This window comes from Mastacembelus armatus, chromosome 11 (assembly GCF_900324485.2).
Source record: "Mastacembelus armatus chromosome 11, fMasArm1.2, whole genome shotgun sequence".
NCBI classification, from domain to species: Eukaryota; Metazoa; Chordata; class Actinopteri; order Synbranchiformes; family Mastacembelidae; genus Mastacembelus; species Mastacembelus armatus.
Genome location: NC_046643.1, coordinates 3714485 through 3775432, shown reverse-complemented (window position 1 = coordinate 3775432; position 60948 = coordinate 3714485). Strand labels below are relative to the sequence as shown.

General features: G+C 40.3%; 3 protein-coding genes and 4 non-coding genes across 9 annotated transcripts; 3 read left to right on the top strand and 4 right to left on the bottom strand.

Moving 5' to 3' along the window:
• Positions 1–15901: 15901 nt before the first annotated feature.
• On the bottom strand, positions 15902–27120 carry gmeb1 (glucocorticoid modulatory element binding protein 1). 3 transcript variants are annotated; one of them, XM_026300664.1, is made up of 10 exons: positions 27003–27120; positions 25589–25784; positions 25341–25393; positions 25092–25207; positions 23629–23732; positions 22196–22344; positions 21010–21135; positions 20763–20900; positions 20327–20464; positions 15902–18688 (listed from the first exon to the last, which is right to left on the bottom strand). In XM_026300664.1, exons 2-10 carry the CDS (start codon positions 25714–25716, stop codon positions 17835–17837), a joined length of 1806 nt encoding a protein of 601 aa, XP_026156449.1. In that variant the 5' UTR covers positions 25717–25784; positions 27003–27120; the 3' UTR covers positions 15902–17834. The 3 variants fall into 3 exon arrangements, with proteins under 3 accessions (XP_026156449.1, XP_026156452.1, XP_026156451.1); XM_026300667.1 differs by having other exon boundaries at positions 20327–20449; XM_026300666.1 differs by lacking the exon at positions 27003–27120 and adding an exon at positions 26822–26992.
• Positions 27121–27550: 430 nt separating this feature from the next.
• Positions 27551–27683, bottom strand: LOC113127025 (U11 spliceosomal RNA). Its single transcript, XR_003295367.1, has one exon. It is a non-coding gene; the product is annotated as a U11 spliceosomal RNA (small nuclear RNA).
• A 791-nt stretch (positions 27684–28474) lies between these two features.
• On the bottom strand, positions 28475–34912 carry rab42a (RAB42, member RAS oncogene family a). Its single transcript, XM_026300050.1, has 2 exons — positions 34600–34912; positions 28475–33396 (listed from the first exon to the last, which is right to left on the bottom strand). The coding sequence occupies exons 1-2, from the start codon at positions 34812–34814 to the stop codon at positions 32955–32957; spliced, it is 657 nt and encodes a 218-aa protein (XP_026155835.1). The 5' UTR covers positions 34815–34912; the 3' UTR covers positions 28475–32954.
• A 1410-nt stretch (positions 34913–36322) lies between these two features.
• LOC113127015 (small nucleolar RNA SNORA16B/SNORA16A family) lies at positions 36323–36461 on the top strand. Its single transcript, XR_003295357.1, has one exon. It is a non-coding gene; the product is annotated as a small nucleolar RNA SNORA16B/SNORA16A family (small nucleolar RNA).
• Positions 36462–36854: 393 nt separating this feature from the next.
• Positions 36855–36984, top strand: LOC113127021 (small nucleolar RNA SNORA44). The gene has a single exon (XR_003295363.1). It is a non-coding gene; the product is annotated as a small nucleolar RNA SNORA44 (small nucleolar RNA).
• Positions 36985–37154: 170 nt separating this feature from the next.
• LOC113127027 (small nucleolar RNA SNORD99) lies at positions 37155–37228 on the top strand. Its single transcript, XR_003295369.1, has one exon. It is a non-coding gene; the product is annotated as a small nucleolar RNA SNORD99 (small nucleolar RNA).
• A 358-nt stretch (positions 37229–37586) lies between these two features.
• ctps1a (CTP synthase 1a) lies at positions 37587–49662 on the bottom strand. Its single transcript, XM_026300048.1, has 19 exons — positions 49468–49662; positions 48100–48272; positions 47826–47996; positions 47629–47729; positions 47390–47506; positions 46366–46449; positions 45457–45537; positions 45210–45361; positions 44910–45042; positions 42093–42181; positions 41901–41995; positions 41709–41771; positions 38863–38906; positions 38682–38778; positions 38543–38598; positions 38364–38460; positions 38125–38269; positions 37958–38049; positions 37587–37883 (listed from the first exon to the last, which is right to left on the bottom strand). Exons 2-18 carry the CDS (start codon positions 48266–48268, stop codon positions 37965–37967), a joined length of 1779 nt encoding a protein of 592 aa, XP_026155833.1. The 5' UTR covers positions 48269–48272; positions 49468–49662; the 3' UTR covers positions 37587–37883; positions 37958–37964.
• Between the last annotated feature and the right edge of the window lie 11286 nt (positions 49663–60948).

The following is a 60948-nucleotide window of genomic DNA, read 5'->3' as shown; positions in this document are numbered from 1 at the left end:
ACAGTGCAGTATTTGGTGGCTTTGCCACTTCCTGCTGTTTACCTTAGTGGGTCACTAAAAGCCTGAGGTTATCAGTTTCAGAACAATAAATTCTTTCAGGGTAAAACTCTTTCATCAGTCATAGCATGTGAACATATTCCTGCCTTAGGTCCGCTACATACGATTAAAAATTTGAAGTTCACAAGACAAGAGTTACTGACATGTTACTGACTGAAGACATAAAGATAAAATACTTGCTGCAAAAATCAAACAGGTTAGTAACTAAAAATTTATTTATTGGAGATATTTTAGATGGTAACTAATTTTTGAATACCAGATAAATACAAAGAGAAAAGAGACAAAGACAGGAGGCAGAGCTGGAGGTAGCAGAGCTGAAGAGGTTGAGGTTCTCTTTGGGAGTGACGAGGATGGATAGGATCAGGAATGAGGACATCAGAGGGACAGCTCATGTTAGATGGTTTGGAGAAAAAGCCAGGGAAGCCAGATTGAGATGGTTTGGACATGTTCAGAGGAGGGACAGTGAATACATTGGTAAAAGGATGCTGAGGTTAGAGCTGCCAGGAAGGAGGCCTAGAGGAAGAGCAAAGAGGAGGTTCTTGGATGTAGTGAAGGAGGACATGAGGATAGTTGGTGTGGGTGAGGAGGATACAGAGGATAGAGTTAAATGGAGGCAGATGATTCACTGTGGAGACCCCTGAAGGGAGCAGCCCAAAGGAAAAGAAGAAGCTGTTTTTAGGGCTAAGATGTTTCATGAATCATTTTAATCTTTCTAAGAATTCTAAGAAAACGTCATTAGTTTCTTAGACTTTGTCACTAGGAGCAACTTTTAGGGTTAGGAAGCTTTGTGACTATGGGCCCTGATGTTCACAGACATCACAACAGTCGGTCTCATCTGGGATGGTGACAAGTCTGTGTACAAACGGGAGGTTGAACAGTTGGTCCTGTGGTGTGGTCGCAACAATCTGGAGATTAACACTTTTAAAAAAGTGGAGATGACAGTGGACCTCAGGAGGAGTCCTCCTATGCGACCCCCTGACCATAGTCAGCAGCACTGTATAAGCAGAGAAGACCTTCAAGTTTCTGGGATCCACAATCTCCCAGGACCTGCAGTGGACACCTTACATCAGTACCATCATCAAGAAGGCAAAGTAGAGGATGTTCTTTCTGGGTCAGCTCAGAGTCCAACCTGCCTCAATAAATCCAATACTGATTCTGTGAGCACCACACTGGACAAGGACAAAAGAAAGATATGAGAGTTGTCACCGCTGCCATTAGTGATTAAGGTAGACTACAGTTTCCAAGCAGCTTACTGTTCCTGTGACCACAGGTTTTAATAGTATTAAGAAGTCTGAGGTATTTGGGACTGTAGCCAGCCTCCCTGGTGGTCCAACTGTGTTCAGTGGCATCATATGTTACTTTCTGAGAAGAAGAAATGGTTAAAGCCCACTTTTGAAAAAGAAACTACATGGAAGGAGGAGAAGTAACTAGAGTTTGCTAAAATGGATATTGTCAAGCTTCAGTGTTCCTGGAATTGCATGCTTTGGGCAAATGAAACAAATGTGTCACATTAGCTCTAGGTTCACAGAAGAAAAGGTCAATTGTTCCACAAAGAGAACATCAGCCTCACTGTGTAGTAGGAAACAGGCTCAGTGGTGGGGTTGCCTTTATGTGTCTTTAGTGATATCAGAAAATTAACAAGGTGTTGAGGAGAGAAACACAGAGCCCAGTGTCAGAGAGCTTTGTCTCAGCCACAGCCCATGGCTCCTCCAACAGGACAAAAATCCAAAACATCACCCATCAAACACCAAGAACCAATGAGAAAATACTGTAGCACTGAAGTGACTACTTTGAGTCCTGATCTTAATCTACCTAATCTAAAAAGTGCTTGACTGCAGTGAAAAGGTTTTCTACAAAAATTTATTTTATGGGCCCCAATATTTTGTTCCATGCGTTTTCATTTGTTGAATAATTAAAAATAACATTTTACATCTAAAATTAAAAAATGTTTAATTAAATATAGATATAAACAGAGAATAAGTCGTGTCGATTATTTTGTCAGTTTCAGCTTATTTCAACTGGGTTTTAATTGGAAGATACTATTACTTCTAGCCACATCTGTACACAAGAACACACATCATTAATTTACAACTGTCTCATATAAGACAATATAACAGGGCCTGAGAGATGTGAAACCAAGTTTTCAGGGTCTTTAAGTAAGCACACACTACATAAAGGGAGCCAGGGAGCTATAGTAAAAGAACTAAAGGAAAAAGCAAAAGAGGTAAACACACTGAAAGCAAGAGAGTAAAGCTGAGACGCAATAAAGGCAGTGGACAGTGCTAAAGCCAAATAAGAACAATAGAAAACCGACTAAGGTCCAAATGGCAGGTGGGCACTAACAAAAAAAGTTTCCACAAATACTGCAAGTTAAGCAGCCTAAAAATGATTAAAATGGTGGTTTTTGACACCTGCAGCTCAACAGCATTGCCTACTGCCCCCCTTCTGCATGGGGGAGACAAATGTAGAAAAAGGTCCCATGAAATAGCCATAATGCAAAGAGAATCAACTTGGAAGAACGGGAATTGTTTTTCCAACAGCGATAGATGTATTCATCAGATTCTCGTCAGGTAGTCCAGCTTCAGCCAGCCAAAGGCAGAGAGCACCCTCACTGTACCTGTTGTTGTGTATCCAACTGTCGTGGCCAGCCTCTTTTATGTTTGACAAAAATATCCTTTCTATTGTTTGGAAACTCATTTTGAAATAGGTTGAAAATGTTAGCACTTTGACACAATTTATGTGCATGATGTACATGTATTTTAGTGGAACTAGCCTGACATATCCTTCCTAGTGATAGTGGTATCTAGGATATCCATTCTCAGTAAAAGAAAGCTAAAGCTGCATTCGCATTACACTTGAGATCTGTGCTCCATTCATTTTTACTTAAGCATGTAGGAAATAATTTCAATCTGACATGGCAACATTACACTTTCTGTTTATTTTGCTGAAACCATGATGTGAAGCATGCTATTCATCCCAAATTCAAATACAGTCAAAACAAGTAGTGATAAAGTGTGTAAAAACTGACCTTTTAAAACTGTCCTATGTATACTGCATTCCATGGTACTATCATCCTCAACTAACATGGAGTGGAACAAGACAAATCAAACTATTATAATTATAATTAGGGCTGGGACTTTAAATGCGTTTTTTTTTTTTTAACACATTTCTGTAATTAATTAATCAACATTAACGTGTTAAAGTTCCAGCCCTAACAATAATATTAATATAATATTATAAGACATATTTTTTATGTAGCTCCATTTACATCTGAGATTGTGGCTGATTTACACATTCACAGCTTTTGGAACACTTTTGTCCAAGGCAGATGGGCGCATTGCAGGCCCATGCTAAGGCTGACAAAGGATCACAGCATGAATGTAACAACAACAGCTGAAACATAGAAAAACTGTGTAGTTTTTCATAGTACAGTAGCAAATTCATAATAAATGCCAAACACTCTCCTATTACAATAACACACTGCACTGAACGACCATTAATGACTGTCAACACTATACTAACTTTCATGCGCTACAGTAAAACATTCATGTCATGTATTGACATTTTTGAGCAGCCAAACTTTTTCTGGAAATGACGTTGCTTTAAGCCTGTAAATAGAGAAAATTAAATCAAGATAAAACACAGTTCTAAGAGCTTATATTTATTTTATGCCCATGGGTTTTTAGCGGTGCTAGCAGCAATCTCTCTGTCATTCCATCAGTTAGATGCTGCCTTTCAGCAACTATTGTAATGGATAAGTCATCTCGGAATAAAATGTAATCTCCTTCATGATACCTTTACTTGCACCTATCACTTTTTAATTTTACCAGTGCTAGGCAATTTAAAAATTTGTTATATAGTAGATCTTGTATGCATGAAATTCAATTATAAGAGTGCATTGACAAAAGTGGCAGGTCATATCAAATATTCACTAATATTCAAATGTTGAAAGTCACAGAGAAGAAAAACATTCATACACTCAAAGACAGCCTCAAAGCAAAAAGCTGCCAATGTCAGACGAAAAGTGCAATGACAGACCAAAACAAACACAGGGGGAAGTTTTGAGGCGAAGCAGCATCAGCACTCCTCACAGCGGAATACTGATGCAGGAGACATGCTGCCTTGGCTGTGAGCCTTGGGTACCCTGGCCTTGGCCCCGCCAACCGCCTCCTCCAGCAGTGGCCAAGGGGGGCGGTTAACAGAGGCTGGCTAGTGTGTCCGAGACAAAGGACTGCATCACACATCTCGATGCAAACCAGGCGCGTCGTGCTGTCAGCCTCCAGAGTTGTCTCTCTTCCCCGGCTGACACCCAGGCACCCCAGCCAGTTCAACACTCGTCAGCATTTATTTTCATAAGAGGAGGAGCGGCAAGCTGTCATATACTGGGTGAGAGCACCACTCACATTACCCATTTTGTGTGTAGAGTCACACACACATGCAGGACACAGGAGGTTCCTCTAAAGGTTTGCCACCTTTATGGTCTTGGTAAAGCTACATTGCCACACACACAGCCTTCAGCTTTCAAAACTTTAACATAACAGACTGCAAATGTCAGATGTTCACCTCAATCATCCCCACACCATGGATTAACAGTTTAAAAAGCCTTTATCCCCAAGGAGATGGCTGACTTTTAGTCCTCTATCAGCCACAGCTTGGCTCAAGGAGGTAAGGCCATAGTCTTTCACCTGCCTTGCCGCATGGGGTAATTTCTTTATTTTCACAGCTTTTTTTTTCCTTGCACTTCCACGGGTGTAATTGTGGCATGAGATGTTACTTTGAGCTGTGGCTGTTCTCATCAGCACTGAGCAATTACATATGCCCCTAGGGGTGCTGATAAAAACACACTGAGAATGAACTCTGCAGTGCCAGGTGATGGCAGGGAGGCTACTGCAGGCCCATATTAAACAGAAGTGGGCCACAGTGTGATGGAGGTGAATACAGATCACGCCCATACAGGCTCATGCAGCCGACACAAGTTCCAGCAAGCAGACAGCTTCCTGGTTCTAGACCGGGACACTGGGCTTTGTCAGTCTGCTGACCTGTGAAAGGAACCAGCCTCCATCTCCCTCGCCTCATTATAGTGTCCAGCCAGGTTGATCGAATAGCGTGACTAAAAATATCAGTCCCTTGTGGTAGTGTGTGTGATGAAGGTGCTCACTGTGTGTGCATTCCATTTTGTATTAATAATTCAAAATACACATAATGGGCCTGCACACTTCTGGTTACTCATCGCTCAACATGCTGAAATAACTTGGGAACCTTGCCAGAATCTTTTCACAGGTATATTCGTTACACCAGTGCTATCTCTTCTAACAGCATTTGGGTTTTCACAAATATTATCCTTCTACAATTGCAAAAATTTAGTTTGTTTAAAAACAATGACTAATGCTGTTAAACACTAGAAAGCGGTGTGTGGTTGTGAGTGACTGAACTAGGACTGCTGCGATTATTCATCAACACTAAAAATCCATTAATATTTTTTATTAACGCATAGTTTTTTATTAGTGCTTTTTTGGCTGTGTTTTCAATATTTGATTTAAAACAGTCAAAGCAAATGTTTCCTTCTACATGAATACACATCCACTGCATACTTGTCAGGCATTTTTAGCTGCAGTCATTGGTCAGCTCTAGGCAACAGCACAATACTACAGTTCCAGGAAATCATGATGTCATGATGAGGATTCTTCAGTTCTGGGTTTGGACTTTTATTTTGGTTAGTTTCCTGTTTTCTCCTGTGTGATCTTGGTTAGCTTTATGTTCATCAGTTACGATTAGTTTCACCTGTGTTAATTAGTTTTTTGTCTGAAGGTATTTATGCCTCTGGAGTTTCTTTGTTCTTGTCAGAGCATTGTAGTTGCAGTTGGATGTTTAGTTTGTGCATGTTTGGAGAAGAGAGGGGTGTTTTTATTTTATTTGCCTATCCTGCCTGCCAAGTGGCGGAGATTATCTTGCCCGTGCCTGGTGAGTCCAGGGGGAATAACACTAGTTTTGTGTCGTGCATTTGGGTCCTACCTCCTTTCATCCTGCATCACACCACCCACCCATCGTAACACATGGTGGCTGCAACAAAGTTGTCTAACTCATTTACAAAAGAGGTTCACTGTAAAGGATACAAAAAAGTGTTTTGTACACAGTGCAAAGTTTCATTAGCTACCATGGCAGCTACAGCTGCACGAGCAAAGGCTAAACCACCCTAAATGTTGTCGGTGCATTAAATTACAATTATTAGAGAAAGTCTTGTAATTTCTTTTGTCCTTGTAGCTGCTAAACCTATCAAAACTAGAGTTGTTTGCCTGCTAACAAGAATTTCCACAGAATAAATGTTGGAATATTGAGAGAAGGCTGGGCAAGTGGACTGGTTTTAGTGCCTTCTCTAATGTCGATGGTTTATACTTCTCAGGACACATATATATTCTAATTATTTCATTTTTATGTATTAATTTAATCAAATCCCATGTGGTAATGGTATAAAAACAATATGCAGCATCTATAATAATTATATGTAAACATTGAAGTAAAAGGAGCATAGAGACTATTTGTTAAAATAAAATGACATTAATGAAATGGTCAAACGTATTTCTGGAAGAAATTAGTCAACTAATTATCTTTAGACTGAACATCAAAGCATTCAGATTATACAGTTAGAATATCACAGTGGTCAATGTCCTTCTTTCAACGATTTTGCTGACATTGGTACCCATTCTGTTCCCTGTCGAATGTACACTGATGGTGCAGTCATCTGTGTAAATGTGCAGCCATACTGACTCTTTTTTGAAAACTCTGTGGCGAATTCAGCTCCTCAGCAGAGCTGTGCAAAATAAACTATATTCACTACAGCAGCTTCTCGGGCTTCTATATGCACACACACACACACACACACACACACCTCTCTCCTCAGCAGCACTTCCAGCCAAATGAACACACTGTTCAGTGTAGTGACCACAACAAATTGACAAATCCACAAAACCAAATAAATCACATTCTGACTGTATAGTTACAATTCTGTATCGACTCTTTCTGGCCAGCACTCTACCCATACAGCTTATTTTGAGTGAAATATAATTTGATTTTCTTTACCTGCTTCACATATGATAAATATGCAACAGGCTTCACTGCAACTATGTAATGCAATGGCTTACATTTCAAACTAGTTCAATATTTCTGGTGTTGCTATTAATGTCAAAAAAACTCAGATTTGTGTCCTATGGCAGAGAAATGCCAGTTTAAAAGGTACATTAACCAATGGTAAACAGACTATCAAATAATAAGACAGGATGTGGTGTCTCTTAGCTATAATGCCCCTCTTCATTGTTACCCTGCTACCCACAGACCTACTGCTGTACTGTGTTGTCAAAGGATGATCCGTAAATTAGGCCCTGCTGCCACCTACACACACAGGGAGTACAGATGAAAATTTGCCTCTTTGGCTAGATTCATTTAAATGGTGATCAATGTTTATAGTCCTTGTTGAAATAAATGTATGAATGGAAGGAAATAATCTTTTGTAGTCTTCTGATAGGACATTACATATTTTTCTTAAGTCTCAAACCTAAAATGTTTTGGATAATTTATGGTGAACTAAATGTAATGTTCACAAAACATTTATTTTTCTTTTGGCTTCTCCCATTCGGGGTCACCAAAGCGGATCAATTTGTCCACATGATCGATAAGTTTTACTCCGGATGCCCTTCCTGATGCGACCTCAGTGGCTGAAGCTTGCGGCCCCTGGTCTTCCAAGTAGGTCTCCCATCCAAGGACTAACCAGGCACGGCCCTGCTTAGTTTCCAAGATCAGACGCTGTTTCGCAAAAAGAAATACACTGATAATACAGTAAAGCACAGTTACAGCATACCTTGTAACTAATAGCTTGTTTTATTTAATTTCTCATAGTGTGGGGAGACTGAGTACAGACTTTGATTGTAATTGCGTAGAGGTGAATAGGTTCGGCCATGGTTGGTGAGTTAAGCTTTCCCAGCAGGAGCTTCCACTTACTGCTGTGCAGGAGAAATTTGGTATTTTATCTGTCAAGTTTTGATCTGTCACAGTTTATGTGGAGGGAGTGTTTCCCACTGATAACAATACCCAGCACCAAAGATTCACTAAATTAGAGCTGACTGGATTTTCTACTACAGCCCCCCACTTTAAGATTTACACTCATCATGATCACACATCACACGTCATGGCAGGGAGTTAGGCAGTAAATCAGATCTTTTCCACTTGAAACAGCACATCATTTTGTACTTCTCGCCTTTGTTAAATGATTCACACTGACACTCTCTTTGATCAGGCATTGATGGATGCACCGCATCCTGTTTGGATGTGACATGCTAAAAAGTCAGTGGGAGATGATAAGAACAGGAATGAAGAGAGAACTTTGACGTAACAAAAAATCCAATCTGTAAAACCAATCCTCTTTTTTTATTTAGTTATAATGAAGAAGAGAAAACGTTTTGGGGGAAATAGCTGTGACACTGTACAGGAAAGCTGTACATTGTTGCTATTTTCTTGAGTGCAGGTTCTAATGCTGGTACATCTCTGATCTTTTTCTTAGAATTTAGACATAGAGAGGCATCTGGAGGAACGTAACAAAAAACTGGAACTTTAAGTGAATATTGAGATTGGAGACTGATATCATGAAAGGTAGTGACAGCTAACATATATACACTTGGTAACATTGTGCCAAATAAGTATTTGATAATTAAATAATCAAAACTTCACTACACTCAAAACCTATGTTGGGAGAAAGATTTTAAACTGACAACTGACAGCTAGTGGATTAAATGTACTGTACCAAAATTTAAAAAACTAATAAACTAGTTAAAGCTTAAAACCTGTCATATCTAACAAGGTATAAACTCTGTACTCTTGTTATTCTCCTAATACCTGCATAAGAGTATAACTAGAAAATGGTTTGGTCAGTCTGTCAGTCAGTCGACAACTTTGGTCAAGATTGAAATATCTCAACAACTATCATTGTCATGTTTTGTATTAATTTACACAAAGCAGGGCAAAGCAGGATGAGGTTTTACAAAGTTTAACTGATAACACAAAATAATCTTAGGTAATAAAGATGCCAAGGAAAGGCCGAAAGTAAAAATTTCAACTCAAAGTAATAACTCACAGTGTCCAGGGAAACATATGAGGGATTTAGTCCTAAACATAAAATAAGGCATGCACCTGGTTGCACAGTCCATAGAGTATGAGTAGATATTCAAAATAGGCTACATATTCAGTCTCTACTTAATTAGGGAGTCTGTGTCATTGGACTGAATAATGGACACGTGCAGATGGAATCTCAGGAGGTCCATTAACAGTGGAACTGCAAGCAGAGGAGAGTTACCTGAGTTGTTAACCAGTTACCTGGTTCCTGCTCTTGTGGGATTTGGTAGGAACTGCATTTTAACTAAAATTAATGACTAATAGTTGACAAAAGCATAATGACTTTTTGGCAACTAAAATTAGACTAAAACTGTAAAGGATAAAAATGACTAAAAGTGACTGTTTTCTTCTGAAGACTAAGTCTAACATAGCTGCCAAACTTAACACTGCCATACCTGATATTTTTGTAATAGCTCTGAATTATATCATAAAGTGAAAACAATGGTTGCTGCAGTGGTGGGCCAACAAAAAATTACCTGAATCTACTCGCAACTTCAGGTTTAGAGTCAGTTAAAACTCATTCACTATACTGCTCAGCTCTAGAAGACCATAATATGTAAATATGTAATATTTCAGTTGCTCTAATCACTGTTTTCAGCTGCAAAGCTCTAAAATGCCAGTGTGCACTACGTGCACAGGAACAGACAGACACGGTTAGAGGCTAGCTGGTGATCACTGTGGAGCATTTCTCTGACAGCCATACACAAAATACCAGTTGTCTCACACAATTTCCCATGCAGCAGGTGCACAAAGTAACCACCATGCACAATTGAATTGTGACCACTCATGAATGGTCACTTTAAGTCACTTTAAGTGCCCACACGCCTCTTTACTGTATGAATATTAAGTGACCAATCACTTCACAACTTGTCTAAACTGCCCACAAGTGGCAAAAAAACAGTAAAGCTCAAAGCATAAAATACAGCAGTACTGAACATGACTGAAGGATTTCAGCCTTTTTCATTTGTCATTTATTTACATCTTATTTGATTTGCAAGTTAGAACTGTGCTGGTATATTACACAGTACATTTCTCAAAAGCTTCTAGCCCTCTTCCTGTACTATTTCCTGAACAATTTGCTGTTTGCTGGTGGCCTACTTTCCCAACAAGAATCAATCAAGTTTAACTTCAGCTTTTGGAAAATATATAACATCGATTTATACTGAGGTTTAGTCATTTGACAAGACTCACAGTATTGTGTCTACCACTCACTTTGTTCATGCTTTGAGATTTTTTAAGTGACAGCCAAAATAACACCTACTGTATGCTGTCAGTGATTCAGGGGCACGCTGCACTTCTGTGCTTTAGCAGTGACTAAGCAGCACTTGTGCAATACAAAAAACACAAAAATTCATACAGACACCTACAGACATACAGCTACACAGGCGTTCATACATACAGTACATGAAACGAACCTACCAGCCTTTGTATAGCACCTCTCACTGGCCACAACAGTGTAACTTTAACTGCACATCCATTTTACAAACTCTTGTCCTCTGCTCTCTGTCTTTTGTTACCATCTTATCTTCCTGACACTGTGGCACACACTGATTTGTCTTTTTTAACTTTGGATGAGAAGTCTCACTCTGTGGATGAAATCAATTTTATCTCTAGTATTTTAATGAGAGAATAAGAGACAGACAAGTTGTGGCTCTTCAGAATTTGTATCATCCCTGCTCATTAATTTGTTTCTCAACTTATGCTGTCTACAATAGCTGTCATCAATTTATGAAAATGTTCAGCTCCTGGGACTCGACTTTTCTCCCTGCTGCTCTCGCCCCCTCAGTCCTTGAAATTTATAGAATACTGTCCATCACCAAAACAGCACTTCCACACTGCCTCTTCATGTCCTCAGGCTCTTTTAACTCCTCTTATAGATTATTTGCTTCATTTACTTGGGTGTGCTTCCTTCCTGCCAAGTTTTATTTTAATTCATTTTATGCCTAAGGTATTTTTGGAGCATGATGTTTTTTTCCCCAAGTGCTCAAATTGAGGCGAACAAATAACTTCATGTGTTCAGTGTCCTCCAACCACTTGCAAATGTAAGAATTTGTTGTGTGCAAGGTCAGACATTTGAACAGTCGAGCCATTCATAACGACAGACAATCAGCCCGAACTCTTGGCAAAAATGACAGACTATCATTTAATGAGTAAGCTGCACACTCCTCAATCAAGAAAGAAAAAATGCTTATAATGTTGTCATGATGTTTTCATCTCATTTTTATGGAAGTTTATACACTTCAGTGCCATATGAGGGCACAGGGTCACTGTCAACCAAAAGCGGAGAGTTTAGAAAGTGCATGTAAGTGGAAGCTATTCAAGGACAGAGCAAGAGACTAACATATCTGGAGGGGTGGAGGGAAAAATAACATGAAAAGCAACACTGGTATAGCTAAGGAAAAATGATTCATGGTGATGTGAAGCTGCAGCAAGTCTCTTCAACAGAGTAGCTGGCTGTCTCGCAGCAGGATAAGAAGAGGGAGATACGATCTTTCCCTGACAGACAAGGTGACAATCCAGCCTCAGTGCGTGTAAACAAGAATGCCACTATCTTTCCCACCCTGACGAAGGGGTTCACACCTCTGTCCATCAGCCTGGCTTCCATCATCTCTCACAGGCCCTCCCCTCCCCATCTGCTTGTCAAAGGCGTGGGAGAAGGAAAGTTGCACCTTCTGCTTGGAAGCACGCAAAAACATGGCTGGCAGAGGGAGGAAATGGGGTGGTACACTCTGGCACATGCTGCCAGAGCTTTACTAGTTTATCTCACAATCCCAGTTGCCCAATAGAAAAAAGAAAGACAAGGTCAACAATCCTCTTTGTCTGCACTGTAAACACAGAGGTCTCTCCTTACAGCCAGAAATCCCCTCAAGCAAGACTGAGTGGAGTGTTTGGTGTGATACAGTAGCATAGATTAACACCCCCCCAGTAGCGTTTTGTATCAGTAGTTTTAGCAGTGTCAGACTGACAATGTAAGCCTCAAGTATGTATCACCATGACCCTAATTAGCAATAAGCAGGTATATAATATACAGATATAGAGTTATATACATACATATATATATAATCTGTATGGTATATAATATATAATAACATATATATATAATAATAATATATAATGTAATTACATTATAATGTTTGCGATTTTTTTGTTGTTGTTTAATTTATTGTTACTCTTATCAACTCCAGAGGGAGTGGGGAACTGTTTTTAATAAATATTTAAAATATTTTTAGATTTTGTTATCTAAAAATTCTCCAGTGTCTATCCATCCATATCCTGGTGTATCCAGGGTTGCAATGGGCTGGAGCCAATCCCAGCTGACACTGGGTGAGTGGGGGGGTACACCTTGGACCAATCATATTAAGACAAACAAACATTCACACTCACACATAAAAGCAATTTAGAGCCACCAATTAACCTGACCCCAAACTACATGTCTTTGGACTGTGGGAGGATACCAGAGAAAACCCACACAGGCACAGGGAGAACATGCAAACGCCACATGGAAAGACCCCAGGGTCAAACAGGACTCAAACCCAGAACCTTCTTGCTGTGAGGCAACAGTACTAACCATTGCACTGCCATGTCACCAATTCTCCAATATCACACTGGTAAACTGTACACTACAGAGACTGAAGGTAGGGTGAAACTGGCCTATTAAAGATATTGGCAGCAGACACAGCCTCCACTGCTGCTTTATAATTGGCACTTTAGAGTGATAAGAAATGTTTAAAGCTTGTTTAAAGAGCTGCTCATTCACTCAAAAAGCCTAGGTCAATGTCTCGTATAGATTAAATTGGGATTATTCTTTGTTAATTTGTAGATTCTTTATACTTATTTAATTTTGATAAAGCTGGCGGACATTGGGACATGGTTTTCTGGGTCACAAACTCCCCTTTCATCAGTCGTGTTTAGAACTTCCATGAATAACAGTGACCCTATTATTTTTCCTCTAGCTCTGTGATCCAGTCAAATTATTTGTGAAATGACTGAGGAAGCATTAATGACTTTTAACTGGAGTGGACTCTAACATGGGTCAGCAAAACAGAACTGAACTCAAAATACAGTAAGCTGAACATGTAGAGTGACTAGCAGGAAACAGTTGTACTGTACAGATGAGACAATAATAACATCCAACAAGTTAAATAAAGACGACACAGTTCACTCCTTAACAAAAATGGTCTCTCCATAAACCCCCTTTACCGTGGCAGGGGTTTGGTATACTTCAGGGCACTTATCACTGCTCACAGCATCAGCCTCATCTTTATCCAGCTGTTTCATGTGACGATTGCCAAGATGTAGAGTCTATCATGCATGTAAGCATTAAGATATTAAATGCAATTAATATCAACAAGTAAGATGAAAAATGGCAAGAACTCAGGAAGCCTGGAAGTGAGCATCTATAGGAACAGAGCTGAATTTCAAATGCCTCATGCAGTAAAATTTTGAGTTTATCAGACAGGATTAATGAGTAGGATTTCATATCTGGCCCACCCTCTAAAGCAGGAGATGGCATTAATGCACCAAATATGCTGATTGCTAACCACTACTGCAAACCAAAAAGAAGAAGCAGCAGACTCTTTGCCCCCAGGACTATCGAACATGATAACATGATAACTCAAAAAAGCAAAGATTATATGAATGCAACTGAAAACAGCTTAGTGGTTAACAATTAATTATTAACTAAATGTGTGGGACTGTGTTTTAGATTAAGCAAATACACACACATTTAATATTAATAAAAATGTTATTAAACATAAGACATACTCAAACAGTGGTTGTTGAATTATTAAAACCCCTAGTATGTCTGTGGGTGCAGTTAGAACTAAGATAATGAATATGGTACATAACAATATATCTTCTAAATATCAGTGTCTTAGCATTTAGCTCAGCACTGAGTGGCTAAGTGCAGCTTCACAACGCTGCAAGCATGGCTGTAGGGATTGGGCTTATTTAACAGATCAAGATCAAATGAATAATGGCCATCAGCTGGACAGAAACACTGCTTCAGATGGATTCTCAAGTTTGCTGCTGGGTGATGAAACAGGAACATGATGTTGAACAGCTCAACATGGCTGCGTTTGTGAATGATGACCTGCTCCCTATGGAGATTTAAAAGGCTCAGTCTAAGATTAAATGCAATGGAGGTACTTTCAGGTGATTATACAAAAATGACAACATATTTATGAATACTATATTCCATTTCTGCTAATATCCCTCTATACACATCTATTACACATTGAACCTTTAAATGATTATTAGGATACTTTCCCATTGCATTAAAAGCTAAAGTGACCAAATCTTTTACTGGTAGTGCATGCAATGTTTTTTTTTTTTTTTTTAGTATGATCTTTTACTCCAAGTGAGCAGCAAATAAATGAATGCACCTTTAAATCACTGTATTTGTAACTTGATTAACTGACTACTTTTGGTGGCAGGTTAAGTGACACTTTAAAGGCTTTGATTCTCATATCCATGCAGCTCTTGTCCTAGTTATTTTTGGGACCGGTGACTATTATCGAACTATAAACGTAAAAAGAAATCAACAATCTAAATTTACTTGATTTTAAAGATTAATTAAGCATAACCCTTAATCTTAGGTCTGAGTGATTATTTCAGTATGTTGTTGGTAATTCTTAGAAGTCTTGTGATGATGGGCTCAACACTACCAGTTCACTGACAGGCTGGCTTACAATCAGCGTGTACAGTACAGAATAAATGTACAAGCTTATATAAATGATCCAGAAAATTGTAAAACCAATTTAAACCCTTCCTTACTTCGACACACAGTTTATCAGTGTATCTGTTGCTTCATTTCTAACTCAAGCACCTGTGTTTAATCTGCTGGAACATGACAGAGGTTCTTTATGAGCCTGTTTTCCTCCTCTGATGCAATAGGTAGAGCACAAAGCTGTCCTTGCTGTAAGATACACTGACTACAAGATGTCACACTTGTGAATCTGTTCTCAGCTAATGCTGCTATAAACGAGGTGAGACTGACAAAATGTCATCCGTGTTGTCTTCTCTTTTAGCAGCCTCTCAGCCCTTCAGGAATCAGACAATTTCGACATGTAACTAATGCCTGTGCTGCTCCCGTTTTCTTTATCTTGAGCACATGTGAAATAATAATATAAGACCTGTGGAACTCTGTCATTTACTGATAGCATATCCTCTCCTCACACTGAAGAAGGACCTTTGCAGTTTAGTTTCTTCAGCTTTTAGCCCTGACCTGGTCCCAAGCATATTCACATGCAGATGGTGATGTTTCACTTTCGTGCTCGACACACATACAGAAAGTTCATGTAGGTGTCCATTTCAGTCTTGTGGTTTGTGTAAGCGCCTGTTTTTGTGCTTGTATAACCCAAATCCTCAAGCCCTTCCCCTCATACAGCCTGTCTGGGAGTGTTAGGGGTTACAGGATGAGAGGAATGTAATAACCAGAGTCCTGGTGCAGCGTCAGCAGGGCTCAGCCTTCAGAGAGGGCTGCCCATCACGAACAGCACCCATGACGGTGCAGATTACACTGTACATTGCAATAAGCCTGACAAATGGAGAAGGCAGAGATTACTGCTCCAAACTATTTCCACCCTCTGTTAAGACAGCTGCAACCCTCATCGCCAGTTTCAGGCCGCGGTTAGGTGAGCACACAGCGCGATCTGGTGGTGAAACATTCACACAACCACTGACATTTGGTTTTTCAGTTTTAATCTGATAATAAAACACATTACAAAGTCAATAAGCAAATACCCTCAAATGTTAAATTAAATTATTGGAAATGCACAAGTCTTGAACAGGTCTTTCTTGATGTGACTTAAAGCCATGAGCATAAACTCATCTAGGTTATCACCTTAAACAGATGCCCATCTCTTCAGTTTGAAAACTAATAAATATGACACTACTTTACAAGTGTAAAATACAGGCATACCAAGTTTGACATTAACTATATAGTATACTGTCTTAAATCTGCCCAGTAGCTTTCACTACCTATTATACTGTGTTGAAGCAGTAGATGTTCACAATAAAGGAAAATGTAGAGAAAATCTCTCTAAACCAATAAATTTTGTGGAAAAGAAAACACTGAGATAAGTGCATAAACAATACAATTCCAGAAACAGGAGTTCAGTCTGCTGCCACTTAACTACACGCATAAGAAAACTCTGCACACCCAAACTGTGTGGCCAAAATCGAAAGAAAAGTTCAGAAAGCAGGCATTGGTGCAAAAATCTTCCTGTGGTCCTAAAAGAACATCACACAGTGCAAAACCAATACAGCTTGGATGCAACACCAATACAACAGTGCAATTAATCCCAGCCTCAAGTGACACCAACATTGTTAGTGGTAATGAGTTTGATCAACAGTAGAGGGCTGGAAATTAGAGCTTGCTGCTACTGAGTCAGTTAAGAGGATGTGAACTGACGAGTGAGCACCAATGAAGCTCTGCATGTAGACTTTACAGTTACAATGCATTCTCTTGTCCTCAGGTTGTTCATGGAGGCTTACAGAATAATTCTGGTTTGTTACGACAACTTCTTTGTTTATGCAATCGTTTTTATTCAGTAATGGTGCCATTGCATTAACCAGTGTAGCTGCTAAGATCTGGAAAGGCAACATGAGTGGTGAGGTGAGCAAAAATGTTTAGCCAGCTGATTTAAACATTTCTTGCAGCACAAACGTGTTTTTATATTGACTGGTTTAGGGCCAATTATCACTATGCAGTTCTAAAACCCAGTGAGTATTCATTTTAGTCTGAAACCCTGTTAGGGGTGTCAAAGATATATAAACAAACACAGAAGGCCTTTTACCTTATCCAACCATGATCCAGCTCTTCTCACTGTATTTTTCTTTTTAGACACCACGTAATTGGTTGCAAGAGTATAATGAACACAAACTTGGATGATGACTGATGACATACTGTAGCTTAAGTCACTTCAGTGGCATAAATTCATCATTTAGCTTTTGCTTCCTTGGCATGTTTCACATGCCAGTAAATTGCTTGAGGGCCATTGTTCAGGGTTCAGAAACATCCAATCTTTATAGAAAGAAAAGTAGAAATGAAGGTCAGCCCACCTAAAATATAGGCTGGATTTGAAAGTCAATCCATAAGCTCTGTTGGATGTTTAGAGCAGACAGGTAGGTACTAATTTTACAGTTTGCAGCTTTCTGACTCATTTGGATCACTTTCTTTTTAGTGATGTCTAAAATTTCCAGATCTCAGCACTCACTTATTTACTGTACTTGCTCAGCACAGTGTTAATATTACAGACAGATATTATGGCCAACCTAGAAAAATGAGCTATAATAAACCAGGACTATCCTTTAAATACACCACAAACCAAGCATACAAAATGTTCTGTATCGTGGTGCCTCTTTTGTCTTAATAGATGTCAACACATCGTTGAGATAAGCATGTACACACACGCACACACACATGCACGCGCGCGCGCGCACACACACACACACACACACACACACAATAAAAAGGAAAACATGGCTACCCTAGAGCTTGGTCTTAGGCCAAGGCATTTTCTGGATTTCAAAATTCAGCGTATTACCAGTTTCACCCATCTGTGACAGCTTGTCACCAGTTCGACCTGTTTACTGGATAAAACAGAGGGTGAATCTCATTTGACCTTGTTTTCTTCCTGAGTATTTTCTTCTATCACTACTATCTGTACACCTGACAACTGTCCGCCAGCATCCAGCTGCAGCCCCTGAACTCCTTCACTTTGTCCCTCCTGCATTTGGCACTGAGTCTCCTCCCCCTCCGCAGCCATCGTCACCTCCATTCCACTCTGGACCACCATAGCGGCCCCTTCTCTGGCTGATTCCCCAGCCAGCTGCAGCTCCATCACCCCCACCGCCTGTTCAACCGGGGCCGGGTTGATCTCGATGACAGTGTGTTCCTGACCGGCTTCTACCTCACCCTGCATCACCTCCTGCTGAACCAGCATGGTGCCATCCACCACCTGGCTTTCTATGGGCACCACCTCAGCACCACTGCCCTGCTGACTCAGGTGCATCAACTCTACGGGGCTCACCACCGTGCCCAGCTGGCTGGAGTCCTGCATGGTGGTAGTGCCTACCAGTGTGAGGCCTGAGGATGGGTGCAAGGTGATGGTGTCTGCCTTTCCATCTCCGGTTACCATGTACCGAGTGAAAAACTGTGAGCCAGCGGGGAGCAAGGTTACTGTGTTGGAGGATTGAGCAAGGGAGGCAATTGGAAGGCCTGCCACGGTGAACGGCTGGCTCACAGAGGACATCGAGATGGGTGAAAGAACAGTGAACTGCTGGGGCTGCAGGGCGGCCTGCTGGTTGATCGGCGAGGTCAGGAGGGTGGTGGTAGAGGCAGGCCTCTGAAGACGAGGTCGCTTGGTCTGGCGCTTAGTGGGAGTTTTGTTTTTGGCGGGCTGTGGGCAGGAGAGAAGAGCCCGCACCTGCTGCTGCTTTCTCTGTTCTTCCAACTGCACTTCCAGGTCTGCACAGAGCAAACAACACAAGACTGAAAATAATGGCTGGCCAACAACATTCATTCTCTTCTAACTTGTTTTTTCTATGATTAAATATTGTACATGTCCATTTTATTATTATTTGCTTGAGATATTAATAAAAGCTATTACACAGCTTGTATAGACAGCTAGACTGACTGAAATAGGAGCACATCTGCTCAGATCAGATGAACATGAGATGGAGTAGCAGTAAGTCATCATACCTGAGCCTGAGTATGAACCTGAGCCGAGAGACTGAATTTTTAGTATCACACAGAACATAAGCAGGCTCTAACCTGCGTCGGTTTGCAGGTGGAAAACATGTTTTACTAACAATGGATCTGGTAACACAGCACATGACATGTATATGTGCATGCAGAAGTACTCTGTGACTTTAACTTGAATTTCTATTAATGAGTGACTAACTGACTGATTTGGGAAGAACACAAAAATACATCAAAAGGTGCTTTGCATACAATGGAAACAGTCTGCATACTGTTAAATGTTATCTCTATCTTTACCAGTTAACTGCTGATTAGTCGTAATGTCTTCTCTGACATGTTTTGCATTAACAAAACAAACATAACACCATCCAATTTGCTAACTGGATGACGATGATGATGCTTTTTCAACCAATGAAATCTGAGATATACATCAATAGTCAAACAGATGAAGAGTTCTTCAAATGTGCCTAAAGTAATTCAGGCTACCATGCTGTTATCAGGTTAAAATGATCATGTTAATTCTAATTCAGAAAATCTGGGTCTTAAAAAGCAGTTTAAGGATAGATTTGTTTACCTTGTATCAACTTATTTTGTGCTTTAAATAAAGCTAAAAGAGCAGAGAGATAAACCATTTATTTCACTTATCATGTGATCATGTGACTGCAGGTCTATGAGGTAGGTGCATTTGGAACACTCCTCCATCGATCAGGGTATTAGATCTGTGTATATAACTCCATTTTTATGTTTCTGCATTTCACTATTATTGTTACTTTGCTCTACATTCACTGTTATCAAACTTTCTTAACTGTGAAATGAGATTTCCTGTAAACAATCATTACACCAGGACTGATGTTGTATGACTGTTGAGGCTCTTCCCCATAGACATGGAGGAGTTTTTAAGCAATAATCACCCATCTACTATAAAAATGAAATATTTCTAAAATTGTTTGAAAAGTAACTTTAAATGTATGAGCAGTTTTCAAGTGTGTTCTGCATTCTTTAATTACGTTTCAGTGGTAAAATGACAAATCCCCCATTTTAATGTCACATTAAATTCTGGCTTCACTAGTCATTTAACAGCAAATCTTTTAGTTGAACTTGTTTTTTGCTCCCAATATATTAGAACCTGAGTTGGTTATTTTTTCTGTGCAAACATATTTTGTCTGATTATAATTAATTGTCTGATTGTAATTAAATTGTGTATAATAAATAACTGTCTATTGGCCACACTAATAGCCTTAAGGACTTGCTGCTCTGACAACCATTTCAGATAAATTTAAAATTTGTTTAAAAGACCAAGAAAATCTAGACATGTGAACTCATCAGTATAATCTGGATAACTTTGTTATTTACGTCATATAAATGGAGCAATGAAATGGAGCCTTGTTTTTGTTCCGTACTTACTGGTGAGTGTGTTGAGGATCTGCTCCTGGCTGGGATCAGTCTGCTGCCTTCTCTTTTCCAGGACCTTCTTGACTGAGTCGAGCAGGCCAAACACTTGGGCAAGGTTACTGAGCACCGCCACCTCTACCAGACAGGAATCTGGGATCAGTATGGCAATCAGTCAAAGGGTCACTTCATCAGCCAGAAAGGTGAAACAAATTCAGCTGCTTCAATCATTAAGCATTTATGCTCTTATTGTTACAGAAACCATTAGGAATCACTCTAAAAGCCTTTAAAGTCTTCTGATGTTGATTCTTCATCCTTCAGCTTCCAACACGAGCTGAATTTGTTCTTTTCAATTGTTCATGCATCTCCAAGCGAGCCCTAAGTTGTGCATATGGTTGTGTTACGATGCTGCAGTTCCCAGCATCCAGTGCATTTTATCATTGCTCTGTACCTGTGTCCTGTAAGGCAGCCAGCTCCCTTCGTTGCTGCATGCCATTCAGCATCTCCAGGAGTTCAGTACTGATGTTGGTCACCACTTCACCAAGCAAACCCACATCAGCAATGCCCTTCCAGAAGTTCAGTGTGTCTTCTGTGGACAGACAAATGCAGATAAGTCTCAGTTACTGATGTGCACTGTATTTCTTTGCCATTCTATTGTGAAATAAAAAATCTCTAAAAAAATGCATGCTGTCTATGACCTGAGATTTCATGGGATTCCTTCTTGTCTGCAGACTCCTGTGAGGTTGAGCTCCAGTCCACTTTCCTGCTCTGAACTTCTGCTCTGTCCTCGACCACTGCCCCACCATTCCCCAGAACCACCTGAGCTGCAATTAACATGGGCAAGCATGTATTATGCTTGTGACATGAACAAACAAAAGAACTAACAAACGTCAAAGTGTGTGCTGGTGTGTCCTATGACACTCCAACATCTGAGATTTGAGGGGCAGCAGTCTGTTTTTTGGCTTTATAAATTTTGCCCAATGAAGGTTTGAGAACACAGGCACCATGGTAATAAAGTGAGTTTAAGTGCTGGTGGGTGTCTGGATTTCCTTAATTAGCTCTTCAAGTTCTTGTTATTACCCAGTAGACTAAAACCTAAAGGGTCAGCAGTCCAAAAACACTGTACTAAAGATGTAGAATGATGCGAATTAGCATGTTTGGTACATTGTAAACGTGCAGTAAAATTTTAGAAGGTGACTTGAGGTCTTTTTTTTAATATTAAGTGTTCAGCCTATGCTGTCTACAACTTAAATTCAATTAAAGGTTCAGTGTGAAAATAGCATCAAAATGGATTTTCATCCCACAGTAAAATGCTTAAGGCACGCCTATACCATGGCCAATAGGATTTCTGGATTCTGACACCTGCTTCATGTTTTTTTTTTTGGTTTATAACTCTAGCAAAGGACAGTAGTTAATTAGAGTCACGGAGCTAGGTTTATTTGTGTGACCATTAAAACAACCAAGCAAATTTATTTTCAGATGCGCATTTGCATGAATCTGATATTAAATAGCTTTTTTGTCAGGTGCCTCTCATTCTCTGAGTGGCCTATTTCAAATCAATCAATCAAGGCATGTACAACTTGCATCAGTGCAGTAATACAGTTTTCACAATACGATGAACTGGGGCTGAAAATGAGTAATCATACAGCGAAGTGTAATCACTGCAAAATAATTTCATGCAAGGATAAACATCTAAAATGATGAAGCTTTTTCTTCAGCTGCTGTAAGAATAGAAAATTTCTGAAGTACACAGATGTAATGCCCCAGTCTCAGCTAATGCTTGCAATACAGTCAAGTAAACAAAAACAAGTGTAAAACATATAACGTGCACATAAATATTTTCGATTTGAATTTCATAACACACCTGACCTGGTATTTACTCACCTTGAGAGGACGCAGGTGTGCTAAGTCCACTCCCATCAGGAGGGAAGCGTGTGTTGTTGATTAAAAGGTCAAACTTAGTGCTGCGACATGTGTTGGTACACAGTGTACTGTGCTGGTAGAAGTCAAGCTGACCTGAATCCATCATTTTTCTGGAGAGCAGAAATGAACAGAATCAAATAAAATAAAGTATAATACAGTAAAAAAAAATAAAGACAGAAACAAATTGTTAATATAATGTGAGGACTAGTCCAAGTGTTCCTTGGGTTTGGACTGTTTGTCAGAGAAAACATGAGTCAGATTTGAAGACTGCTTAGAAAGTGAGATGGACGTTCTTTATTATTTTCTGACATTTTATAGACTAACAATAAATTGATTAATACGAAAATAAATGGCAGGTAATTGATGATGACTGTGTTTCCATGTACAGCAATATGCTAAATTAAGAGCGACAGCTGCATTACTTGGCATTTTTGTCACTTAAAGGCAACAGAACAAGCTGAAAATATACTGATATACAGTATTATCACTTTACAAAGTTGTAATGGCAAATCAAGCGGTTAGCTTCTAGAGAATCCAGTAGACCTGGAGCAACATTAGTAATCATTTGGAGTTCTATCTTTGGCCATTCACCACCTGTTTAACATAAGACTAGTATTCACTCACTCTCCTCATTCTGTTTTCATACCCACTAACTCCTGAGTAAGATATCTGACTCCACTATGTTCTCCAGTCAGACACTAACCATGTTTATTAGTTCCTGTTTAGTGCTGAGTAGGTACTGTGTAGTGGATTAATAAGAGCTTTTACACTAAAAGCACTTTTGGCTGCTGCTGGAAACAAGGTTGATAAGAGTGGAGTTTGTAGGTCATAAAACCAAAACAAATTTACTAGAAATCTATCTGCAGACTTATAACACTGTGGGTTTGTTGCAACAAGCAACTCTCTGCAGCAGCTTTAAACCGAAGGGAAACATGTTTACAATTTTTAGTGTCTTTAATGGCTCCATTTTCATTTTCAGAATATGTTGTCTAATCAAGTATGCTGGGTCATTTATATATTGTATCCCTGGTATATTTTTCCAGAATGTGCTATATTAGATACTAAACATTTCCATCAGTCAGACAGAGGGTTTAATAAAAAAGTCAAGAACCATTATTATCATCTCATTTACTAGTCAGAAGTGATGGATTACCGTCTAGTTAATTCATTCATATAAAACCATACAGAATATTTTATCTTCTCATTGTTTTGGATCTTTATTCAAGACATATGACTCACTTCTCTGCTCACTGCATACGGAGCAATAAATATGTATGAGCTTGTATGAAGACTATGATGATGACTAATTAAAATGTTGTGCAGTGTAACCAACTGGCACTCAAAATACCAGAATATGGCTTTTTGCTCACCAAACCAAATAAAAGTCTCTTCACCTTAGCATGACTCCACCCATCCTGATTGCTCTTTTCCAGTCTTTCAGAGTGGCTTTTCCAGAAATGTGCACAAACTGCTTGGGGCTGATCAGCTGGTCTTCATACTAGAGGAGAGAGCATTGATTACGTAAACACAGCAGCGAGAGCATGGTACATGACAAAACACCAGAAACATCTAAAAACAACTAGCATACTACTATATGTTCAATACTGGTCTTTAATTTCAAAAAGCAGCAAGCATTCTTTCGTATTTTAAAATAATGGCAATGGTTTTCTTTAAATACCAACACATCCAGGCTGTGATTTGTGTTGCGCTGTGTTGAGGTGATACAAATGTACCCCACATTAGGGACTAAAGGGATCAGTCAAGTGTTACAGTGACTATTAGTTAAAACATGAAGTCAAATGATTAATCCTTCAACATACTATTCACTGTTGCCAGAAAACATGTTCTACACAATAATGTAAACAGTGCTGTTTTAGTAAAAGAGATTCAGCAATAATGTTCTTTACTACTTTGTATCAATAGTACACCAACACAACCCAGAAATGACAAAATGTTCATCCATCTGTTGGGCTCCCAGTTCAAATAGCTGCAGCAACATCATCCGACATTTTTTGTCATTGTTTTCAGTTATAAATACTGCATTTCGCATGTGTACTGAAATGTGGGTTAGGTTGTTGCAAGGCTGCAGAACAGTCAAAGCTGAAAGCCTGATGGAAAACCAGTAGTGACAATCTGGACTAAAATGATTTACTCTGTCACAGTACTTCCCAACAGTATGTAAAAATAACAGTTCCTAGTGATATAATTATTTACCTGAAGACAACATGGATCTTAAAAGTTGATCTAAGCTTTTTGTTAAAACCAGCACTTCCCTAATCTTATTCATTGATCCTTCCACTCACTGCAGCCAGCAGCAGTGAGTGTTTGCTACAGATCTGATGATGCTGACTGTAAGGTCACAAATAAAGATTGACCAACCTCCTGCAGCACTATTACTGTTACAACAATCTCCCCAAACGCCATGTGTAGGACAATGGTTCAACATGCATATCACATAACTATGACATCCCTGTTTAGATTCTGCTCCAGACCCCTGTTGCATGCCATCTCTCTCCCTAGCATATCCTGTCTGTATTGCTACTGTCATTAAGTAAAGGCAAAATAATCTTGACAAAGAACACATTTCATTTCAACTGTTTCATACTTCTTTTGTGAACATTAGTGCTCTGGCAGGTCAATATTTAATTAGGTCCCGAACATTTGTTGTACTTAGCTGCTCATTACATGTTCAGCTAGACTGGCTATGACAGATTAACAGTAGGTGCTTGTTTGATGCAAGTCATTCATAGCACTGTAGGCTTAAAAAAAGGACATCCATTTTAATTATTCATGGTAGTCAGCCACTGCACATGCTCATTTATAATTACAGGACCTAAAATCCATACTGAATACCAACCTTCACACATTTTACATTGATTCCTGGGCACACAAACTTTTTCACTAGCAGCACAGCTTTACTGTCGCCGCAGGTAATGGGACAGCCGATTTCAACGTCGTCTCCCTCAGTTTGTTCTAATAGAATGAAAAGATCCACACACAACTTCTAAAACAAATTAAAAAAATATGCATTTTTGCAATGTACTCTAAAATCTATGCCTCACAATATCCTTCAAGTTGTCAAAGCATCATTCTGACAGTCTCTTACCTGGATGTGCTTCAACAGCCATGACAGCTGCATCTGTTTCAGCAGAATCATCTCTGAAAAGAACAGTTTGCATTTTCACATTCATTCTTGATACTATAGAGATTACTATGTTGTATCTAAGTGCCAATTTAGGATTAAATGCAAAAGTGACTGATTGTGGTGTTACATTGTTTTGTAGTGCACCTAACAGTCAAATTTAGTCCAGTAATACCGGTCACAATTAGCTTAGACATTGCTTCAGTACAAACCCAGTGGTGATTGGTTGGAGCTGGAGGATGACCTGTGTCTTATTAGGGTCATCAGGGTCACCCTCACCATCGGCCTTCACCATTACCACCTCTCCCATGGACACCGTCACCTCCTCTGTGGTTGCCATCACACTTACAGCAGACTAGAGGGAAGGGGGGCTGTGTTCACACAACAGCGGTCCAGGAGTTTGCTCATCTGAAGAGGCAGGAGTAGCAAATGAATAAATAAACAAACATCACCATGATAAAATGATTTGAAAATGTGTATTTTCCAGCAGCAGAGATTCAACACTATTTTCTGTTTTGGAGACAGACCTAGATAGTCAAAGTAACCTTCAAAATGACCAGTTAGGCACACTTAAATGTCTCTCACCATTTGGAAAAAACTAGTGCACTAAGCCATTGCTGGATATGAGCACCATTAAATCTCATTTTAAAAGCCTAAGGCACAAACATAACTAATTAACGTTAAAGCTCTTTCCAGCTGAGAAATAACATCGCCAGTATCTAAAAAAATGGACGAATTCAGCATAAAGCTATACGCACTAATTTAAAACAAAGGCCCTAATGTCTGTGAACTAATAAAAACAATACTGACTCTGAAGTACAGCGTAAACATTTCCATACTAACGGTCTGGGTTCGCGTTGTTTTTCTAATTGCATAGTTACAGTGACTAATTTGATAAAATGATGATGTTCCTAATTTGATAAAACGATGATGTTCCTGATATGATAAAATGACATCTGTCAGTCCCGCTTTAACAACACACTTTAGAGTAATATAGCCGTAGCTGGGGGGGTTTCCTGCGCTTTGGGGAATCGAAACCGCAGTTTTGCGCGTTTTGGGGAGAAGCTAACTGACATGGGGCTGGAGCACCGTCCACAAACACACCGGTGATGAATCAATCCGTCTGTCTTACAGATAAAGGCTGCTGTTTCGCAAAGTTGTCTGGGTTATCACTACCGCAGTGGGCAACTGGCTGCTTTTTCGCTGTTGACATCCACACACAGCTCAGCTCGGCGGTAGCCATTATGGCTAACCCAAGGGCGTAACTTGCTGTGTGGGAATCTGGACAATATTGTGAACTATACTGTCCGAGACGGAGAAAGCTTTGCATTTACAGTGTGACGGTTACGTGCCGCTTGTCTATGAACCGTACGTCCCTTCGTAACTCTGCATTTTAACTCTCCGCTCCCCCTCAAAATGACGTCTCCCTGTGCGGCGGCACGTACAGCAAACAACGGCGCGGCGACGGCGTTGCCCCTCCATTCTGTACGAGCCCGGGTGGCTGAACCCCCTCCGCAATGTACCCGAAACCCTGAGCCGAATCCAGCGTTTGTGTCGTAACGGCGGCTGGTACTGTGCAGCCAAAGAGATTTAAAATCACATGGTTAGATCTTAGCTGGTCCTTACCGTTTTATGAAGAGAAACACATCCCTAGTTTGTGCAGACCTACGGCACATGCGCACTTCGCTGAGGCTCGACTTCCTGCCGAGCAGCTCTTGTAAACTCTGACAAAACCGAAGTGCACCGCACTAAAATCCCCATGTGAAGATGCATTGTTGGTGTCAGTGAGGGCAAAGAATATTTAAATGTGATCGCACTTTCTGCGGTGTTGTGTTTCGTGGATTGAGCGTGTTCCTTTTGTGTGCCACATGAGTCTTTACGTTTGCCAACCCTGGCGCTGTGATACTTTTATTTACTGTGTGGTTATAACCCAAAGCTGAAGGATGGCAGCAATAATCACGCGTGAAAACGTGATTGACTTTGAGCGTGATTGAATTTGAGCTTCAGTATTTTAGACTAAACGGCCACGTTGTCCCTCCTGCTGCCTGTTAAACTGCGTGTATCACACTGAGTGCGGTGTATAAAGTGATCCATAGGAGCTGTAGCACAGGCGGCTCTCACTAGTAACATAGCCATGTTTAAACTCCTCGATTTTATTTAAACACAGATTAAAGCGGGACGCCAGGACGAACGATCACCAGCAGCCCCTGGTTTAAAAATTGTGCTTCCGAAATCTCTTGATGGCGATTCCGCAAGAGAAATGGTGACCCCACTTCTCCTGTGCTATCAACAGCAGAAGCCCTTTTTAAAGAGATCAACCCGCGCCACACTGGGTGGCCAGCGGCAACAGACTCCTCACCCAGGGGTACAGGACGTGTACAAGCTTTTCTATGCAGTCGCGTTTATTCTGTCTTGTAGAATATGAATGAAAAAAGATTCGCGTGGAACATATGTATTTAAAATTATATACTTGAACAGTTACCACCACTGGTGCTGGTGTTTTGGCCATCGAAGAGCATGACGGGTAAAAAAAAGGCGGGGCACCCCATTTTGCTGGCTCTCACTGGTTGTTGCTCAGGTCATCCAACACCCCCCCCAAACACTGTTGGCCAGCTACCACCTTTTAGAAATGGTTTCAGTTTATGCAACTTAGTTAGTAGTAGTTTTATGACCAATGGAGAAATTAAAATGTCATTACAAAATCTGAATAAACGCACTGACTGGTTTCCTTAGTACCTGAGTATTGTGGCTTCTAGCCTCACTATATATATGAAATGCATTTAATTTCTGACATCCATTGCCAAACTAAAGCTGGGGTCTATTTAAGAATATCTTTTATCTCATTCTACCAGACCTGACTAGCGATATCATCACTCTCAGCTACCAAATCGAATCTGGACTAATGTAACTATTGCTGTGTAAAAACACAGATTTCCCCAAATCTCTATCTTGATCACAATAAATAGGCCTGAATTAACCAAATAGCCAATCTAGGTCATGGTGAACCTTCCTAAACCAGAAGATGGAGCCAAACCCTCATTAGAAAATAAATAAACAAACAAACAAATAAATAAATAAATAAAAACAACCAGGCCAAATATTATTCATTGAACATCTATTTATTTTTTAACCAATCAATAAAATCACATCAAATAAGGGACTCCCTTATGCATAATATATAAAATAAATAACATTTATTCAATAAAGCTGTGAAATGTGACCATGGGGATCAGAGGCTGTACAGTCTTGTGCTATGCATGGTACTGCAGCCTGAACAGCTGCTGATGTTTTCTGTTACAGAAGCCCCATTAGTGGGTTGGTTTGATCATTCCAGTGAATAACGTAAAACACACTTTAAAAGCTTAGTAAAACCGTTTGGGAAACATGCTGTCTTTCTGAGAGTGAAATTAATTAATATAAGTCTAATTTCAGTGTGTTGTGACAGTGACAGGATGTGGCTAGACAAGCTTTGCATACAGCCTGGAAGCACGGAGAAACAGATACTGGTCTCTGTACAAAGTTAAGTAATCAGTTTACTAGTACGTCTAAAGCTCACTGCCATACTTTACTCAGCTCAGTACTTACATATTATTTATTGTTCACAGACACATATTAAATCTGCAACTTGTAATTTTTCTGTCGATTGTTTCTTGCTACTGTGGGTAAGCAGGTTTCCATGTACATCATTATACAAGCACGAATGTAGCAAACCTGGAAAAGTAACTGCACCCAGTTGTTACTGTTCAAAATATATTTCCAGATTTTTATTCCCAACAAGTCCAGTTTGTCATTTTTATATTTCTGTGCTAACAAACAAAATACATCATGTCAGTTAGCAAGCTTTAGAGGTGTTTCAATGTGTATTTTGAAGTTTAGGTTTCCCCTTGCTTCCAGTCTTTATGCTAAGCTAGGGTAATTATGTCCATGTTTTCAGTTGTTTACTTAACAGCCACACAAGGGAGTGGTACTGATCTTTCGATCTCATTCTAGCTAAGAAGGGGAATTCTTAAATGTTGAGCTACACTTTTAATATAACAATAAGAGACAAACTGGATCTGGAGTGAAGTCTGACTATGGCCAATATCACTGTCATCATTATTTCTCCTGATGGTCACTGTTATGCATCGACACAGACCACAAATCTATTATTGGTGAATATCGAAGGGTCCACTGATGGCTGACAAATAAGCACATTTTTACCATCAAATGAGTCCTTAAGATAGCTATTTCTTCTTCTCATGTCTCCAGTGATGTTCTTTAAATTTAACCAGTGCTTTCAACATCATGATCTCATCATCGTCACATGCTTACTGCAAAAAAATAAATAAATAAATTAGGCTAACAGCACAGCATTATCATAAAAGGCAATATCATACAATTTAACCCTGTTAAGATGATGAAAGGAGTTGTATTAAACACAGACTGGTTGTTAAATGGTGATTTTGGATAGATGATTAGCTGGATTTTTGAAGATTTAGAAGATATAGCACCCCTATGATGTAATCCTCACTTTCATCATGAACATGAAATGTGAACATCTGATTGTCAAACAAACAAAAACCTACTGTATATAATATACTGTATTTAAACCAAGCTATTATATGGTAGGTCTCCTGGAAGGATACAGTTTCAATCTGTACAGAAAAGTTAAAAATAAAGGGATGGTGCAGAATACATTCCTTACCAAAGACAACGATGCAACCACACACCTTACAGCATATTTACCTAATCACCCATACAGCCTTTATCAGATTGAAGAAAAATGTCAGCTTGATCACACGAATGTAAAGTAGAAACTGTAGAATGCATAACTGCTTGATATTTACAGTGTGTGTGTGTGTGTGTGAACAGGTTTCTTGGTGAAATGCTGGTGAAAGGTGAATGAATAGAGGAAAGGGGCTGAGATCCCAGACTTAGCATACTGTAGCCTATTGTGAGCTCCAGGCTTGTAAACAACTGATTAACAGGGTTTGCAGTAAAAAAAAAAAAAATGGCTACTGGAAAGCATAAATGATCCCCTGTTTAAAGGTAGTTGCTGCTATGGTTGAAAGTTGTTGGTGCAGATATGCATGCATCATAAATTTAGCTTGCTGCTAACAACCACAAGTTGCCCATTATGGGCTTCAATACAGCTGAAATTATTAATGTCATAATGAGCTAAATCCAAAATACTGTTCATTCATGTAAAAAGCCCATGTTAGGTAAATGGCACACTACCAGTCAAAGGCTTTACTACACCTCTACTTTTCCAGTTTTTATTGAAATGTACGCAGTTTATTGTCTCAGTGTAGGCCTACTCTGAAATTAAACCATAGAACAAATAAACAATTGGACAAAGAAGAAATCATGGAATAAATTTGTTTAATAAAATTTTATCTATCTTTTGACTCTCAACGTAGACAACTTTTGCAGGCACAGTTGTGCTCATACATTTGTATATCCCTGGCACAATTTGAGAAATATTCACCCTGTTTTCCAAATATAACTGAGCATGCAGATATACATCTGCCTTTAAAATCATGATGACAAACGCAATTAAGATACTAGGTGACCACTTTTTTTATAGCTTTTAAAAATGGACAGCATTTCTTAAATTGCAAGACAGGAATACTTAAACTTAATTTACTTCCATTGGTGCAGAACAGCTCTAAGTTGTTAACCTGTTACCGCTTCCCTGAAAAATACCTTTTTATATACCTCTAAAACCTACATTTTTTTAGTTTTTGGTAACCTAAAGGTTTTTCACCTCTGACAGTTTACCATTTGCCCCATTTCAGCCTGGTCACTGGGCTTAAACTGCTTAAATGTCACTGGATCACTGGGGAAAAAATGGGGTGTTGTAAAACTTTTGACCAGTAGTTTATGCCTTTATGATTTAGTAAGCAAATAAAGCTCAGCAACTTTAACTCTGTACTGGGAGAAAACCAGCTAGCCTGAGAATGCATAAAAATAGACCTACTAATGACACCTAAACAGTTTTGTCACTTCTGTCAAGCATTTCTGACTAGTGGCAGGTAAAGACCAGGGGACAAAGGTCTTAGTGTGTTTACAAGCACAACTTTACCCCACATGGCAATCAAACTCATAAGTTCCTGACAAGGAAGAAATTGCAGCCAGCTGTTATCCTGCCTTTAGACTACACTAAACCACCTCCTGGCTATAGTTCCCTATTTAACATGCAGACATAAGACAGACATCAACTGTCTCATCAAACTAAAGTGAATAAGTGTATTTCCCAAACTGCTGAACATTCTTTTAAGGCTTATCCAAGTAAAGTGAAAGCGGAAATGACATGAGAAAGTTCCCTCACAAAAACCTAGTGTGGCTGCTGTGGTTTCATACCATGTTTGTTGAACTGCTGAGCTTAGGGGGTTTGGAGGCCTGCAATGAGAAAACTGTTAATAGCTTCTGCAGGCATGCTGTCATGCTAACGTGGCATCCTTGGGTTTGTTAAACCTTGCTCGGTTAGAAGTCTGTCTTTCCTCCAGACTTAAACCCACATGTCGTGCTTTCTGACAACTCTGGAACACAGTATACAGTAAACAACACATCCATCTATGCCAGTGGAATTAATAAGTTGGCATTCATCACCACCTCTGTCCTAAAAATAATAGTATTTGTGTGAATATAGCTTTGAATAAAAGAAGTTGTTGTTTGTCAAATCTACAAACTGCAGGTGAAAGTCATACAGTACAATGTAATTAAAGGTCTGATGACAAAAGATGAATCTCTTACATACTTGGTGTTGCTCCTGTTAATACTAAAATACAAATACCTAAATGGGGCCACCTCCCCTGATAGCTATGGCCTCTCTTTATGTATACACCTTAACTACAAATAATGTCTTTTTTTTTTTTTACAAAAACATATCTCATATATTCACAGAATGGTCAAAGGTGTAAGTCAGGTTGGCGCAAGTGCACATACAGCTTACAGTAGCAAGAGCAGCACATTGATTTCATATGGTGACACTTACTGTTGAGTGCAGTGTCTCTCAACACTATTGATTAAACAGCTTTTAGTGACCTTTTAGCTTTCACTTCTATAGAGTTCACTATTATTTACAATATTGCAGTCACAAAAGATTGCAGGCAAAGCATCACATGAACTCTGACAGGTAGAAACCCACAATAGTGCCTTATGAAATGAAAGTGATGCCAGGCCACATTAAGCCATAGTCCATGGGCTTATCTGTACTTTCAGTATACTTAGTAGCTCACTAATCCTAGGGCTGTGAAAAGGAGTACTGGCTACACTCAAAGCCCCAATACCTGATTACCTCTGCATGGTTTTTGGATTTCCTGAAGTTTAGATGGCCCAACACAGCTTGAGTTTTGCTACACCATATGGATATAGAGATAAAACTTGCCTATAGGATATACATCAGGAAGTGCGTTAGGCCCCTGATTCCCAGGTGTCAGTACAGCTTACACAGAGAAGCACAAAGCACAAGGTGAGGAAGTGATGGATGATGGCATCACAGGGTCTGAGCCTGAGTGACTTGGTTTTGATGGATAGCTGTGAGACTAGGTGAGTTCTTGGTGTGACAGGACTGTGTTTTGGACACAGAGTTTTCAGTCAGCAGTGGCAGCCCTTTTCAGCGGCCGCAGTAGCTAGCTCCTCTTCGTCCTCTGCTGGGTAGAGGACCTTGGCGGTCAGGCCACTCTTCACGCCGTCCCACCCATCTCGGGTGACAATCTCCCCCATCTTCATGAGCTCGTAGATGTCTCTGGTCAGCAGCTCGAAGGCCCGGTCCACATTGCTGTTGCATTTGGCTGATGTCTCCACATAGCGGATTCCCAGCTCAGCCGCCAGCTGCTCTGCCTCGTCCCGGCTCACCTTGCGATCCTTATTGAGGTCACTCTTGTGGCCGATGAGGATGTAGACCATGTGGTGGGGCAGGATGTGCTCACTCACCTCTTTGTGCCACTCCCTCACATGGTCAAAGGTCTTACGGTTGGTAAGATCAAAGACTAGCAGCCCACCCACGGAGTTACGGTAATATGATGTTGTGATAGACCTGGCAGGTAGATAGATTAGTGAACTGTTAGTTAGTCAGTGAAAGCAAAATCATCTTTGACAACAATTTTCACTTTTGAAGACCTAAAGCTATTTTTTGTTCCAAGTCAACTCTCAAGTCAGTCAAAACAACCCTGCGTCAAATGTCAAGTACATTGATTCAAGTCCAAGAGGTCTTTTCAAGCAAGCCTCAAGTTGAGGCTAAGCTTGAGTGAGCTCTTAGGTCTTATTTCTGGGTCGGAAATGAGCTGCAGCCTCTCACTGGCTTGTAAATGCCCACTGTCTGGGTAAAATACATGTAAAATACATGTAAAATACACTGTCTACTACAAACTTCAAACAGCAGTTTCATCACATTTTGCACAAAGCCCACTAAACCAACTGGTGTCTTTAGAAATATGCATTACACATGCACAATATCAGCTGAAAAATAAATGGCATTAAAACTAGGTTTTGAAACAGGGCCTCTTTATAACGGAGTTGGGGCGGGGGGTCCCTGGAGTCTTGGACTGTAGAGCAGCTGCACACTTGGCCCAACCTTACACATACAGACCACATAATCCCTGCACACTGTGTTTTAAAGCACTCTAAATGGTTTGAGAAACACTTTTCACTGAAGTGAAATGAAAGATGTAAGTGTGGTGAAGCCTGAAGGAAAACACCCTCAGAAGCTTGGTTTTCAAAAGAGAAAGCAGATCTGAGAGCAGGGCTACCTCTCCAGACAGAGAAGTGCTTTACAGGAAATTATCCATGACAGCGACGACACATGAAACAGAAGAAGCAACAGGGCAGATGAATGAATAAACACACTTGATGTGGATACAGAGTTGGCATCCTTATGTCATTCTGAAAACTGTAAAGTCACTATCTCAGGGAACTACACTGGAGTCCAAAGATCAGGAGGCTGCCCATCATCCGTTCATGAAAGCAATGATGCAACTGGATTTTCTTTAGGCCCAGTCATCATAACAACGAGCCCTGAGCTATATCGTCTAATGTTCTCCCTCACCACGATCTACACTCACTTCATTTAATCACAAGGAGAGAAGAGATGGCCGTGATTTAATTTAAATGGTTTCATTTTTAAACGCGACAGCGAAGGAAGGCCTCTGTTATTTCACTACACGTCTCGGTGAAGAAGAATCCTTATCTTCACTTCAGAGATTTTATTTAAACTACATCGTTTTTTTTTTTCGTTTCGTACCTGAATCGTTCCTGACCGGCCGTGTCCCAGAGCTGCAGCTTTATTTTCACCCCGGGCTCGATGTCAAGCGAGCGGGCATAAAAATCTACCCCGACCGTCGGATCCGCCACATCGCTGTAAATTCCGTCCGTGAAGCGCTTCAGCAGCGACGACTTCCCCACGGTTGAATCCCCGAGTAAAATGATTCTGAACTGGTATTGCCATAAAATATCCATGGCATGACTAGAGCGGGGGATACCAGCAGAGAGAAGGCGTGAAACAAAGCCCTGTGAGCGGCGTGTTTACATGAAGCCCGGCGGCAGCTGCTGCCTTGCCTGCTGCTCGGGAAGAGACGCGGAGCACAGCGCGTCATGTGACAGCTACCTACGCTCTGCACGGGGTATTACAACTACAAACCTGCTGCAGCAATGAATGGGCGACTGTATGTTATGGACCTGCCAGAAATAAATAAGCCTTCCTTGCATTTTAAACCACGGGAAAACATATAAGCCCTAACTTAGCCAGACGTCAGCGACCTCTTTGCAGGAGGACATTCAGAGTTAGTATAGCCTATACCTCCACCCGGTCCTTAAAGGCTGGCTTCGTCTCTATTGTCTGAATTTCTAGCACATTCTTTTAACATGTTTTAAATATGGCCACGAAACAGTAATATGCACTGGGCTGTTTCTGTGTCAAAACCACAAGCATCCTATCGCGTTGGGTTGCTGTCCGTGGTTCTGAAGCAGCTATGGCGCCACTGTGTTGTGTAACCCTCTTTGGACACCCGATTAATTTGTTTGTGTTTTAATCTGATAAAAAAAAAAAAAACCTTCAGTGGAATGTAAAGCTCTGTTTCTAGGGTTGTTGGCGTGTCGAAGTGGCAAAAAACCTCGAAGACGGCACGTCATAAAAAGCTTGTAAAATACATATCCCATCATGCAAGTGGTCCGCGTCAGTTATGTGGGCCAATCAGCGGCATGCTGGTTCAAGCTGGCTTGTATAAGAGCAGCGGCCTCGTCCTCGTCCTCTTCCTCTCGAGTTTTCCGTAAGGAGGTCTGGCAGTTCCTCTCTAAGTTCGGTAAGGCCTCAGCTCCACTGGTCTTGTACTGTCACCAACTTTAGTTTAGTCACGTTTACATGAAGCCGCCGCATTTGGCTTTTGTGTCTGTGGCTGCTGGAGAGTGACGTGTATTACTGGTAGCGCTGGACAAGCTAACATTAGCTGAAGCGAAGCCTTAATGCTTTAACTTAACAGAAAAATACCACTGATTGTTCTATGCTGTCATTAAACCGCGCTATGCTGGCTAGTTGTGTTTTAATGTAAGCTAGAAATGCTTCGTCTAGGCTGGGCTAAGGGTTAGCGCTATAGCTAGCATTACCTTACGACCACGTGGCTGGGCCCCGTCAGCTCTGCTTTCCAAAGACATTTGCCGATCATGCATCTTATTGATGCAACTGTGCCCCAACATTGTATCGTGTTGAGGTTTAGCTAGTATGTTCAGTCAAAAAAGAACTTTTATTAGATGAAGTCTTAGCGGGGCCTTCCCTCTCTGGATGCTGTAGCAGTGTGTTGGGTGTCTTTTTTTTTTTTTTTTAACCTGTATTTATTTCAAAGTTTAGAGTGGACCTGTGAAACCACTTGTTTTTCTATACAGGTGCAGCCATTAATAGCGCAGCTTGGCCGACCCACCATGGACGCTTGTGTCAAATGCAGGTATGTTGTGTTGGGACTCTGTAGTGCAGCACAGGCTCCTATCGAAGCCGTTCATGCTTTCCTGTAGCAGTGAGCGGTCAAACGGAAGCCGAGATGAAGACTTTCACCGACGGTCGCTGTTCAGTTTAAAAATATAACTGCTCCAGCAACATTTAGGGGAAGGACACTTGGACTAAAACAGGGTTAATGACTGGGCTAACAATACGACTTAGTCTTCTGAATAACACTTCACTCCCATCTTTCTGCAGATACTTAATGCTGAACACAGATCAAGAGAGGAAAAACCACCATGTCATGTGCAGGTAACTTCTTGAGTCACATCTTGAACACAAACGATCCTGGCTGTGATGACACACTTGCCCTCACTGAGATTAGTCTTGATTGAGACACTTGTATTTTACTGAGCCCCATTTCCTGAACGTTTTTAGCGAGCAGTTATAGGTTTAAGATGAACTGATTTGAATTCTACTTGCACTAGGTGACTCCCATGGCTGACCAAAATGACTGCATGAAGACACCTGTGTCAAGGTAATTTTTCTATTTTCAAATTGAGTCCAAATTACAGCATGCTATCCTAAGGACCTGGGCTTGTGTGTAGCCCCAGGTTCTCCAAGTGCATGCAAGAAAATAGGGTGGTCTTTGACTGTTGTGGCCATTTCTGCCATCAGCAGCCACTCAGCTGTCCTACAGATGTCTTGCATGAGAACATGGTTTCAAGTAGTAATGTCATTCTGACCTTTTCCCCCCAAAAGGATTGGTCTGCTCATGAGCTGAAGTCTGTCCTGAGGCTGTGTAGGCTCTGGAACCTCCCTGGTGGCTGAAGGTGTGTATGTAAATATGGTCATTGATAATGATCTAATTTACTGATCAATGATGATGCCTTAACATAATGAGGACTGTTGAATGAAGCTTGCGGATATGGGACTGAGATCAGCCCTATACTAACATGTCTAAAGAATGCTTTTGAGTTGTACTAAGGGTGTGTTTTTTTTTTTTTTTTTTTTTTTTTCTTCTTCTCAGGTCCAGTGGCATGTTGGTGAGCCACTCAGTTGTCTGGGTGAATGTTGCAGGTCATCCACAAGAGAAGCTAAAAGTTAGCTTGAAATGACTGAAATCTGAAGCATGAACATGTAATGATGGCTTGGTAGTAAGCACACAATGTGGAAGTACTTATCTACTGCCTTTTTTTTTAATATACAAAAACCTTCAAAAATGGAGCTGAGTGTAACATGTAAGTGGACCTCTCATGCACAAAACTTAATTCAGTTGGTCAAATAAAGACTTGCACAACTACTGAAATTGTACTGTTTTATTTTCTCATATTAAATGAACTTTAGTACTCAAGAAGGCCACAGTAACAGCCCTGTATAGGGGAACAAATATGTGATATGGACCTGAATAAGCATATCACTAGCATGCAGTCCTAGCAGTTCCTGAGCATCAATGTAGATAAATTCAGCCTATACAAAGTCTTTCAGTAAGATTTCAGGCTTGAGAGACACTTGACAGCTGCCTGTAGCTGGTGCAAGAATGACTGCATGTCAGAACAGACAGCAAGTTGTAGTCCATATCCCAGGAGGCCTAGAATTTCCTGCAATGAGTCAGATGAAAATCATATTGAGTCTGTATGTGCTGAATATATATATTTTTTAATACCTTCACTACCTTCCAGTCAATCAGTTGAGATGGTGGGCAATTTCAGCTCTGATATCTCAGAATCTGGGGTGCTGCTGCCACTTCGATCACTGTATGTGTCCCTGTGGAAATACAGAAGTCTTGTTAGAACGGAAATGTACTCAGGCATATATTAATTTTACTTGCTGCATGTTTACCGTGGAGACAAGCGACAGCCCTTCTGTAAGTAACTCTGCAGTTTTCCTGCAGCAGCAAGCAGCAAACCAAGATAGGGGGGTGATGGATTTATAGGGCGAGATGTGAACTCAGGGTGGTACTGCACTCCAACAAAATAAGGATGATCTGAAAACACAAAAAGTGGAACTGTTGATACCAGACAAAATATTCATCATGTACCTAAAAGATAAAAAGCAAATCAACCTTTCATTTTCCATACCATCCAGTTCTACAACTTCCATTCTTTCTCCCTCCACATCTTGACCTACAAAGTGGAAACCCTTTTCTTCAAAGTGACTCTTCAGCTCAGGATTGACCTGCACCACGAGGACTTACAGTTAAATAAAATACACAAACTCCACTGAGAAGTATGTTCTGCTTCTGACCAGGTCAACATACCTCAAAGCGGTGTCTGTGTCTTTCATCCACAAATTCTGCATCTCCATAAAGCTTTCCTGGAATATGGAACAGCTGTAAGCACAGTGCACATGCAATATTATTGACAACTGGTTTAAAGTGAATTTAAAGTTTTTCTTACGCAAAATACTGTTGTTAGTTTTGAAAATGGTCCTTCTCTTCCCAAGCCTCATAGTGCCACCCATTTGCCCGGGGTTATGTTCTGGCATATCGATCACCTGCAAAGGTTAAATGAGAGAATCCTAATTCAGTAGACTTTTCAGATTAGAAGTAGATTTCTAGATTAAGAATATAGCACCTACCACAGGATGCTTTGAGTCTGGGTCAAATTCAGTTGAGTTGGCATCTAAGTGCAAAACACAAAGAAATGCAGAGAGTTATGTTAAGATCTATTCACAAGCCAAAGCTACCAATCTTATGGAAGGTAAACAGATATACCATTAGAAGTATGAGTCAATCACTAGCATGTAGCTGAAGAACATATCCCATCATATTCAGGAAGGTTCACTGGATGTGCATCAATTTCAAATTTTGCTGCTGAGCCCCAGCATGTGTATATTCACTTCTTTAAATCTCTGTTATTTTTCTGGGCATTGTTAAAATACCTTTACTATGCATTACCAAATGTCTAATGGAAAAAATACATTTCAAGTCTCATCAATCCAGTCAGACCCCTTTCAATTTTTCACTCTTTGTGTCATTGCAGCCATTTGCCAAAATCAAAAAAGTTCATTTTATTTCTCATTAATGTACACTCAGCACCCCATCTTGACAGAAAAAAACAGAAATGTAGACATTTTTGCAAATTTATTAAAAAAGAAAAACTGAAATATCACATGGTCATAAGTATTCAGACCCTTTGCAGTGACACTCATATTTAACTCACATGCTGTCCATTTCTTCTGATCCTCCTTGAGATGGTTCTGCTCCTTCATTGGAGTCCAGCTGTGTTTGATTAAACTGATTGGACTTGATTAGGAAAGGCACACACCTGTCTATATAAGACCTTACAGCTCACAGTGCATGTCAGAGCAAATGAGAATCATGAGGTCGAAGGAACTGCCCAAGGAGCTCAGAGACAGAATTGTGGCAAGGCACAGATCTGGCCAAGGTTACAAAAGAATTTCTGCAGCACTCAAGGTTCCTAAGAGCACAATGGCCTCCATAATCCTCAAATGGAAAAAGTTTGGGACGACCAGAACTCTTCCTAGACCTGGCCGTCCAGCCAAACTGAGCAGTCGTGGGAGAAGAGCCTTGGTGAGAGAGGTAAAGAAGAACCCAAAGATCACTGTGGCTGAGCTCCAGAGATGCAGTAGGGAGATGGGAGAAAGTTCCACAAAGTCAACTATCACTGCAGCCCTCCACCAGTCGGGGCTTTATGGCAGAGTGGCCCGACAGAAGCCTCTCCTCAGTGCAAGACACATGAAAGCCTGCATAGAGTTTGCCAAAAAACACATGAAGGACTCCCAGACTATGAGAAATAAGATTCTCTGGTCTGATGAGACCAAGATTGAACTTGTTGGCGTTAATTCTAAGCGATATGTGTGGAGAAAACCAGGCACTGCTCATCACCTGCCCAATACAATCCCTACAGTGAAACATGGTGGTGGGAGCATCATGTTGTGGGGGTGTTTTTCAGCTGCAGGGACAGGACGACTGGTTGCAATTGAAGGAAAGATGAATGCGGCCAAGTACAGAGATATCCTGGAAGAAAACCTCTTCCAGAGTGCTCAGGACCTCAGACTGGGCTGAAGGTTCACCTTTCAACAGGACAATGACCCTAAGCACACAGCTAAAATAACAAAGGAGTGGCTTCGGAACAACTCTGTGACCGTTCTTGACTGGCCCAGCCAGAGCCCTGACCTAAACCCAATTGAGCATCTGTGGAGAGACCTGAAAATGGCTGTCCACCAACGTTCACCATCCAACCTGACAGAACTGGAGAGGATCTGCAAGGAAGAATGGCAGAGGATCCCCAAATCCAGGTGTGAAACACTTGTTGCATCATTCCCAAGAAGACTCATGGCTGTACTAGCTCAAAAGGGTGCTTCTACTCAATACTGAGCACAGGGTCTGAATACTTATGACCATGTGATATTTCAGTTTTTCTTTTTTAATAAATTTGCAAAAATTTCTACATTTCTGTTTTTTTCTGTCAAGATGGGGTGCTGAGTGTACATTAATGAGAAATAAAATGAACTTTTTTGATTTTGGCAAATGGCTGCAATGACGAAGAGTGAAAAATTTAAAGGGGTCTGAATACTTTCCGTACCCACTCTATACAGGCTATGTTATTGCTCCCCTTTCACCTGAAATACACATGTAAATAGGAATCCAAGTGTATTTTTACACTGTTGGATACAGCAACTGTTGGACTTTGACCATAGCTCAGTAGCACAGCTTTTCTTCTTTAAGATTAGTTTAGAATACTGTAGATATATTTGCACCCAATGGCACCTATACGATTTTTTTTTTTTAATATTTTGGGCATTTGTTAGGTAGTGTTGGTCAGTGTACTATAGATCATTTTACTTCCTATTAATGTAGGTTAGTTTGTAGATGTGTGGTAACAGCAGGTGCATGGTGGCAATATAGCCATACGTATATACACGTCTCATCATACTAGTGAGTTTTGGATTGACAATCAAAGATATTATCACATTTCCTTCTCATTTGTCAAGTTGAGTCCAAAAATCGCACAGTGTATAGAGGTTCTAATACAGCACTCTGAAAATGCTAATATATTATCCCTCTGACTAATGGTAGTAGAATGGAACAAGCACTTTGGTGTTGGCAGATAAATTATTCGGGGGCATTAGTAATTTCTTTGTTAAAATCATTTTAGCTGTACCTACTTTGTGGAGCTTTTCAAACAGCATCTCAAAACCCTCAGAAATCTACAAAAAAAGCTATGAAACAGACTTAAGGTACCTGTCACACTACATTTGGTGCAGAGATCCAAAGCTGAAGAGCTGACAGTAAAATTTAGTAGCTGTAATTCACTGGATTCTTAAAAACTCACTTTGGAGCATCCAAGAAAAGTTCAAAGTAACTCTGTCTTGAGTTTTAGTATTCAATAAGACACTTTCTTTCACATATAAACACACTGCATCAGTTCACTTCAGCCATATAGGACAATTAATATTACCTTTCCAGCCCAGGACATTCCTGGCAAATTCACATACAGACAACTGCATTCCAAGACACACACCTGCAGAGACAGTGTGTTCAACTGATGTGATCACTTACTTCTGCATTACATTTAAAAACATTTCTCATCAATAGATCTGAAGTAAGAGTATTAAAGTGTCATATGGTCATTATGACAGTTGTTCTGTACCTAAAAAAGGCTTTTTCTGTTTCCTGGCCCAGCTGATGGCATGAATTTTTCCTTCCGTTCCTCGGACACCAAAACCTCCTGGAACCAGGATGCCACTGAGGAGAGAAAAAACCCGAAAAAAAGAGAGAGATGATGAAACTCCGAATTTAACATCTGGACTGTATTACTTGCAAAATCGTATCCGGCACTCACTCAGCACTGCAAAGTTTCTGCCATGCCTCGTGGTATTTCACTGGTTCTTCCTGCAGAGTGTCTGGCTCCAAAGACGCAGAGTCTATGTACTGATGAGAAGACATGCAGACACTTTAAGTGAGAGATCAAGTGTTAAAGACCACCAGGTTTCTGTTTGGGCAACAATTTACTTTTTAAAATTCAGTCTCTCTTTAATTAGATGATAGTCAGTGTAATGCAGTTGAATAAATTAGATCCTACTGAGACTTTTTGTCCTTTATCCTCTGTGGGGGACATGACACTATGGCCTCATTTTCAAACAACATGCTAACAGTCTGTTGTAATGTCTTGCAAGGAGAACATCCTGGGCTTTCGAGCGATGTTACTCAAATTGAGATGTAAACAACAAGGCATGTGTTTGGTCTTTTAAAGTAAGGGAGTAAGGGGGGTAAATTAAGCCAAAATACACATTTTATTTGACATCCTTTGTAGGGGACAACAGGACTTTTTTGCATTTTTATGCACTTTCCTTATAGGAAAGAAGAGGATCAAATGAGGCAGAAAAGATTTTGGTGAAACTGTGAAATGCAAAAGACTAAGAACTGCAACACTCCCTCAATTCAGGATGGACAGTACTTGGCAGGTACCTTCTGGCATCTCATAAAGAGTGCCTCTGGCATCTTTAAGGAGATGCCAAGTGTGGTGAAGTTACATCACAAAAACTGTGGTTAATTTTAGGCACAAAACCTATGCTGTAAAAACACACACCCCCATTCGGCTGCTCCCTTCAGGGGTCGCCACAGCGAATCATCTGCCTCCATTTAACCCTATCCTCTGTATCCTCCTCACCCACACCAACTATCCTCATGTCCTCCTTCACTATATCCAAGAACCTCCTCTTTGGTCTTCCTCTAGGCCTCCTTCCTGGCAGCTCTAACCTCAGCATCCTTTTACCAATGTATTCACTGTCCCTCCTCTGAACATGTCCAAACCATCTCAATCTGGCTTCCCTGGCTTTTTCTCCAAAACATCTAACATGAGCTGTCCCTCTGATGTCCTCATTCCTGATCCTATCCATCCTCGTCACTCCCAGAGAACCTCAACATCTTCAGCTCTGCTACCTCCAGCTCTGCCTCCTGTCTTTGTCTCAGTGCCACTGTCTCTAAACCAGACAACATTGCTGGTCTCACCACTGTCTTGTCCACCTTTCCTTTCATTCTTGATGACACTCACACATCACACCTGACACTTTCCTCCACCCGTTCCAACCTGCTTGCACACGTCTCTTCACTTCTATTCCACACTCTCCATTGTTCTGGACTGTTGACCCTAGGTACTTAAAATCCTCCACCTTCTTCACCTCTACTCCCTGTAACCTCACCGTTCTACCTTAGTCCCTCTCATTTACTCACGTACTCTGTTTTACTGCAGCTAACCTTCATTCCTCTCCTTTCCAGAGCAAACCTCCACCTCTCTAGATTTTCCTCCACCTGCTCCCTGCTCTCACTACAGATGACAATGTCATCTGCATGGTTAGGTTTACTAACAATAACTGCATAGTGGGGTTTAGGCACAAAAAAAGAAGAAGTTGAATTTAGGGTAAAAACTGCATGGATAGGAACAGGAAGAAAAGCTGCTTGGTTAAGTTTAGGAACAAAAACTACCAAAGGTACTTCACACAGCACCAATATTTGAGGCTATGGGAATGAGAACATCCTGAGAACTTTTTTCTGATGTACTATTCATAATGCATAGTCAAGGTCATATCAGCTTAATGCAGGTGATTCAGGTACTTAAAACCCGACTGCTGCAATTTCCATTATAATTTGTACTCCTCGGAGTGATTAGTCAATCAAATCGTAACACACAGACATGAAATACATATTTTATACTGAGCATCACGTACACTTCCGGAGGATGTCATTATGATGTAATTAACACCCTTCTGTGCAATCTCTGTGTTAAAACCTTCTGTGTAACTACAGAATTTGAATCTAATTGAGAATCATCACATCTTTAAATTTTCTTCAGTGTCAAAGAATGCAGTGATAGTTGAACATACATTCATGAGTAAATTCTGAAAAGGATTTGTATTAGCTAATCTGGCATATTTTAAGTGGTGCAAGCGCCCCCCTCCGCAGTGTCAGACCTTGAAAACCCCTGGACTGTAAGACTAGGTTTGCCACAGCAAAGGAGTATGAGGAAACATCCTCATAAGGCATTTTCAGACCAGAGTCTGAAAGTTGGTAGAACTGTTGGAGGAGGTTTTTCCTTTTTTTGTGTGTGTGCACTGCAAGAACTGAGATTATAGTTTTTACCATACTGTTTTGAGGAACTTTTTTAGTTTCTACTTCAGGCCAGATACCCTTCTACACAACAAGAAATATGACTGACATAGCAAATGTTGATTGTTCAGACACTGAGCCAAAGCAGCACTGGCAACCGGCAATCTGCAATCAGCATTAGCCACTGGCCAATTAGTTGTGAAAACAACAGTGTTAGAAAATATTTAAAAATTCAGACAAATGGACCAACAACAAAGTCCAAGTTTTCTTGAGCTTCTACATGAAGAAAGTCAGAGATTCTGACAGGTTTGGGTCAAACAAAAAAATGATGAGCTATAGCAACTGTTATTCCTTAGAGTATGTCGTTCTTAGAGGAGCTCCACAGGGGGGTAGTCCCTAGAACTAAGTCCCTAAAACCGATTGGTCTGAAAGCAGCTACTCTCTGTTGGGCATACATGTTCAGTGTAACTTATATTTTTCATGTCAACCAACACTGATCACAATCACATGTGCATTCATATCTCGACTATATTAACATATATGGCATACGCACCTTAACTTCCAACTTGTGACTAATGGCCAGGGCTGAATGCTCCAATGCCTTGATAACAGAAGCATAGGAGTCTGAGAACTTGGTGTACTTCCCAACCAGTGCTATTGAACAGTGCTCTAGGAGTCTGTCTGACCTGTAAGGACAACATATGGATAAGTGTACCACTAGGAACAAGACCTGCTCTGGAGTTATATCACCAAATGACATCAGACAGAGGAGGTCAGCAGAGGAGCAGCTCTCAGCCTCTTTACTTCATGATTTACTCTTTAACAAATGTTTTGATTTCTACTGAAGACTCACCTGTCAGACATCTCCTTCCATTTTGTCAGCATTTTCCTGGGTCGGGTCTCTATGGGCATATTCAATCTCCTGCTCAGGTAGCTGACCACCCCTTGATCCTCCAGCAGTAATGGTACTCTGTAGATGGACGACACATCGTGCACACAGATGACCTGGAACAAGACAGGTCAGTGAGTTCTGAACTGCTGGGAGAGCCAGGGCTGATCAGAGATGACATAGTAAATGTGCTTCACTGTCAGTGATATACCTGCTCAGGTTCAACATGACAGAACATGGAGATTTTTTCTTTGACAGAGTTCTCCAGAGCAGTGGAACAGCGACACATGATCTGTCAATAAAGGTGAGAATAAACTTTAATGATCCCTCAGGGGAAACTGGGTCATGGAGAAGAAATCAGACAGACAGGTGCATGCTGGTACCCCCAAACGTAACAAGATAATTTCAAAGCTGCTATGTTAACAGAAAAATAATGACAAATACGACTGCGTATCGAACCTCAATACTTTTTTGTCACCAAAATGCGTCTGTAGTCCAAAGCAGTGAAAACTAACAAAAACTGAAAACTAGACAAATCTCTTGTAAGACTCAGTCTTGCTTATTGGCCGACTTAAATTAGTTGTTTTCCTATGTAATGTACATTCTGTAAATATTGTATTTTGTCCACAGTGCTATGATGTTGCATAAATCACATGACTCACTGATCTGTATAAAAACTACCTGAGATAATATCCTGATATAATTCTCAAAGCTAACAAAGTATAGCTTTGACACTGAACTTCAGTGTTTCTGAATACTGATTTCCTTTAGGACTGCAGTCTATTCTTATATTTTAATGTTCAGAAGGCTATTGCCATCATGTCAATACTGCTCTGTCACTAAGACCCTGTCACCTCAGGATGTCATCATGATTTACATCAGCATAGAACAAATGATATGAAGCTGCTCTGGGAGTTTTACCAGTTGTACCACACACAAAATAGTCAGTATATCTTGCTGGCCTTCTTCACATCTGGAACATTCCAATGTAAAATCCATGATGCAGGAGACAATTGAAGAAAATAAATAATTCATAAAATATACAGGTGAAACAGCATGAAAAATCCACCCTGTAAATGTAGCAGTATGAAAGGTTGAATGCGTGGAGAAAATGACTCACTAGATCTGGAGACAAGCCCAGTCCTCTCAGCTCTCTGACACTGTTTTGTGTTGGTTTGGTCTTTTGCTCTCCTGTTGCACTGGGCTGGACGTAACAATAGACATCAAATGCATTAAAGAGACCATAATGTACATGAAACTATCATTACAAAATAAATAAATAAAAACGCAGAAGTCTTTTTGTGTTTGTTCCTGACAATTTATAAAATCACATCCTTGCAGACAAACATCAAACTAACTCTAAGTCTGTAACTAATCATTATCATTATTAATGATAAACCTACCAATAATTTTTATAATGAATTTGTTCCATTTTTTAAATTTTAAAATCAACATGAGAAAATACTACAAAATTCCCACCACCATTTTATTGAGCTCAAGGTGACTTCTATCCCAACCCAAGATAATCAGTTTATAACAATATAAAAACAAAGAAAGGTACCTCAGAAGCAGGAGCCTTGAATGTTTGGCACCTTCTTTATAATAAACAATTAAAAATGATCAGCTTTTCAAGATGATGTTAATGCTTCGCTAATCAACTAATTAATGATCAGGTAATCATTACATAAATGAAATGTCTTAACTAATTTTAAGCCTAGTTTGCTAGCATGTTTTTCCATAGACACACATTATATCAATTCATGAGGCAATACATTATGTTTTACAGTATATCATCACACATGGCTGTTACACGGCAAATTTTCACAGAAGAAAAAGTGTTGAATTTCCAACAGAACTTCACAATTCGCTCTCGCATCAGAATGACCATGCCCATTAAGTTATGTTTAACACTAATATTTAACCATGTGTCCTCATGCTTCTGTCTCAATACTCACACATGATCCTGCAGGGCTTCCAAGCAAACGTGTTGGATGACATGTTGTTGTACCTATTCTTTTTGCTTCACTAATTTCTAGTACAAATTGAGTGAGTAAGTGAATCAGTTGCCTGTTGTTCACCAGCAGTGGCTTGTACATTTGCCCTCAGACAAATGCTGAGCTGCCTGTGGTGTGTTGCTGTCTTACCTGTGGTATCAGGCTGACATGAATGTTACAGAAGTTCTCTCTCTTCACTTTAAACTGGAACTGCCTGAAGGCCTCGATGAAAGGCATACTTTCTATGTCTCCGACAGTGCCTCCTAACTGCACACGCACACACAGACATGACACACATGAAGTATCTGTTTCAATGCTGGCATCCTTGAACAATGCAGCATAAAACCTAAACCATTTTAAGATAAGATAAAATGAACGGCCCTGCTCACCTCTATTACACAAACTTGAGGTTCTACATCATCATCATCGACTGGCACACTGGCTTGTTTTACAACCCATTCCTGAATGGCATCTGTGATGTGTGGCACCACTACAACAAAAGAAAGTATATGTATATAGACAGATAAAATTGTGTGCGTGCATGATTAGTTAACCACTCTTTCAAACTTAAACAGCAGCTGCTTACCCTGCACTGTCTTGCCCAGGTAGTCTCCCCTCCTCTCCTTGTTGATGACTGACTGATAGATCTTGCCAGTAGTCAGGTTGTTGTCTCTGGTCAACCGGATGTCCAGGAAGCGCTCATAGTTCCCCAGATCTAAGTCAACCTCACCCCCATCATCCAGCACAAAAACTTCACCTGAACAGAGAGCATGACAAAAAAATAAATAAAATCATACCACAACCATAACATGGTTGTTTAATTCTGAATGTGTTAAATAATGACTTATCCTCTGACATACCATGCTCATAGGGTGAAAATGTGCCTGCATCTATGTTAATATAAGGGTCGATCTTGATGGCTGTCACATGTAAGCCACACGACTTCAGGATCGTGCCCACACTGCTCGCGATGATGCCTTTACCAATGCCGGAGATGACTCCTCCAGTTACCAGGATGTACTTCATCATTGTCTTGTTATCCAAACAAAGATAAATCATTAAAATTAAACTATGATATGCAGAGCAGTTTGTCCAGTGGATAACAGTCAACATTCACACTTAGGAGATGTAGCTTTTTTTCCATCAAAACCCACCACATTTTAGCTATTTGTGTTCACATATGAAACTCATTTGTGAGCTGAGGTTTAGGTTTTTCCTGAAAGGCTTTGTGCTTTGGAAACACAATCCAGTTTCTGTTTTGTTGTTGTATTCTGAAATGGTATCTTTTATTGAAATGTTAACGTGTCCCATATATTCTTTGCTGTGTCCGGTGAAATGTGTTTTTATTTTTGCACATCAAGGCCGGTGTACAAATGAGCTATTTAGCAAACTTAGAAGTGGTTAAACCGGCTAAGCCTCCCTGGCTTTTTATATAACATAAAACCCAGGATCTGTTTACAAAGTTACAAAGGCAAAGAATAAATATTGACGGCGGAGCTCTCCGGTCAAGTAAGTATAAGTCCAAAGTAACCAAACTGAACACATATCAATAAACCTGAGTACTGAAGTTTCCATCCTTCCCACAACACAACAGCTTCACCGTAGCAGAGCTCAAGACATTGATGCGCTTGATTACTGCCACATTTCGACCCGTGCGGTTGAGCTATCCAAACTTTCCTTAGCGACCAAGCTACAAGTAAGAGGGCCGCCCGCCCAGGCTGTCCCCGTCAACAAAGTCAACGACAAGACCGCCAGCACTATTAGCTGTGGGCTAACTGTAAATTGTATTACCTGGGACACATTAAACCACGGGCTAATTTACTAATTTACTAATTAGCACTACGGCTTAGCTAATACCTTGAAATACTTTGACAAGCTAATGTGCTCTCCTTTTGTAACAACTGCATCAAGGTAGCCAGGAAACTATGCATTTAAAATAAAAGCCATTTGTTCACTTCTTCATGAAAAGCATGGCAACACATGTCCCGAAATAGTTGAATGCGGCAGCCTATAAAATAATAAATGCTTTGTGTTACAGGATTAGTGCTGAAATCAATAATTAAATGACACTGCTACATCACAGTTTTAAGTACCATTTTTTTTTTTTTATTCTTTTATTCTATGCCCGGAAGTCAAACTACTAAAGTGTTGTGTCTAACTTGTTTACCTAACGGTGTTTGCTAGCTAGCCGAAAATCTCTGTTGTAACAGCATCAAATTTCATCTCACCAAGATATTCTTCAGCCAGAGAGAGAGTCAGCGACGAAAACAGCTCAAAGGCGGTTCTATTAGAGATGAAATTTCGATCCAAATGGCAATTTGCTTCCTATAGGGCCATGTATCCTCATATGGCTCTACACGTGTACGGAGCACGATTCAGCCTGCAGTACATCATTCATGTATTCACACTTTCAACGTCATGCAACGTTGAGGTACCCCTCGGAAACTACTGTGTCTCCCATGGGGTGCTGAGTTCATTCTTCAAACTGTGTCACTTTAAGTATTCGTATGTACACGTTGTCACGAAGAAAATGTCGTTTTTTTTTCACATTTTTCTTTTATTAAATTTATATTTTTAATTTGGGCATGGTCATTAGACGAACGTTGTGAACAGTAACAACTGATACTGTTTATATGAAATATGTCTTTGTACGATACATACATTCGAGGTAAAGATCATTTTTATATGTTTTATACTTTTGTTTAATCTATGACAATCCATAATATTCTTTAAACTAACCACACAATTAGAATGTAAAATCTACAAAGTAACTCAAAACTCATAAGTTCTAAGAAACGTGTATTTAGAAGCACAGCTTTTGCTTCCATGTTTGAATCAGCAGGGGGAGCTCATGTATTACATGTTAAGGCTCATGAACAAATGAAGGGGAAAAAGTAGCTTTTTACACGTGTACAAAGACCTTCAGGCAGCCAATAAAGAAGTCTCTATGTTTGGTTTAGCTCTACAGATTATACCAGGCCTTTATGAGCAATAAATTATTTTGCTTAAAGCACAGTGTGCTGTTCATCTCTCATTTCTCTTATTATTCAAGCCAAAATACAATACAATAATATAATGACAACGTGCCTTGACAATATATCATTGTGGAACCAGCAATAATGTAAGCTGCTGAATAGGCCCCACAGCAGAAACACTTAAGCATTTGGAGACACAGACGATTTCCTGTGGGGTTTCAACAAACGGGTTCCTTCTTCTATCCCTGACAAAAAAACAACACATTCTGCTGCTCTACTCTATATAATAAATGGCCAGAACCCAAAGCGGTTAGCTACAGTGCAATGTTGAAAGGTCAACGGTATTGTGATGTGGATTGAAGTGTATTATCCTTCTTGTACTCAGTGAGATATGAAGCCCAGGTGGAGAGCAGTGTGCTTTCAGTTTTGTCAAACTGTGACTCGTTCAGATTAAACAACAGGACATCCACATAGACTACTTTTGTTTAGATCATCTGCAACCGGGTTCACTGGGCTCACTGTGTGGGTGTGCGAATTAAAATAACAAAATGACAGAGTTAGTGACTGATGGCTGACTCACAGTCATACAGTAAAACTGCAGAGCTGACTGATGCTTCTATGTAACACCCAAAGCTCTACTTGTGAGCGTTAGCGGCCAGCTTAGTCTCTGGAACACAGGAGGGGGGCTTAATGAGAGTTTTAATTCATTTTTGACCAGAGCTTTGATTGAATTAAACTCCCACAGAAGGGCTGGATCCTCTCCTCACCACAAGCCATTTCCTCTTATTAGAGATGTAACAGAAGCAGCAGGCAGGTCAGGCTGAGATGGAACTCACTGTTCTCCCTCATTTTATAAAAACATATATTCTACTCAGACTGTATTTATCTACTGCTGGTGCAAATTGTTGTCTGTTAAGGTTTTGACACAGTGTAATTAGTAATCAAAGAAACAGTTCAACAATTTGAGAAAAATGCTCCTGTGTATTCTTTCTGAGCATTAAAGGGGAAGATATCTTGTCTGCAGTTAACTAGCTCTGTCCACAGTGAAGAAATATACCTACTTATTTCTATATTAGTTTATTTACTGTATAATAATTAAGTGTAAACAAAAACATTTTTTACTGTAGTATTTCTCAGATGGTTGCTTCCGAACTCCACTGGAATTTGTTCTAAACAATGTAATTCATACAAAACTGCAATTTCTTAACGAACAAATGAAAATAAATAAATGGCAGCTTAACTTGTTCACTTCAAACTGTCAGAAACTAAAGTATTAGTATTTTCAGACACATGACACATCGTGGTCTCTCCTTGTTACCCACCATTGTACTGCTGAAGCCGAGGACAATATATGGTTCGTCATATTTTCGTTAGACTCACCCTCTGCTGTAACATTACGCTGAATTGTCCATATTATGCTAGCAGTGCTCATGTCATGCATCTCATCCACAATAGCTCCACCCCCTACAGGACCCGCCTCTCACTATAACTGGTGTAAGATTTGATTGGTCCCTCTTCTCTCTAATTTATACGTTTTGTCTCATCCTATACAGCTGGAGTCAGGACATAATGAGACTGTCAGGAATCCACCACATCAGTTCTTCTCTTTCTCCATTTTCCTTCACTGCTTCACCTACCTTTCTCCGTCCTCTGTGTTTTGTGTGTCTGGTGTGTGTTCTTCCCATGGTGACGAGTTAATGAGAAATAATCTAGTATTGTCTATATCCCTTGTAGTAATTATGTCCTCTTGTCTGTTCTCCAGCCATAGGAGATTTTCCACCACACAACACACTCTCCCTGAAGTCATGTTTCCTGGTTTCTCACCCTGCACCTGGTCTGCTCACATTCCCCGGCTCTCCGTCTCCCCAGAGCTTCTCCTGCACAGGATCCTAGACCCCACTCTGACCAAAGTTACCTAAAGACTCTGTTTTGATAAAGAATCTTTAGTCTGCACACTTGGGTCCAGAGTAAATTCATTGTCAGCAGTGACAGAACCATCCTTCCAGCATGGACCCAGCAGACTCGATGAGCTTCCAATGAACCCTTTCCTGTCAAGGCAAACTCCTGGGAGACAATTACCAACTTATTTGTTCTCTGACCATTGAGTTGATTCCTACAACTCAATCTAAACCAGCAAATGTCTCAGCTCATACAGCAACTGAAGGTTATTCCTTTTCTTTTCTCACAGGTTCAGTGAGAATTCTGTGTTCGTCCGCCGGAACCCTTTGCAGGTAAGGCTGGGCACACACTACAAGATTTTAATCCCCATCGTGGGGGCAAGGCCCAATTCCAGATTTGTCATGATCTGAATCTGTCTAAAGATTCCTCAAGTGTGTGGTGTCAACACAATTATTTTACTGCTTCTGATCAGGTCGGAACCTCGATAACAAACATGTTTGATATTTACGATTCCTGGTTGGGGAGGTTCCAACGGAATGCCCCCAATAGCCAATGAGAGAGAGCAGTCCAAAAACCGTCACCAACCAGCGCCAAAAGGGAATTGATCCCGCGAGTGTTTGTGAAATCTCGTTTCCGTGAAGTCACCAACTACAACCGGCAAGTGTGTGGTCTCCCAGTCTGGTTGAATCCTCTAGTGTGTGCAGTCCAAAGATTGTAATATTAAAAATCAGCTGAAACTGTCCTTATGTCTGTGGTCTCCCATGTTCTTAAAATCGTTTAAGATTTTAAAATCGTCTAGTGTGTGCCCAGCCTAACACACTCCGGGTTTTTTTACTACTGTTTTTATTCTTTTCAGTGGCAGACAGAATTGTGCAGTTCTGATGACACTAAAATATCATACTTTGTTGGTCTGCTAAGTGGTAGAGCCTTGGACTGGGCCAAAGCTTATTCAAGCAATCACCCATAGCTAACCTAACGTGTGACACTGTTCTCTTTGAATTCAAATGAATGTTTGGCTGTTCAGATCAGAGAGATGAGGCCCAAAAACCTCTCAAAATGAAACAAAATCAACAGACTGTAGCAGAAGACTTTCATAGACTTTCCATAGACTTTAGGGACCTGGCTGCTGAAACTGATAGGTCAGATAACACACTAAGGGCTATTTTCTTGCACAGACTCAGTGAGGGGATGAAGGATGAATTATCAAATTATGAAATACTTGTCACTTTAGATTTTCTGGTTTCTCTGGCAATTAAGATTGATGACAGTCTCTGTGAGAGGCGCATGACAAAAAGATGCCATTGGCTACTCTGCGTGACAGCCATGGGAAACCTCACCCCTCACCTTCCCAAAAAATAGTTGAGGCCCAGAATGAAGAGGAGGTTGGTGAGGAACCAATGCAGATTGGTGACACATGATTGTCTCTCGAGGAAAGAGAGAAACGTTTACAGTCAAGGGGATGTCTATACAAGAGGTGGGCACTGAGGGCCACAGCCCTTCCTGTTTTTCCAACTATCCCTGCCTAACCAATGCTGATAATCTGGGTCAGGTGTGTTCTGCCAATCAGAAGCTGGGAGGTACCAATTCATTTTGTCTTCCCCCACTTCCACCCTCATCCGAGATGGTATGTTCCAGTTTGTGATTGGCTGAACACACCTGATCCAGGTAATCAGCAGTCAGTAGGGCAGGGATAGTGGGAAAACAGGCAGGACAGTGGACCTCGAGGAACATGGATTGCCCACCCCTGGTCTATACTGTGGGGGAAAGGGACATTTTCAGGTTTACTGCCCAAACAACCCAAAAGCCAAAGCTCCCCAGTAATGATGGGGATACTGGGGAGCGGACCAAATGAAATTCTCACCTTATCCAACATACACTTTCCTTGTCTGCTCTAATTGCCTGAAGAAGGTAATTTTTTAGATGGAGCTGAAGTGCAAATGATTGGATGTAAGTTAGTCTCTCTTGACAACCCAGTACAAGTGAAAGCAATAAATCGTCTATTTCTAATGCATATCATACAACACACCAAGTCTCTACAATTCCTTCTCTCAGGTAATCACAGAGAGGAAATCTCCATTCTTGTAGTCCAAGCATCTTCCTCTCATCTCATACTTGGCCACCCTTGGCCTCCACCATTGCAGCAACCCAGCTGGTGGACCTGTGAAATATTCCTGCAGAGTACATGGATTTAGTGAGAGTACTTAGTGAGAGCAAACACAAGGCTCTGTTGCCTCCTCCCCACAGACCATATGACTGTGCCATAGGGGCCACTCTACCATCTAGCTGACTTTATAATCTCTCTCTCCTGGTGCAAGCTGTCGTGGAGACCTACATCAAACAATCGCTGGCTGCTGGCATTATCAGACCATCATCCCCATTAGTAGCCGGTTTCTTTATTGTGGAGAAGAAAGACAATTCTACGCCTCTGTATCAACTATCATAGTATGAAGAATATGTCTATTAAAAACAAATTTCCTCTACCCTTAATGTCTTCTGCTTTTGAAATGTTACAGGGAGCCACATTCTTCTCCAAGTTGGATCTATGCAATGTCTTTTACTTGGTATGTATCAGGTAAAGGGATGAGTGGAAAACAGCTTTTAATACCCCCTTGGGTCCCTTTGAATACCTGGTCATTCTGTTTAGACTCTCCAATGCCCTTATAGTTTTCTAGGCCCTCACCAATGATGTGCTACATGACATTATCAGTCGCTTTGTCTTTGTCTACCTAGGCGACATTCTCATATAGTCGACGATTTTGTCAGTGGGTTATCTCCTTTGAAGGGTAAAACTGTTATTTTTTCCATAGTTGATTGGTTTTCTAACGTGGCCCATTTCTACCTCTTCTTAAATTCTCCTCAGCCACTGAAACTACTAATCTACTAGAACAAAATGCCTTCAGGCATCCCCAGTGACATTGTTTCAGGTCCACAATTAACCTCCTTAGTATGGAAACGTTTTTGTGTTGCACTGGGTGCTAAATCAATTTTCTCATCTGGTTTTCATCCTTAGACAAATGGCCCAACATAAGATGTTTCTGCAAATCTTGGAGTACTGAGCTATGCTGGGTTGAATATGCACATAATGCCTTCTCTTCTTCTGCTACAGGACTGTCTCCTTTCAAGGCCTTTCTAGGTGATCAGCCCCCACTATTCCCAGTCCAGCAAGTTTGGCTAGCTTCTACAAATATCCCTTTAAAGACTAAATCTAAAAAAGTGTCAACAATTTGTGGAAACATACTAGCACAAGTCTGACTAGTATCTTTTATGTTGGAAAATTCATAGATCAGTTGTCCATCCATCCATCCATCCATCATCTATACAGCTTACTCCAAAGCAGGATCACAGGGATCAGCTGGGGCCTATCCCAGCTCTCTTTGGGTGAAAGGCAGGGGTACACCCTGGACAGGTCACCAGTCCATCACAGGGCCACATAGAGACAAACAACCTCACACACTCACACTCACTCCTATGGTCAATTTAGAGTCACCAATCAACCTGACATACATGTTTTTGGACTGTGGGAGGAAACCAGAGTACCTGGAGAAAACCCACACAAGCACAGGGAGAACATGCAAACTCCACACAGAAAGGTCCCTGCTGGGTTTCAAACCAGGAACCTTCTTGCTGTGAGACAACAGTGCTAACCAATAATCCACTGTGCTGCCCCTTAGATTAGTTGTCATACTGTTTAATTCATGACCTTTTACATGCACTATAGATCATATCCCATTCATCCACCACAAAAAATATAAGTGTCTTAGTGAAGCTTTAGTGTTTCGGTGGGGGTTAAACAGCATGCTGAAGTGGTTTAGTACTGAGGACTGTCTTTACATGTGAAAGTCTGAGCCCACAGAGAGTGGAGTAGAGCTGTGGAGGGGGATGGGCAGATTACTTTCTCTTACACAATGGTGATGGTGTCTCTTTCTCATGCTAATTGTCTCCTTTCCTGCTCTTTACCTCTTTTCATTTAGACCAATATAAAGGTTTGTAGGTAGGTGCCAGATCATATTATCTCTGTGCATAGCTACAAGATGCAGATTACACATATACATTTTTTGCATATTCTTATACAAAATATTTCTCCATATGCAGTAAACCCTGTGTTTTAAGAATTCAGACTTCTGTGTCACTCCACGCATTGGAACATATGCGTCTGTCATTTAGAAACTGATACATAGCTGTTGCATCTTTTGTGAATGCTAACCCTTTAGTGAGGAGGAGCTCAAACAACATGCTACAGAAAATATAAAGGAAGGCAGAAAGCAGAAATTGGCAAGGAAGACAATTTCTTGCCTTGCCTTGAAAACAGTCAGCAAAACAGGCAGAATAATGGATGAGGAATAAATTTTCTGCATGTAGTCAGCAGGTCTCTCCTATAGCTGCTTCATTTTGTTATTTGAATGCACCTTCTGCCTTCTCCCACCTATCCTATCGGACCATCAGCAACCTATGCTTACCCATAAACCCCTTCATGTCCATTCCTACACACAGTTGTGTACAAGTGTAAATGAGCCTTAACAAAGCTTATACAAATTATTTATCAAGTACAAGGTTAATTGTGTACAGACATCAGGTTTTGTGTGGTAATTAGAGGGCCTTTAATTTGAAATCTTTAAAAGATTTTAATTTATAAAGCCCTTAAGAAAAATGAACTAAGAGATATGAAATGTCTCAAACATTTTCAGGGGAAAGTTAATTATATTCTTATGGATTTGTATATCAAACAATATGTAAGTGACCATCTATCCATCCATCCATACCCCCTTAGGTATCAGGGTCATGAGGATCTGCTGGAGCCTATCCCAGCTCTCTTTGGGTGAAAGGCAGGGGTACACCCTGGACAGGTCACCAGTCCATCACAGGGCCACATAGAGACGAACAACCTCACACACTCACACTCACTCCTATGGGCAATTTAGAGTCACCAATCAACCTGACTGTGGGAGGAAACCAGAGTACCTGGAGAAAACCCACACAAGCACAGGGAGAACATGCAGACTCCACACAGAAAGGACCCTGCTGGGTTGTGAACCTGGATCCTTCTTGCTTTGTGGCAACAGTGCTAACCACTAAGCCATAGTCTTGAAAGTTCAAGCCTCCTGGGAATCTGTCAAATATTATTATATATGTCTTAAATTGTAGTTATAAAAGTGTTTAGTTAACATATAAGGAAATGGGTTAATTAATCAATCATTAAGTGAAAGGATTAGACTTTGTTTGCGTATTAACAGGTTTAATTTAACCTTGTTCTGCGTTTACATTAATCTGACAGCAGGTGGTACAGAATTGGTATTTGGCCTGACCTAGAATGATTGCCATCAAAGTGCTCATAAGATAGACATGTAAAATAACAATCTCATTTATGCAGCAAGTCTGTCTGAAAGGGACTTTTGAGTGATAAAGACAACAGTGCTAATGAAAATATTTAATAATTTATTAAATAGCCTCGTAATAATTACCATAATTACATCTTGATAGTTGAACAAAATAATGAAATTTCTAAAGGTAAATTCAGGGAGTTTAGCTTGTTAGCGCCCACCCTTGTAGTGGTTCATTGTGTCACTGCTCTAAAAATCTGCTAATCCACCTGAAGGAATTGTTTTTTTCTTTTCAGTGTAGACCTCACATTAAATTGATTTTGGCATGTACGCTGCTCCATCGCATTACTGTCAAATACAGTGCTGTGAGCAAACCCCACTATACGCAATCGAGCTTGAGCTCGGTTCATTTAATGATGGCTACTCTAGACTAAAGCTTGTGAGCAACACTTCGAAAACGCCAATTACATGACATCATAATTAGCACTTAATGGGCAACCTTGTTTTGAGAGATTACAAAGAGGCTAAATGTACATCAGATATTTAAGTTTCATTTTATGAGTAATATCTAATCATTTAAGAGCTGTCATGCCAATTTTAAAGCCCTTATTCAAAATGATCTGAATTCATATACTTCTGTAATATTTGTCTGCATTGTGGAGTGTCTTGAAACAAAAGCTAGGACCGTAGTTGGCTGTTTTTTAATGTTGCCCCTTTGTGGTTGTAGCACCAGTGCCTTAGTAATGTACTGCATTTTTATTAGTTCATTAATGAATCATTTTCAGAACCACTGTCAACAACAGACTGACACAATGCCACATTATTTGTTTAAAGAGATGGTGGCACTTACCCAGTTAGGGTGCTATCAGTGACATTGGCTGGGTCATTGTGTTTGTTATATCATCCTGGTCAGTGGATTATGTATACAGTATTTGTTTGCGTGGTCCTGAGATTCAGTGTCTCACCCTTGAGAGTAACAGTAAATGTGGTTTACAGTTCAGTTTTCCAGTTACATTTACATCAGACATGCATTTTTGTGACTATACAACAGTTGACCATACTGATGAATGTTACAGGAATCAAATCAAATGACATGTTGATTAAATAAAGCCCTTAGAGTTGTATGTGGAATTTGAACATTTCTGATCTGGGAAATTCTTGCATGGTATTTTATTTTGTCTTGTTTTGAGTTTAGCCCATATCAAAAAAAAAAAAAAAATTACCACTTGGGGTAAATGCAACAGGCCACTTAATAAAGTTATGATATTATGCCGTTAGCAGCCATCTGACCCTAGAACAAACAATGTTTTTCTCCTCATGCATAAGACGTAAGTACTGTAATGTCCCTGTGAAGCTATTGCCTCCTCACATAAAGATCTGCAGGACATAGGATATTAAGCAACTGAAATGCTGAGAGATAAAGAGATGTTTTATAGTGAGGGTAAGGATACATGGTAAAGAAGTGAAAGGTGCTACAGGAGTAGATTGAAAACCCTGGATGTTTTACAACTCTACAACTACTGTAAATTCATCCATCATAAGTGAGAAAGCTACAAACAAATCTCCTCAAAGAAACAATTTTCTGTGCAACATTTTTTTCATTTCTGAATATTTGCAGAAAAATATTTGCAGCTTAGTCATCAGTCTGTCAGTAATAGTACTAGTCTGTATCAGTCTATAATTATGCCTCTTCTGCTTCATGTGCCACTGCCCATCTGTTAATACGGCAGCATGTGTAGGAGCTGTTGAGCTGTCCCAGCAGAGGTACAACTGAACATGTTTATGTTACAGAAACATGAGCCGATGCTATAGAGCAGTGTCACGCTGATTCAATAGTCTATAAGATTCACTCCTCTTGTGACTTTTATCTCATTTAATTACGCTGAGAGGATGACACAGGAGCAGGGCTTTGTACAAGCCAAGATATCGCCCTGTCGGGTGGGAACATAAGCTGGCTACTCTCTCCCCACACCTCACCCCACCCCGAAGCTGACCAAGCTCTCCATCTTCCACCACTCTTCATTGGTTAATCACATTACTCATTTCTCCCCTGGCCTTAGTGGTGTCAGTGTAACAGCTGGGGTTGTTCCTGGAGCACAGATCCTGGGAAACATAAATCAAATCTCCCCCTGGTGCCATTGATTGAAACAGAGGGAACAAGGGAAGTGTTCTTTAGCATCTCATTCATATAAATACAGAAAAGGAGACACACTGTCCTTGCATGGGTTATTCCTGTCTGAATTCTGCCTGGAGAAGGATTTCTGTCCTTGGTGACAGACGTTTGTTTTTTTTTTTCAGCTTGGACTTTGCTGACCATGAACATCTTGCACATCCAGAGCTGGTCACCCCCTTGTGCATCTGATGAGGGGAAAACTATGAAGAAATATAAGGCTGTCCTCCACAACACTTCCTCTTTAGTGATATGGGATCCTGAAAGTTCATTATATTGATAGAAGAATTGACATTTTTTTTAGCACTATTCATATTTTATGTAACTATGTTTGAGGACATGTAAACTATATAATGTAAAATTCCTACAAGGATTAAGAACTTATATCATGGTGTGGTATATATCATGGGCAATATCCCTGCCTAGCTAATAGAAGCGTTCATAGTACATTTTGCAGGCTTATTGCAGAACTCCCCTGACCCACACTGTAAAATTAATTGAGTCTTACAAAATTAAAATTTAAGCACACGATAAACTGAGCAAAAAATTTTAAAGTTTGCCTCATTTTGACAATCTAATGTTCTGTAGCAACAAAACCAAACATATTGCATCACAAATATGTGGTCAATGTTTATTGAACATAGCTCACACTGCACATTTTAATCACCTTGTTTTGCAACCATATGACTTCTATGGTAATATTGTATGCCTTTATCAGTCAGCATGAATGCTCACACAACACAAAGTAAACGCAGAATTTGCCCCTACACAATTCAAATAAAGTTTTAATAATGTTGAGAAAAACGTGCCATGGGTATTTTATTTGCACAGGCACCTTATCTGCATCAGCCATCTCACCTCTCAGCCAATGCCAATCTGAACTGATTGAGACATTAGCCAGTAGTGACCAATTCTTGTTTAAAATCTGAAAATATTTTCTGCCAGTGAATTCATCCAAATCAAGTTCTTTACCATTCTAGAGGAAACTTTTCTCCACACACAGGAAGTGCTGTGTCATATCTGAAGACCTGGCTGCATTTCATCTGGCTATGTTAGCATGCTGCTTGTTATGCAGTGGTTAAATGAAATGGGGACCACGTCCATCCGCCACAAACCAGCACTGTGCTGATTGGATTTGGAGTGCAAACAGACTTTCCAGCTTAAACAACCTCTTCCTTTAGTCTTCTAATTAGGTATCTAATGAGGGTTACATTACGCTTTTTCCTGATTTTAATCAGACACATTTAAAACTTCTGAGTATAATTGTCTTTTGGAATTACCAAGATGTACACCAGCTGTAAAAAAAGAGCAAGGCTCATATTGTGTAGATTTACTATGTACACTAGT

Excerpts from the sequence above, each read along its gene's own strand:
- gmeb1 (XM_026300664.1), bottom strand. The coding sequence starts at position 25,716 with ATGGCAACCACAGAGGAGGTGACGGTGTCCATGGGAGAGGTGGTAATG. Across the intron at positions 20,465-20,762 it reads GGCTGCCTTACAGGACACAG|ATTCCTGTCTGGTAGAGGTG; the intron begins GTACAGAGCAAT and ends TACTGATCCCAG. Across the intron at positions 18,689-20,326 it reads GATCCTCAACACACTCACCA|ACCTGGAAGTGCAGTTGGAA; the intron begins GTAAGTACGGAA and ends TGCTCTGTGCAG.
- rab42a (XM_026300050.1), bottom strand. The coding sequence starts at position 34,814 with ATGGATATTTTATGGCAATACCAGTTCAGAATCATTTTACTCGGGGAT. Across the intron at positions 33,397-34,599 it reads GCCGGTCAGGAACGATTCAG|GTCTATCACAACATCATATT; the intron begins GTACGAAACGAA and ends TCTACCTGCCAG.
- ctps1a (XM_026300048.1), bottom strand. The coding sequence starts at position 48,268 with ATGATGAAGTACATCCTGGTAACTGGAGGAGTCATCTCCGGCATTGGT. Across the intron at positions 41,772-41,900 it reads ACAGAAAAAGCCTTTTTTAG|GTGTGTGTCTTGGAATGCAG; the intron begins GTACAGAACAAC and ends CTGTCTCTGCAG. Across the intron at positions 38,779-38,862 it reads CAGACTCAAAGCATCCTGTG|GTGATCGATATGCCAGAACA; the intron begins GTAGGTGCTATA and ends TAACCTTTGCAG.